At 49.1% G+C, this 54,372-nt stretch overlaps 2 protein-coding genes across 2 annotated transcripts; one reads left to right on the forward strand and one right to left on the reverse strand.

Moving 5' to 3' along the window:
• Positions 1 to 23,759: 23,759 nt before the first annotated feature.
• On the forward strand, positions 23,760 to 38,432 carry LOC123358043 (ras-related protein Rab-17-like). Its single transcript, XM_045000837.1, has 6 exons — positions 23,760 to 23,825; positions 25,912 to 26,005; positions 29,160 to 29,311; positions 30,693 to 30,818; positions 35,599 to 35,692; positions 38,381 to 38,432. Exons 1-6 carry the CDS (start codon positions 23,760 to 23,762, stop codon positions 38,398 to 38,400), a joined length of 552 nt encoding a protein of 183 aa, XP_044856772.1. The 3' UTR covers positions 38,401 to 38,432.
• Positions 38,433 to 44,319: 5,887 nt separating this feature from the next.
• On the reverse strand, positions 44,320 to 50,118 carry LOC123358044 (prolactin-releasing peptide-like). The gene is made up of 3 exons (XM_045000839.1): positions 49,004 to 50,118; positions 46,906 to 47,066; positions 44,320 to 44,816 (listed from the first exon to the last, which is right to left on the reverse strand). The coding sequence occupies exons 1-3, from the start codon at positions 49,084 to 49,086 to the stop codon at positions 44,653 to 44,655; spliced, it is 408 nt and encodes a 135-aa protein (XP_044856774.1). The 5' UTR covers positions 49,087 to 50,118; the 3' UTR covers positions 44,320 to 44,652.
• Positions 50,119 to 54,372: the final 4,254 nt, after the last annotated feature.

The raw sequence follows: 54,372 nt of genomic DNA on the forward strand, positions 1-54,372 counted from the left end.
GCCCCAGCCCCAGGTCCCCGAGACATTCTGCGCAGAGAGAATAGCTGAGTCATTGATCACAGAGCTTTAGAAGGGGATTCTTTCCCCCAGGACGCAGCTTGTATCCTGCAGGTCACAACTTGTCAGGGTCTCTCTAGCAGGGCCGGCTCTAGACCCCAGCGCGCCAAGCAGGCGCGTGGGGCGGCCCTTTCCCTGGGGGGCGGCATTTGGCTCCGGCTGAGCTCCCGCAGGCGTGCCTGCGGCAGGTCAACCGGAGCCCGGGAGGAGCGGACCTGCCGCAGGCATGACTGCGGCGGGTCCCCTCTTCTCGCGGCTCCGGTTGAGCTCCCGCAGGCATGCCTGCGGCAGGTCCGCTGGTCCCGGGCTCCGATTGACCTGCCGCAGGCATGCCTGCGGGAGCTCAACCGGAGCCGCGGGAAGAGGGGACCCGCCGCGGGACCGGGTAAGGGGCGGCGCTGCGCACGGCTGCTTGGGGCAGCCTATTTTCTAGAGCCGCCCCTGCTCTCTAGATTGGTCCCATCCTCCCAGAGCTCCTGATTCCTGAAGAGTTCACCAGAAAGGAGACTGAATCCTTGCCCTTCTCTGCCACTAAAATCCTTGGTGGGATGTAATGAGTCACTGAGAGCACAATCCCCCCAGGAATTTCAGAGCACATCAGAGAGAAGGGCTGATTCCCTGGGGTCCTCCTATTTCTCTAGGAAGGAGCATTTGCCTCTTCTCTGAGAACCATCTCTGGAAACTCGTGGGGTGTGTGTGTTGGGGGGGGCGGGGGAAGGGGGGGTTTCAGACTCTCACTCCCCAAGACAACCAGGGGCCAGGGTTAGTGCTCAACAGAACCAGGCAGAGCTCTGGCTTGACGTCCCAGCTCCTTCCTCTGTCCCTCAAGAAAGCAGGACCTGACACTGCATTGCACTGACCTCCCCAGCCAAGGACGCCCCAATGGGGACCCAGCTAGGAGGACAGAATCGAAACTGGATCTGCCAGTCTCTCCTTACCAGCCCCCAAAGAGTTAAGGTAAAATTGGTTCCCACCCCTCCTTATGGGACTCACCTCCAAGATGAAGTGGAGCCTGTCTGCGTCTGGGGACTCTGCCAGCAGGTTCCCCAGTACGGCATCCAGGAGCTCTGGCATGACTTTGTGCAGAGCCTGCAAAGCATGGGTCAAGGTTAGGGAAACCGGGCCGACCCCTGCCACAGGATGGGAAGAGGGGTCTCTGGGAAGCACTGGGGAGACTCCCAAACACATATCCTGGCCTCGCGCATTCACGTCCTACTGCAGGCAATTAGCAAGGATTGATGACACCTGGATCTTAGATCCATGAGCTTAGCAGGTCTCTGCAGAGGGCCTTGTAGGCAGAAGAGTAGGAAACAGCCAAGTGGCTATGGATGGAAGCTGGGCTGCTGGGCAAAACACGGCATATGGAAGAGAAAGAAAGAAAGAAAGAAAGAAAGAAAGAAGGGGGTAATCCTCTGGAGGGAAGGATCCAACCCTACAGCTTGTTCCATCTCTGCCTACCCCACCCCTAAATCTGGAGCTCCAGCGAATCAAGGGAGCAGGGACAAGGACCACTCTGGAAGAGGCGGAGGATGTACCTGGATGTCGGTGGCGTCCGTCTCCGTGCCCAGGGTGAAGACCGAGCCAAGGGCAGCTCGCAAGAGGCGGGACTCTAGCTCAGGCTCAAGAGCTGGTTTCATGGTGCTGGCAAGAGAGAGGAGCTGGTATTAGACTGCGCAGTGCGGGGGTGGGACTGTCGCCAACACGGACACGAAACCACAGGGCTACAGGCACAGGCTGGCGAGAATGGAAACTGAGGCACTGAGCTAGGAATGACAAGGCCGAGGCATCACAGACAGACAGTGGCAGGGCAGGAATAGCGCCTGGTCCCTGGAGCCTGCTGCCCCTCCTATATCTGAGCCGGGGAGTGAGCCCCTCCCCAAGGCCCCTGCAATGTTAGTGGGGTGAAAAGAAGAGCCCAGCCAGGAGAGAGTGACCCTTCCCGCCCCACCAGCTCTGCCAGAGGAGCCACTCCTGGGAGGTGAGCGACCTGGGAGTGGGAGGGACAGTGACTCCCAGCCTTGGGCCTGAGCAGCACTGGGGTTAGGGGAGCCAGCGGGGGGCAGGTGGGGGGGGGAGAGGGGGCTGTCTCGGTACCTGAGGTTGCCCACAGCAGCCAGGCAGCTGGCGAGGATGGCGCTGGGTGGAGAGTCTTTAGGAAGCTCCTCAATGAGCTCCTGTGAGACGCGAAGGAGACAAAGGAGCATGAGGGATTCGGGCCCTGCTGACACCTCCCAGTGAGGAGATGACACAGCCAGTGCCCCACATGGCCAGCAGGATCCCCCACTACCTCCCGCTCCTCCCATTTCTTCCTGCCCATCAAACTGGTCCCCTTCCAGGATTCCTGCCCAGCTCGGTCCCAATCCCCTTCTTCCCTCCTCCCTGTCAAACCTGCCCCCATTCAGCACCATCCCCACGACCGAGCTGGGACCATGTGATTCCTTGTCCCCAGTCACAGCTGCTCTCCAGCCCCACAATTCCCCCACTGCCCAATCTCACAATTCTCCCTTCTCTTCTCCCAGGCTTCAGCCCCAGCAATCCCTGCCCTCTGCTGCCCCCGCCCACACCCCCCAACCCCCACCCATTAGCCCGGCCATACCCCGGCCAATCCCACGTCTCTCTCCCCCTCCAGCTGCCGGATGACGGGTCTCACTCACCACAATCCTCTCCACCACAGCCGCCTTGCAGCAGTGCGGCTCCAGCGTGTCCTGCCCTCTGTCCTGTGCAGCAAGACACGCGGGGTAGATGGCCCGCAGGAACCTGAGCTGCTGCCCCTCATCCTGTACCCCCCGGGAGTGGGGGATAGCGAGAGAGAACCTGTTAGCTAGGGACCTTCCTCCCCACCCACACCAGCTCCAGGGCTCAGGCCTCAGTGGGGGATTGTGGGGAGCCGCCTAGTGTCCAAATCCCCCACGACTCCTACACAAGCAGGACTGGGAACTGGGACAGTGCCTGTGGGGGGAGGAGACCTCGGCTGTTGTGGGACAAACACCCCCATCTTGGGGGTCCCACATCAGGGATGTAAAAGGGCCCCATTAGGGGTGGTGGATCATCAGGGACAAGACCCTCAGCAGGGGATGGGGATGCTGGGAAGGGACAGGACAATCTTGGTTCCAGCCCAGGTGGGGAACATTTGTACCTTGTCTCTGCCCTGGAGCTGCTCTCCGATGACCTTGAGAGCAGCTTCCTCTGTGGTCATCTCCAGCCATTCCTCCGCCGCTGACTCCGTGGGGGTCCCTGCACCCGGGAGAGAAGGGAACAGGGGGATGTCTGCTGCCCCTTGGGGGTAGGACAGGGGCGTGGTGGGGAGCGCAGGATTAAGGACCCCCCTTCCCACCTCAGGCACCCAGGGCAGATCGGGCCCCACACCTCCCTCTCAGGGCTGCCTTCAGCCCCCAACAGCTTCAGAAGCCCATAGCAGAGCCCCCCCCCCACTGTCCAGGACTCCGCGGGAGGTGCCGACTCCCCCAGCCCCGGAGCATGAAGGGACAAAGTGGCAGCAGCTCTTGATGCCCCCATCCCCAGCTCCCCTTGCTGCAGGGGCAGCTGTGTGACTGCTGCTGGTGTCAGTGGGGTTCACGTGGCTCAGGCCAGACACCTGGGCTGGGGATCCCCCCCCCCCGCCGCCATATCCCTGGGAGAGTGTCTGGGCCCAGGGTGTTCACATCCCCGTCCTCACCCCTCCCTCAGCCCAGCCTGGCTCCTCACCTGGAACAATGCAGCAGCGTCCAGAGGCGTCGCTGCTGCTGGAGCCCCAGGCACTGCTGCTGTCCCGTGCTGAGCCGATGGTGCTGGTGCTGGGATCTTCCACCTCCTGGTCTGAGGGGGCTGAAAGATCCTCAGAGCCCGGGCAGGGCGATGCCCCCTGCTCGGAATGAGGGCTGGGCTCCTGGGGCCGCTGCTGCCCACATAACAGGCCCCAGAGCCTCCCTGCCCGGCGCCCCTCCTGGGCTGGGTCCTGTCCGCAAAACCTCATCCTGAGCCAGCTGCACCTGGGCTTGGTCGGGGCCTCTCCCAGCTCGGCGCCTGCGCCGGGAGCTGGCCTTGTTCTCCAGAAGGCTGGGAACTTCCGCCTTCTGGCCTGCATGGGAGCTGCTTCCCCGCCAGCGGGGACGGAGAGGTGGCTCTGCCCCTTGGGAAGATGGCCGCTCCTTCCCGAAGGCTCTGGGGCCACCTGCAGAGCCTTCCTCCTGAACCTGCGCAGGAGCTTGGCCATCCTGGAATGGAGCGGGGAGCAGGTGAGAGTCTGGGGTCACTCGTGGGCCTTTTCGGTCCCTCCTTAGCCCTGCTCCAACCAGAGCAGCCCCTTCTCCCCCCATAGGAGTGCAGGGAGTGCAAGCTACACACACTGGCAGGAGTTCATTGCATGATCTGCTCCCCCTCAACGTTCCCCCTCTTCTTCCCTGCTGCTGCTGCAAGATCCAGGAAGTCTCATCCTTTTAGAGCAATGGGGTCAGTCCCAAAGACCATCGGTTACTCTGGACAAGCAGCTCCCTCCAGGATCCTGACATGCCAGCACTTTACACACCTTCCTGCAGCCTCCCAACCCCCATGGCCTGTAGCCATGCGACCCCGACCCTACTGATGGCAAACCGGCCTCAGCTACCGGCTCAGGGTCACACCGAGTGTCGAGCCATGGATGGACCCCTTCCCTAACCACTGCTGCACACTCCCTCCCACAGCTGGCAATTGCAACCAGGCCCTAGTGTCCGCTCCCCCTGCCTTTGAGAGGGAGTGTCACTCCGGGCTCCATTGCTGCCTATTGATCTGTGGGACTGGGCTCTCTGGGCCTCACATCCCCGAATGGGCTTTAAAGAAGACAATAGTTAAAGTTTGGCCCCAACTCTTTCTTGTTTCTCTACACTTGCCATTTTAGCAAAGTTTAGAATTCTCAGCGTTCAACACCTGGAAACATCCCTTTCTCCTTCGCTGACAGCTTGAGCATCCCTCCTCACCCAGGCTCACTGCTGCCAGGAGTTAGAGAATCCACCCTATTCCCCTTGGACCTACCCAAGGAGTCCCACAGCAAAGCGGGGACAGAGCCAGAAAGAGAAGCCAACAGTCCTGACTCCTGTTCTAACTAACAGACAAGAACCCCCACAGAGGCAGGGAGAGAGCCCAGGAAATAATCACTCAATTAGGAATCTTTTCTGCACCCTCTCTAATTTTTTTAACATAATATTCAAAATGTGGACACAAGAACTGGATTCAACATTCCAGTATCAGGCTCACCAATGCTGGATCACTTCCCTTTCCATACTCACTACTCTATCCAGCCAAGTATGGCTTTAACCTTTTTTACCACAGTTTCACATTGACAGATTATGGTGAGCAGCTCATCCACTATGGCCCTCAAATCCTTTTCAGAGTCACAGCTTTCCAGCGGACTGTCCCCCATTCTGTAGGGTGCTGTCTGACTCCTCTGTTACTGGCAGTCTGGGTTTGCATGTGGCTTTATTAAAACCTAATGATTCAGTAAGTAGTTTAGAAGAACTAGCCCATTAGAGAGAGAATCATGAATTGCTCAAAGACAATGAATGGAGAAAAGCAGCAAGAGCAAACAAACACGTTTGGTTCTGGCTTATTTCCTTGGTCTTAAAAGAGAGTAACAAGGACCTGAGTCTCCTCCCTGACAATAGCCCCATGCTCGGCCCAATCAGCATTGAGACTCTGAGACTCAGAAAGCGGAGAGTTCTCACCAGCTGTTGCAAGTCACTACCGGAGGGAGTCACGCTTAGAGCACTATTCCAGCCACATCTTTGGGAGGGCCTCCCGCAAGGAGAGTTGGAGCGCAACCCCCCCACCCCTGCCCCCCACTCCACATGCGCACACAGGTCCTGGTGGTGAAAGGAGAGCAGGGGGAAAGGACAAAGATGCAAGAGAAGAAGAGAAAGGAGGGAGAGACAGGAAAAGGGAAAACAAAAAGGAGAAACCCCAATGTCCCCAGTGATTCTAAGGACAAAGTCCTAGGTCGGAAATAAAATGCTGCCCCCACAATCTAGTGTTTTCCTTTCCTAAAAATCAGCCGGCACCTGATGGATCAGACTGAACAGGTTCCAAACCTTTCGGAGGCTCTTACCTTCTATACAGGGATGTCTGTTTTCTGGCAAAATCAATAATCGAAAAGGAGAAAACTCTGAAGAGGGTCCTCGTTACGCTCGCGTAGGTAAAAGTGAATTCTCTCGGTACTCAAGGAGAGACCTCGAGATGGAGACGCGCTGAAGCAAAGCCACAGGGATCTCTGAGGTTGCCCCTGTCCTGCACCCCTGTCCTGCCTGGATGATGTCAAGAGCTCTCTGTGAGATCATCGCCTCCCACCACCTTTGTCAAATAGGCTGAGGTCCTGCCAAAGGCCCTTGTGATGTCACTGCCACACCCACCGCTCCCCTGCAGTGCTGATGTCCTGCCCCTGTCCAGCCACATTGGATGTTTGTGCTGCTTCCCCTGGATCACCCCACTCAATGACTCTTCATTGTGGGGATGACACCGACTATACAGTAGAACACGAGATGCTCTTCCCCATGCTACGCTCAGTTGTTCATAAATTAGTAGACTTTATGGACAGAAGAGACAATTAGACCATGGAATCTGACACCCTGCATATCACTTGCTTTCTGTATAGCATAGTAGCTAGTTTTTGACAAAACACGTTCCAGAAAGGCATCTAGTCTTCATTAGAAGACCTCAAGAAATGGGGAATTCCCACCACTTCCCTTTCTAGTTTATTCCTTTGGTGATTCATCCTCACTGTTGAATATTTGTGCCCTATTTCTAAGATGAATTGGTCTCTTTTGAGTTTCCAGCCACTGGGACTTGTTATGCTTTTCTCTGCCAGGTTAATGAGCCCTTTAATATCAGATATTTTCTCTCCATGAAGTCACTTCAACACTGCAATGACATCACCTCCTGATCTTTTTGATAATCTAAACATGCTGAGCTCTTTCACTAGTTCACTAGCAGGCATTTTTCTCCAGCACTCAAAACGTTTCATTGTTTTTTGCTGCCCCATCTCCAATATTTCAAAATCTTTTTCAAAGGCGGACGCCAAAACTGGATGCAGTATTCCAGGGTCAGTCTTACCGATGGTGCGTCACCTCCCTGTGCTCCTCACTGCTCTTTTCATCCAGCCAATGATGGTGTTAGCCCTGGGCACCACAGCATCACACTGGCTGCTCATGTTGAATGACTTGCCCAGCATGGCCTCTCAATCCTCTTCACAGTTAGTGCTTTCCTGGATACACTTCCCCAGTCTGCAGGTGTGGCCTGCAGGCTTTGCTGCTAGGTGTAGGACCTTTCCTTTGGTTCTTTTCAAACTTGTTTTCTTTGAATAAGTCCAGCTTATCACGGGATCCGATTGCTCTGCGTCACTGCCCTGTCCTCAGCATTAATTACCACTCTGCTAGTATTTTATCACCCACCCACGTTAGTGGCAGTGATTTTATATTGCGTTGTAGTTCACTGATATTTATTTTCAAGAATTAATCCTTGAGAGATGTTAGGGGGCTTATTCCTTCACCCTCTCACTTCCCTGGTCCTTCTCGCATGGACAGAGAGCAAAAATACCCCAAGTCTGAAGGTGCAAACAATTTGATGTTTATTGGGGTGAACTTCCAGCAAGCAGGATTCCAGTTTCCTTCCTTAGTGTCTCCCTTCCCAGCTCTGACACCACAGAGACTTGCCTGTGTCCCTGTTCCTATTCCCTGTTCTCATTGCCCCCTTAGCAAAACATGATCCCAATTTCCCCACCCCCAGTCCCTGTTCCCATCCCCCCCTTACTTCCTGACTGACTGCAGACTACATAGAAAAACTTGAGTTCTGCTTAGCTAGACCTTAACCAGTCACTGTACTGACATTTAACTAACCAATCCGAACATACTGTAACATGGTTATTTAACCAATTCTATCCCACCAGCCTCTCTATGGCTCCCTCTACACCAGTGGTTTTCAACGTATTTACCATTGTGAGCTGCACATGCAGCTCTCTGTGTTATGTGGGCCGCATCCACACAGCATATATACCACCTGAATGGCTCTGAGGATGTTGTTGTACCAATATAATAAAAACCAGCAGGATCTTATTAAGAGGGATAAGGCAAAGATGCCACATTTATTGTAAATACCATAACAAAACAAAAGACAATGTTTTCCTACTTGTTTCCATTACTACTTATTCCTTATACACACACACACACATATTCATCCACACAATCATTCATTCAGGTTCTGTATAGATGTTATAGTTACCAGCCTAGATGTTGCTCATGCCAAGTTACTGGCCAGGTATCTTGGTCATGAGGATGGAGCCGAGTCTGTGTCAGATGCATCTGATGCTCCTGGAGGTGGGTATCAGAACCATAGACTCAAAGTCCTCAATCTTTAGAGTACAGTTTTATAGGGATTTTTCCCTATGTTAGTTCATAGGAGTTGCCTCATTCTGCTGTTGCTAAATCAATCAGCAGATGGCTGGCTCCATTCTGTCAGATGCTTGTTTTTCCTTCCTTTGAGGTGTGGTGGGTCATCTGGTTGATCCCACTTGACACCTTCTTCAGCCAACACTGAATTCTTCAGACTGGTAACTCCCTAACCATTCAGTCACATACATTCTCTATCTTAATCACATCTATTTCACTGTTTTGGCTTACTTAGAGTTAATTAATGTTTAACAAGTTTTATACAAAGTATTTCTTTGAGCAGGCTTCACACAGACACAGCTGGTGGCTTGCAGGTTAGAATCACAAATTTACTTTTAACATAAACCTTTAGTTATGAGGCATCAATTAACAATAAGTCATTTTTCATATAAACCATGTCTAATATAAACCTTCTTTAATATCCCTACATAATCCCCCTTTTGACACTACGATATACATATATTCGTTAGTGTCACTTTCTATGTAACCTGTTTAAAAGAAGGTACTGTGAGGCAACATGGGTTTGTGATTCCAATCTATTGTACATTCTTTTTATCCAAAAGCACATGCTAAACATTTTAATAATACAAATACAATTTAATACTAAGACAACTATTAAGGGATGTAGCATTACTGATAGGATGCCAGTAGTGGTTGGGGACCATCCAAAGAATATATTATACCAGTAATAAGTTATTTGTTTAGTAAAAACAGTACTGACATTGCATTTACATTTATGTACTGGGGGCTGCTAACACTGTGCCCCTTGATCTATGATTATTACAGTCGTTGTTGTCATGGTAGGGCACAGGTGATCTGTTGTAAACAAACCAAACAATTATAACCAGGTGAATATAACTAAAACCATTACAATTGACTAAACACCAGATATAACCTAAACACAAATCCAAACAATTATAGTTATTATAATTGGGAATACAATAAAACCATAACCATTACAATAATTGGGTACATTTGATGCTGCAATAGCCATCAAACAATAAAAGTTACTGAGGTTAGGACCTTTTTAAGCACACACAACAAATAAGATTTTGTTGGAGGACCGCAGTTATGCAAGGTTAAGCTGATTTGGACTTAAACTAACATTTATTTGCTAAAATGTTGCAGAATTCCCTATTTTTAACAGTTGTACTTAAGAGGTTTTTGGGGACCTGAAAGATGGGGCCCTGCAATTATGGGCCAAGGTCTTACAGGTTATGGGGACCCAAGAACTACTCTTTAGGACTTGGGGAAGTAGAACCAGAGTGCATAGAGAAAAGTGTGGAAAACCTAACAAAAAATAAACCTGATGCACTAGGGACCAAAGTTTTTTGGACACAAGTGGTGATTGATAAGTTGGATGGACATGGGGGAAGTAGAGAGAGGAAAAGACATTTGCTCTGTCTAGTGTAGTATTTTTTTTTTTTCTGGACCCAATGCTAGCACAGGACACCACTAGAGACAGACACAGAACATGCAACAGAGAACATGCAACACAGAACACTGAACACAGACTTTGTCGCGACACTATAACCATGGTATTTTATAACTCTTCAGCTGGTACCAGCTCTCCTGATGTTTTGGTTTTAGAGCCTGAAAAATAGAAACTTAGAAATAAATTAGCACAGTGCTTCCACATGGCAGACCCTGCTTAGTCTCTGCCACAGTGTGTTTGGTACTTGGGGCTGCACAAATGCTAATTAAGTGGTGCAAAAAAAATAAATAAATTTCATTTTAAAATCCCCAGCCACTTTGCCATGGCCTGGAGGTCTGAGGCAGAAGCAGGCACTGTTGTTACTGTTGCAATGGCATTCTGGCCCTGGGAGGAGGAATCTACCCAAATATCCCCCTTCCCACTCTCCAGAGGGGTCCCAAAAACCTGACCCTTCTGGGGTCTCAAATGTTTTTTCTTCTGATGTTACTGCTGTTGTAGGATTTGAGAGTGCTGTTTTAACTCTCTGTACCCAACCTTAAGGGCATCTAACTGGGTTTGAGTACTACATACATTTTTATTTTTCTGCTTTTGCAGCAGAGGCTTGTAAATCTTAATGCAGTTTTTTTGTTTTTACATTTTCCCAACAGTTGTGAACAACAACCAACCACAACAACAACAAAAACCAAACTGATAAATATTAAGCACTATAACCCTTAATTCCTAAAAGAGCAGCTTACAATGGTTGTTTCACATATTTTCTTCCCATGTTTTTTGGGGGTTCCAAGCCTCTTTTTCCCAATGTGCCATTACTTTCCAATTTTCTACCCCTTTTTCCAATTGGGATAGTTTTTCTTTTAGAGATATTTTCTCCTCTTTACAGGCTGCTAGGTGGAGGTAGCTGTTATTACAAGCCTTCCACAGCAGCCAGATTCCTGCAGCATCTCTTTTTACTGCATTTAGGGGTTTGCATATGAGGATATATTGGGCCAATCTATCCTCTAGGTCCAAAATGGTGCAGATATCTGCAAGGGCTTGTTCAGTCCAAGGACTGTGCCCATATCTTTGGAGAATTTGCTGAAAAGGCGTTATCTCTTTAATAAAAGGTGAGGTAGAAGCTACTTTTGACTTCATTTCTTCCTCTGGGACTGTTTTCCCTTGCCTTTTCTTAAACATTTTAAATTTTGTTCAGCGAGCAGCACTGTCTGGTCCCTGGGACCCTCTTGTTGCTCCTGATATATATATATCTATATATCTTTTTCTGCTACCTTCACGGAGGCCAACAGATTTAGTTAACAATTTTCCTACTACCCACACGGGGGCCAGCAGTTTTTGTTAATAATTTTACTTTTCCTACTACCCACCCGGGGGCCAGCAGTTTTTGTTAACAATTTTACTTTTCCTACTACCCACCCGGGGGCCAGCAGGTTTTGTTAACAATTTGACTTTTCCTACTACCCACCCGGGGGCCAGCAGGTTTTGTTAACAATCTTTTCCTACTACCCACACGGGGGCCAGCAGGTTTTGTCAATAATTTTATGAGCTCTTTATTTTTCTGCTACCCACACGGGGGCCAGCAGTTTTGGTTAACCAAGAATAGAACCGTGCTCTGTAGAGCCGGTTGTGTGCACACAGATTGGTTTACAATAAGTGAGGCAAAAATACCATAATCCCCCTTTCGCTATTCTCCACCAAAATGTTGTACCAATATAATAAAAACCAGCAGGATCTTATTAAGAGGGATAAGGCAAAGATGCCACATTTATTGTAAATACCATAACAAAACAAAAGACAATGTTTTCCTACTTGTTTCCATTACTACTTATTCCTTATACACACACACACACATATTCATCCACACAATCATTCATTCAGGTTCTGTATAGATGTTATAGTTACCAGCCTAGATGTTGCTCATGCCAAGTTACTGGCCAGGTATCTTGGTCATGAGGATGGAGCCGAGTCTGTGTCAGATGCATCTGATGCTCCTGGAGGTGGGTATCAGAACCATAGACTCAAAGTCCTCAATCTTTAGAGTACAGTTTTATAGGGATTTTTCCCTATGTTAGTTCATAGGAGTTGCCTCATTCTGCTGTTGCTAAATCAATCAGCAGATGGCTGGCTCCATTCTGTCAGATGCTTGTTTTTCCTTCCTTTGAGGTGTGGTGGGTCATCTGGTTGATCCCACTTGACACCTTCTTCAGCCAACACTGAATTCTTCAGACTGGTAACTCCCTAACCATTCAGTCACATACATTCTCTATCTTAATCACATCTATTTCACTGTTTTGGCTTACTTAGAGTTAATTAATGTTTAACAAGTTTTATACAAAGTATTTCTTTGAGCAGGCTTCACACAGACACAGCTGGTGGCTTGCAGGTTAGAATCACAAATTTACTTTTAACATAAACCTTTAGTTATGAGGCATCAATTAACAATAAGTCATTTTTCATATAAACCATGTCTAATATAAACCTTCTTTAATATCCCTACAATGTCACATGGGCCGCAGCTGAGTGCTGATTGGGCCGTGGGTTAGGAAGCACTGCTCTACACGGAGAGATCTGGCTTGTTTCCAGGCCCCATTGCAAAACCCCCGTGTCAACAAGGTAATGCTGCTAATTGTCACCAGCGTAGCTTAGCCTGGTTTCATGCAGAGATAAGCTACACCAGTTCAACACACCATTTACCTTGTCTACAACGGGACTCTGTTAGACCAGCTACACTGAAGACTGGAATCAGGGCAAAACCTCAGGATATGCTTTGCTCAGCCGGAAAAGCTGGATTCTAAAGGTCTTGGCTACAGTGGCAATAGACACAGATACTGCTAAACTAGTCATAGCGGGTGGGATATTCCCGCCAACGGAGCCTTGACGAGGAAATGTTACTTTATGGAAGCGCTTGTCCTGTTCCAGAATTGAAAGCGCACTGCAGCGTTGAGAGGCGAGGATGTTTCTCATGGAAATTACTGTGTAACTGTAGTTAAGCTGCATAAATCAGCCGTTGTGTCCCGCAATTTGTAAGCCAGTCGTTAAAGAAAAAATGAACCACAGCCCTTCTGGTTTGTGCATCCAGGAATCCTTTCATGGTTTTCAACTTTACAGCTTGCCATTTTGAACAGCTCACCAGCTCAGCCTATGAGATTCACCATGAAACCTGCCTGCTTGCAAACTGCATGAGCCCGAATTAGATCACAGCATCGGAATGTGATTTGTTTGGTCTTTGCAGAGGTGTGGCCATTCAAATAAGCAAAGAACTTAATACACCAATAAATCAAACCTTTTTTGCTGGGGTGGGGGCAGGGTTGTTCTAAAGAATTTCTCCTGTTCCTACTTCCTTTTATGCATCAATCCCATTTGTTAATCCGCGGATGTTCTGGTAGCTCCTGTGCTTAAAACACAACGGCACAGGCCCCAGATAACAAAATGCAGCCAATAGGGCATGTATGGTATGGGGCATTGTTTAATAAGTCTCCTCTGTAGCTCCTGAATGAGTGTGAAAACACAGGCATGTGATCCATGCCAGGTTAATTAATGTATTTCTCTCCCCCCACCCCCAAATCCTCTGTTTCAACGCCACAGCTTCATTTCCTGTACTTTAACAATTGTATTTTGCAAATATGATGCAGTTGCACTGCCTGGTTAAGTGAGGAAAGTCAGCGGAGAGGCAAACAATTCTGCCGAGATCAGGAGGGAGGAACGCAGATGCAAAATGGGGTGCTAGGATCTCCTAACACAAAATTGGCTTTATTGTAAGACTTAACATATGTACAGATATATAGGGACAGAGGCGGATCAAAGCAGATAAATCAAAATGGCCTGAAAGCTAGAGTCTTATTTTACATTGCCGAGGTTTGTCATGAGATTCTGATAAACTGGTACTGAACTAAAGGTGGAACTGCGGGTGACGGTGAACCCCATAAGGCTTCATGGGAATATGCTTATGAATGTATATATGATATAACTGGAATATGTTATATGCTACACATGCCATGTAACATATCTACGTAAAGGTTATGATCTACTGAATACACTCCTCCTATTTGTATGCATGTAACATTTTTGTACTTGAAGTTAGCAATATTGGCTGTATACTTGCTTGATTTCTAAGTAGCCTCTGTAAAGCATTTGAGCAGCTTCTTGAGAAAGGAATGTGCAAGTTAAGTGCCCAATCAAGAAGCACTTAAGAGACAATGGATCTTGGGAGGCTCCAATCCACATAAGAAGTCTACACGAGGACGTTCAAGGTAGCAGGTAAGCCATGGCTGCTGCCTGTAAAAATTGAGTCATGCAGGGACATGTGACTTGCCCATGTGACTCCAAAGCTCCATCTTGGAGCTGGATTTTGTATAGGAGAGAGGAGGAGGCCTCCACCCACAAGAGACAGTCTACTTAAACCCCTGGGAGACCCCTCCATTTTGTCTTCAGCTGGCTAAAGAGAGAGCCTCTCCAAACCCAAGGATACCCGAAAGAAACTGGAACAAAGGACAGTAACTACACGGGGGGTGAGTGATTGCTGGACCCAGACCAGAAGGAGACTAGTCTGTAAAAGGAAGCTTACTGGAACTGGTGAGGTTATAGCTGTATTCAGTTTCTTAGACATAGACTTGCATGTTCTATTTTATTTTCCTTAGTAATCCACTTTGTTCTGTCTGTTACTACTTGGAACCACTTAAATCCTACTTTCTGTATTTAATAAAATCACTTTTTACTTATTAATTAACCCAGAGTCTGTATTAATACCAGGGGGAGGGGCAAACAGCTGTGCATATTTCTCTATCAGGGTTATAGAGGGCAAACAATTTATGAGTTTACCTTGTATAAGCTTTATCCAGGGTAAAATGGATTTATTGGGGTTTAGACCCAATGGGTTTAGACCCCATTGGGAGTTGGGCATCTGAGTGTCCTCAGCTGGTATAAATCTGCATCATTGTATTGACTTCAACTGAGTTGCCTTACACCAGCTGAGGATCTGGGTCACTGGGTTATGCTTGATGTCAGCTCAGTGGCGAGATATATACACAACTGGTCATTTAATTTACTTGCAGGGTGCTGTGATGACATGGTTGTGGCTAGAATCATAGAATCATAGAATTCAAGATCAGAAGGGACCATTATGATCATCTAGTCTGACCTCCTGCAAGATGCAGGCCACATTAGCCGATCTACCCACTCTTTTAGCAAGCGACCCCTGCCCCATGCTTCGGAGGAAGGCGAAAAACCTCCAGGGACACTGCCAATCTGCCCTGGAGGAAAATTCCTTCCCGACCCCAAATATGGCGGTCAGCTGAACCCCGAGCATGCGGGCAAGACTCTCCAGCCATACCCTCTGAAAGAGGTTAAGAATATCATATCATTGACCCAATTTGACCCAATTAAGTACCAGTTTGGCACTTAATTGACCTATTGACTAAGCCCGTTATCCTATTATACCATCTCCTCCATAAACTTATCTAGCTTAATCTTAAAGTCATGGAGGTCCTTCGCCCCTACTGTTTCCCTCGGTAGGCTGTTCCAGTATTGCACTCCCCTGATGGTTAGAAACCTTCGTCTAATTTCAAGCCTAAATTTCCTGACTGACAATTTATATCCGTTTGTCCTCGTGTCTACATTAGCACTGAGCTGAAATAATTCCTCTCCTTCCCTGGTATTTATCCCTCTGATATATTTAAAGAGTGCAATCATATCTCCCCTTATCCTTCTTTTGGTTAAGGAAAACAAACCGAGCTCCTCAAGTCTCCTGTCATACGACAGGCCTTCCATTCCTCGGATCATTCTAGTGGCCCTTCTTTGTACCCGTTCCAGTTTTAACTCATCCTTCTTAAACATGGGAGACCAAAACTGCACACAATACTCCAAATGAGGTCTCACCAACGCCTTATATAACGGGACTAGCACTTCCTTATCCCTACTAGAAATACCCCGCCTAATGCAACCCAAGACCGCATTAGCTTTTTTAACGGCCACATCACATTGCCTACTCATAGTCATCCTACGATCAACCAGGACTCCCAGGTCCTTCTCCTCCTCCGTTACTTCCAACTGGTGCGTCCCTAGCTTATAACTAAAATTCTTGTTAGTCATCCCTAAATGCATAACCTTACACTTCTCACTATTGAATTTCATCCTGTTACTAATACTCCAGTTTACAAGGTCATCCAAATCTCCCTGGAGGATATCCCGATCCTTCTCCGAATTGGCAATACCTCCCAACTTGGTGTCGTCCGCAAACTTTATCAGCCCACTCCTACTCTTGGTTCCCAGGTCAGCAATAAATAGATTGAATAAAATAGGACCCAAAACCGAACCTTGAGGAACTCCACTGGTAACCCCCCTCCAACCCGACAGTTCCCCTTTCAGTACTACCCTCTGCAGTCTCCCCTTTAACCAACTCCTTATCCACCTCTGGATTTTCATTTCGATCCCCATCTTCTCCAATTTAACCAATAATTCCTCATGCGGTACCGTATCAAACGCCTTACTGAAATCCAGATATATTAGATCCACCGCATTTCCCTTGTCTAAAAAATCTGTTACTTTCTCAAAGAAGGAGATCAGATTGGTTTGGCACGATCTACCTTTCGTAAATCCATGCTGTAATCTATCCCAGTTGTCATCGGCCTCCTGCTCCTTAACCACTCTCTCTTTCAAAATTTTTTCCATTACTTTGCATACTACAGATGTTAAACTAACAGGCCTGTAGTTACCCGGGTCACTTTTTTTCCCCTTCTTGAATATAGGAACTACATTAGCTAATCTCCAGTCCAACGGTACAATCCCCGAATTTAGAGATTTATTAAAAATCATCGCTAACGGGCTAGCAATATCACTCGCCAATTCCCTTAATATTCTAGGATGAAGATTATCCGGGCCCCCCGATTTACTTCCGTTAAGCTGTTCAAGTTTGGCCTCCACCTCAGATACCGTAATGTCTACCCCCATATCTTCATTCCCATCGGTCCCTCTATCACTATTCCTTAGCCCTTCATTAGCCTCATTAAAGACCGTTGCAAAATATTCATTCAGATATTGTGCCATTCCAAGATTATCCCTAATCTCCACTCCGTTTAAAGTTTTAAGCGGTCCCACTTCTTCCTTCTTGATTTTCTTCCTATTTATATGGCTAAAAAACCTTTTGCTATTGGTTTTAATCCCCTTCGCTAGGTCCATCTCCACCCGTCGCTTTGCCTTCCTCACTGCATCCCTACACCCTCTGACCTCAATAAGGTAGGTTTCTTTGCTGATCCCTCCCATTTTCCACTCCCGGTACGCTTTCTGTTTTTTCTTAATGACCCCTCTAAGACGCTTGGTCATCCAGCTCGGTCTAAAACTGCTACCTACGAGCCGTTTTCCCTTTCTCGGGATACATGCCTCTGACAACTCCTGCAATTTCAACCTGAAGTAACCCCAGGCGTCATCTACCTTTAGATTCCTAAATATGTTGGTCCAGTCCACTTCCCTAACTAGTCGTCTTAATTTAGTAAAGTTAGCCCTTTTGAAATCGTAAACCCTAGTCTCAGATGCAATATTGATTATCCTCTCATTAATTTTGAAACGAATTAGCTCGTGATCACTCGAGCCAAGGTTGTCCCCTACAACTATTTCCTCAACAAGGTCCTCATTACTCACCAAAATCAGATCTAAAATGGCATCCCCCCTCGTCGGTTCAGCAACCACTTGATGGAGGAATTCATCAGCTATCACGTCTAGGAAAAGCTGAGCCCTATTGTTATTACTAGCATTTGTTTCCCAATCTATATCTGGGAAGTTAAAGTCTCCCATGATCAAGCAGTTCCTATTAGTGTTTACCTCCTTAAAAACATTAAAGAGCTCTCTATCCGTCTCCAAGCTAGATCCTGGCGGTCTATAGCACACCCCAATCACTATCCCGGGTGAGGCTCTGGTAGTTTTCTTCCCTAATGTGACCATTGTGAAGTTGGTTTCTAACAGAGAGATAATTATACTGAGTTCTTGGAACAGCCTAGCCATATGCCAACTTAAAGAGAACTCAAGATCTCAGCTTGGACTATACTAGTGAGAATGGAAATAACTTCTAAAGGGTCATGAAGGGAATCTGAGCATTTAAGTAGCTTCTCCATGAATTATACTAAAAATGAGGCAGCAGCTGCGGAGAAGTCGCATTGGTTCATTTCAGCTATCATGACCAAGAGAATAAGAACAGTAGGCTGACGATACAAATACCATTAGTTGGTCACAACTACAGCTAATTGGAAAATTTTCATCAAAATTTGCTTTTTTTAACCCCCAAAATGCAAATTTTGTCAAATCAGAATGTTTTGAAAAATATGTCGATTTTGATGAATTTTCTCCACATCCCAAGAAGCATTTTAATAACATTGAAACATCCAATTTTGACATATTGGGACTATAACATTTTCATTTTTCAGTTTAAGATGACTTTTTCAAAAAAAAAACAAACAAACTTTTTTTATCTAAAAACATGTGAAAGTTTTGAGATCGAAATGGGAATTAAAGGTTTCAGTTTTATAGAAATGAAACGTTTTGATTGACCCCCAACCTTTTTTTGGAATTTGATTCCGCTCGAGATAAAATATTTTGTTTTTGTTCCATTTCAGAACGGTAAAAATGCCCCAAAGCACAGAATTTCCTGTGACGTGGTAACTCTGGGTCCAGCTCACGGCTATTGCAATGAAGTGACTGCAGGACGGATCTGCAGAGGTTCGGTGCTTCCGCTCGTGACCAAAGCCTAATGCAATGACATGTTACTCACACGAGGATTCACATGGATCATTCTTAAACTAGATGTTTCCATTTTAACATACTGAGGTGGCCTCCAGCCCTCTTTTAGGAAGCTTCTGTCGCTCCTGCCCATGGCGGGGAGAGGGGCGAATGGAAAGAACTTGGAGAACTGCAGAGTGACCGTTGCAAACGTCTAGCCGCACAGTTTCAGAGTGTTGGGCTGGGTTTTAGCCACGTGACGCCCATTCGAGGCAGTGGGGAGTGGGCACTTTAAATCCACTGCAAACTCTTGAACACTGCTGGGTCCAATCACTGACTTCTCTGCACCAACCCAAGAGGAAAGCAACTCAAGCAACTCACTCCACTGAAGCCACCAGAATTACACCCAGCATGTATCTGGCCCACTGAGTTAACCCTCCCAGCTCCCAGCCTTGACAACGCTGCTTTCAAATGCAGACAGACGCTCTGGTTTCACAACAATGGAGACTTGTGGAAGAGACAGAGTGGGTGTGTGCTGTAACAAAGAGTTGGGGCTGCTTTGCCAGACACTGTGGGCTGGAAAACCTGTCAGGAACAGGCAGCAAGTTTCTTTTCGGGACTTGATTGCTTGGGTAGCGAGGTGGAGCCGGAGCTTTGTAAGCACAACTCGGCAGGATTTCCCTGTCCCACGGGACTGCCTCCTCCTCTCTGTCCAGCCCTTCGGAGAATGTGTTGAGGGAAATAAAGGTGAAGCTCTGAGCTGAGGCCAGGCATTGTTAGTAAAATTGCAGTGTCTTGAGGCTCCATCTTCTTCAGGGTCGATGGGTCATCACAGGCTTCTGCAAGGCACCAAGACACTGAACTGAAAACCTCAGGGCTACAGGATTGAACACATGAATCTCATTCGCTCCGGGACTCGCGCTGTTTGCTTTCCATTTCCCTTCTCCCAAGCTGCGTGCCTCTCCTCCTGCAATCTCCACTCGCCGTGGGCTGCCCTCGCTGCCCTTCCAGAGCAGGAGATGAAGCCACCAGCATGGCTCCCGGGGGAGACGTACCCCTGGAAGATCCAACTGCCTCCTTTCATCATGCCCATGTCATGGTCTCATTCGTGCTGCTGACCTAGTCACAGGCCTTGAGATCGGCTCTGCACTCAACAGCTCCATTTCTTGTCTAGCAGGCTCCAGTGACTGCACACTGGCCAAGGGCGGGCAGGCTGAAGCACACCACAGAGGAGTGGTTGCTGCTCTCTGGGCACCATTGGTGTCTCATAGGTTTCAGCAGTGGAGCCCCATGGAGGCACCATGCAGGGGGGAGCTGGAGCCGGTTCCCACAGGTTCCCAAGAACCGGTTGCTAAAATTAGACCTCTTTGGAGAGCCGGTTGTTAAAGGGCCGGGGTGGGCAAAGAACTGTTGCTCCCAGGAGTCCCAGCTGGGGAGGCTGAGGCTCCCCCGGCCCTTCCCCCGCTTCCCCCCAGCTGCAGCATGGCCAGCCGCCGGCACCAGCTGGGCAGCTGAGCTCGGGAGTCGTCCTGCTGCCACTTTTTGAGCGGCCCGGCCAGGTGTGTGTGGGGGGTCCTGCTGCAAGCTCCAGGGCTGGCCAGGGGGGAGGGGGCAAGTGGGTCCATTGGCCCAGGCCCTGCAGGGCCCCTGGCCCCACGAGGATGTCTCCCCTGGGCCCTCCCCTGCTTCCCCCACCCCGCAGAGCTGCAGCACGGCCAGTAGCTGGGCAGCTCAGCTGAGCTCTGGGCTGCTGGCAAGGTAAGGGGGCTGCAAGCTCCAGGGCTCTGTGTGTGTGGGGGGGTAAGTGGACAATTTGCCCCAGGCCTCTGGCCCCATGAGGATGTCTCCTTCCAGCCCCCCCAGACCCTCCGCCCCCCCGCAGAGCTGCAGCACGGCCAGTAGCTGGGCAGCTCAGCGGAGCTCTAGGCTGCCGGCAAGGTAAGGGGTCTGCAAGCTCCAGGGCTGTGTGTGTAGGGGGGGGGTAAGTGGACAATTTGCCCCAGGCCTCTGGCCCCATGAGGATGTCTCCTTCCAGCCCCCCCAGACCCTCCGCCCCCCCGCAGAGCTGCAGCATGGCCAGCAGCTGGGCAGCTCAGCTGAGATCCTGAGTCGTCCTGCTGCTTTGAGCTGCCAGCAAGGTAAGGGGGGAAGGGGCTGCAAGCTCTAGGGTTGCCGGGGGGCAAGTGGGGCAATTTGCCCCAGGCCCTGCAGGGGCCCCTGGCCCCACGGGTATGTCTCCCCCTGCCCTGGCCCCTCCCCCGTTCCCCCCTCTTAAAACAGAACTTTTTATAGAGAACCGGTTGTTAAGATTTTGGCAGGTCATCACTGGCACCATGTGTATCTTGACCAACATTAGAGGGGTGAAATACAGTTTGCTAAGACTTCTGTGCTAATTTAGTGATGTAGCGAAATGCCCAGACCCTATATGGCCAATCAGCAAGAACTCTAAGCAACCCTCCGCTCCTAAAGTGCAGGACAGGACCCCCAGCTGCAGGAATGACCTCTTTGCACACCCCTCCCCCCACACTCAGTTGGTGCACTGAGCTGAGCCAGACCAGAGACTGAATATAGCCTTGAAAATGTGGCCCATCTTCATAACACCAAGCACTAGAAACTGACTTCAAGAGAAGCTATTTGCTAGGGTTGAAAGTTCAGCCACTGATGGTTCCCCACCCCCAGGCCTCCCACCATAGCCAGCCTCACCTGGCCTTTGAGACTCCTGAGAACCACAGGGATAGGGCCAGTGAGGTTTCTTGGTAAGGAAAAAGTCTGACTGATTCATGGCTGTGCATCCGGACTGCCCCTTGTGAGCCTAGCGCTGGAAGCATTGGGAGCACCTGTATCAAGTTTGTTCCAAGAGCCCAAGCCAGTGTATTGACGGAAGAGCTCTCTCAGGAGGTCAGGTATTGGGCGGAAAACAGGTTGGAGCGCTATGACCAGTATTTAGGATCGGGAGTCTGGAGTTCACAGTGCTGCTACGAGAGGCCACCTGACATTGTGACTGTGGCCACAGCAGATCAGGCTGTTGATGAGTCTATGGATTAGACTTGGTCTACACCTAAGTTAGATCAGCACGTTGCCCTGTGGTTGGCCACACTCCTGCGTGACATTGCCATGGCAACCTTACCCGCACGGTGGCTGCAGCTGTGTTGACAGAAGAAGGCTTCCATCGCTGAAGTGCCTGTCTGTCGGGGAAGTGGTGGCCTACACTAAAGGAAACCCCATTTCTGTTGGTGTTGGCTGTGTCTATACCACGGCGTTATATTGGCCAATACAGTGACAGAGCTATGTCGGTACAGCCCCCCTGTACTGTACATGTACCCGTAGGGTTAGACTCCCATTAGGATTCTTTTAAGCATGTTGAGCTTGAATGATTGGAACAGGGGTGCAGGGAGGATCATAGAATATCAGGGTTGGCAGGGATCTCAGGAGCTCAGCTAGTCCAACCCCCGGCTCAAAGCAGGGCCAATTCCCAACTAAATCATACAGCATCATAGAATAGCAGATAGAATCATAGAATATCAGGGTTAAACTGGAGCCACGTCTCCTGCTACGCTGAGTGGGAAATCGAGGCCTGGGGCCTAACTCTTTAGAGTGTGCAGCAAAGAATCCTGTGGCACCTTATAGACTAACAGACGTTTTGCAGCATGAGCTTTCGTGGGTGAATACCCACTTCTTCGGATGCAAGCAGTGGAAATTTCCAGGGGCAGGTGTATATATAAGCAAGCAAGCTAGAGATAACGAGGTTAGATCAATCAGGGAGGATGAGGCCCTGAGGATGTTTCATGATGTTGAAATCATGAAACAGCTTCCACCCCTCCATCAACCTCAGCCTGGACCTATCTACATGGGAGGTCCACTTCCTAGACACCACGGTGCAAATAAGTGGTGGTCACATTAACACCACCCTATACCGAAAACCTACCGACCGCTATGCCTACCTTCATGCCTCCAGCTTCCATCCTGGGCACACCAGAAGATCCATTGTCTACAGCCAAGCACTGAGGTACAACCGTATCTGCTCTAACCCCGCAGACAGAGACCAACACCTAGAAAATCTCCACCAAGCATTCTCAAGACTACAGTACCCACACGAGGAAATAAGGAAACAGATCAACAGAGCCAGATGTGTACCCAGAAGCCTCCTACTGTAAGACAAACCCAAGAAAGAAACCAACAGGACTCCACTGGCCATCACATACAGTCCCCAGCTCAAACCCCTCCAACGCATCATCAGGGATCTACAACCCATCCTGGACAATGATCCCACACTTTCACAGGCCTTGGGTGGCAGGCCAGTCCTCGCCCACAGACAACCTGCCAACCTGAAGCATATTCTCACCAGCAACTGCACACCGCACCATAGTAACTCTAGCTCAGGAACCAACCCATGCAACAAACCTCGATGCCAACTCTGCCCACATATCTACACCAGCAACACCATCACAGGACCTAACCAGATCAGCCACACCATCATCGGTTCATTCACCTGCACGTCCACCAATGTAATATATGCCATCATATGCCAGCAATGCCCCTCTGCTATGTACATCGGCCAAACTGGACAGTCTCTAAGGAAAAGGATAAATGGACACAAATCAGACATTAGGAATGGCAATATACAAAAACCTGTAGGAGAACACTTCAACCTCCCTTGCCACACAATAGCAGATCTTAAGGTGGCCATCCTACAGCAAAAAAACTTTAGGACCAGACTTCAAAGAGAAACTGCTGAGCTCCAGTTCATCTGCAAATTTAACACCTTCAGCTCAGGACTAAACAAAGACTGTGAATGGCTTGCCAATTACAGAACCAGTTTCTCCTCCCTTGGTTTTCACACCTCAGCTGCTGGAACAGGGCCTCATCCTCCCTGATTGATCTAACCTTGTTATCTCTAGCTTGCTTCTTGCTTGCTTATATATACACCTGCCCCTGGAAATTTCCACTGCTTGCATCCGAAGAAGTGGGTATTCACCCACGAAAGCTCATGCTGCAAAACGTCTGTTAGTCTATAAGGTGCCACAGGATTCTTTGCTGCTTCTACAGAACCAGACTAACACGGCTACCCCTCTGATCTTTAGAGTGTACGCAGCTAATCATCCGAGGGCCCTGGAGCGCACTGTCAATGCCTTTTGAACAGGGTTCTCTCTTCTTTGCAGAATATGGCCCCAAGAAGAACGCAGCAGGTGGGGGCGGGGCCATCCATGGAGCAAGCCTACATCTCCAAGGTGACAGGTTTCAGAGTAGCAGCTGTGTTAGTCTGTAACCGCAAAAAGAACAGGAATACTTGTGGCACCTTAAAGACTAACAAATTTATTTTAGCATGAGCTTTCGTGAACTACAGCTCACTTCTTCGGATGCATAGAATGGAACACACAGACAGGGGATATTTATACATACAGAGAACATGAAAAGGTGGAAGTATGCATAACAACAGGAAAAGTCTAATCAATTGAGATGAGCTATCATCAGCAGGAGGAAAAAAAACTTTTTGAAGTGATAATTAAGATGGCCCATAGAAGGTGTGAGGAGAACTTAACATAGGGAAATAGATTCAGTTAGTGTAATGACCCAACCATTCCCAGTCTCTGTTTAGGCCAGTGTTAATTGTATCTAATTTGCATATTAATTCGAGTTCAGCAGTTTCTCTTTGGAGTCTGTTTTTGAAGTTTTTTTGTTGCAAAATTGCCACCTTCAAGTCTGTCACTGAGTGGTTAGAGAGGTTGAAGTGTTCTCCCACTGGTTTTTGAATGTTATGATTCCTGATGTCAGATTTGTGTCCATTTATTCTTTTGCGTAGAGACTGTCCGGTTTGGCCAATGTACATGGCAGAGGGGCATTGCTGGCACATGATGGCATATATCACGTTGATAGATGTGCAGGTGTACGAGCCCCTGATGGCGTGTCTGATGTGATTAGGTCCTATGATGGTGTCACTTGAATAGATATGTGGACAGAGCTGGCATCGGACTTTGTTGCAAGGATAGGTTCCTGGGTTAGTGTTTATGTTGTATGGTGTGCGGTTGCTGGTGAGTATTTGCTTCAGGCTGGGAGGCTATCTATAAGCGAGGACTGGCCTGTCTCCCAAGATCTGTGAGAGTGAGGGATCATCTTTAAGGATAGGTTGTAGATCTTTGATGATGCGCTGGAGAGGTTTTAGCTGGGGGCTGTAGGTGATGGCTAGTGGCGTTCTGTTATTTTCTTTTTTAGGCCTGTCCTGTAGTAGGTGGCTTCTGGATACTCTTCTGGCTCTGTCAATTTGTTTTTTCACTTCAGCAGGTGGGTATTGTAGTTTTAAGAATGCTTGATAGAGATCTTGTAGGTGTTTATCTCTGTCTGAGGGATTGGAGCAAATACGGTTGTATCTTAGAGCTTGGCTGTAGACAATGGATCGTGTGGTGTGTCCGGGATGGAAGCTGGAGGCATGTAAGTAAGTATAGCGGTCAGTGGGTTTCCAGTATAGGGTGGTATTTATGTGACCATCGCTTATCAGCACAGTAGTGTCTAGGAAATGGACCGCTTGTGTGGATTGGTCTAGGCTGAGGTTGATGGTGGGATGGAAATTGTTAAAATCACGGTGGAATTCCTCGAGGGCTTCTTTTCCATGAGTCCAGATGATGAAGATGTCATCAATGTAGCGCAAGTAGAGTAGGGGCGTTAGGGAACGAGAGCTAAGGAAGCGTTGTTCTAAGTCAGCCATAAAGATGTTGGCATACTGAGGGGCCATGCGGGTACCCATAGCAGTGCCACTGACTTGAAGATATATATTGTCCCCAAATGTGAAATAGTTGTGGGTAAGGACAAAGTCACAAAGTTCAGCCACCAGGTTTGCCGTGATATTATCGGGGATACTGTTCCTGATGGCTTGTAGTCCATCTTTGTGTGGAATGTTGGTGTAGAGGGCTTCCACATCCATAGTGGCCAGAACGGTGTTTTCTGGAAGATCACCGATGGATTGTAGTTTCCTCAGGAAGTCAGTGGTGTCTCGAAGATAGCTGGGAGTGCTGGTAGCATAGGGCCTGAGGAGAGAGTCCACATAGCCAGACAATCCTGCTGTTAAGGTGCCAATGCTTGAGATGATGGGGCGTCCAGGATTTCCAGGTTTATGGATCTTGGGTAACAAATAGAATACACCTGGTCGGGGTTCTAGGCATGTGTCTGTACAGATCTGTTCCTGTGCTTTCTCAGGGAGTTTTTTGAGCAGATGGTGTAGTTTCTTTTGGTAATCATCAGTGGGATCAGAGGGTAATGGCTTGTAGAATGTGGAGTTAGAGAGCTGCCTAGCAGCCTCTTGTTCATAGAATCACCTCCAAGGTGGTTCTGCTGGGGAGCGCGGCCGTGGGAAAGTCAAGCACAGCCTTCTGCCGTGTGAAAAATGACATCAGGGAATCCGTGCCCACTGTGGGATGTGAGTGAGTGGCAGCAATGAACCAATCCTTTGGTGCAACACAAAGGGCCTGATCTGCGTCTCCCTTGTAGCAGGAGTGTCTCTGCTGAAGTCAGCGGAGCGACGCTAGCGTGAAGTTTGGTTTTGCTTACACTCTCAGGCCCAGCAGAGAAGCAGCAGGACGTCACTCAGCAGGCAGGGTTAGGGGCTCCAGCTGGCAGCTCTGGCGGCTAACGGAACGTGACCCAACAGACCCCCAATGTTACAGCCCGTGAGCGCGGGGTTAGTTTGGTTTCTCAGCTCAGGCACAGGACTGACAACGGCGAGATCCGGAAAAGTCTGGTTAAGGTGGCGCAAGCTGTGCAGGCTGATGTGCCCATTTTAAAAGCTGGGCCTTGTCTGATGCTGCTTTTCAGAGCTGGATCTTTAGGCACCAACCTAAGAAGCACGTCTGAAAAAAGTTAGGCCTCAGCAGCATCTCCTACTCCACCGACACCAGTGGCAAAGTGCCTTTGGAGTTCACTGGCAGGGAGGCTCAGGCCACAGGCAGGACACATTTCTCTGCTGAGGTAGATTGGAGACAGGAAATCATGAACAGGGGACCAGCAACACAGCTGTGTTCATTGTGGAGTCAGAGTGACAGCTAGCGGGTCATTGCAGGTAGTGCAGCATTTAAATAGGTCACCTCAGCGGAGAGTTTTGGTCTACACCTGCAGTTCTGAGTAACCCAAGAGAGTGTTCACCATTTACTATTAAATGTTATAGATTTTCCCCTCTGCGTTCTCTCCGTGCTCTCCCCCTAGTCCTGGCTCTCCCAGCTGCCCCCACAGAAATACTACCAATCACACTGCATTATCTCTGGATGGGTGCCAGTCCCAGTCCCGGCGCTCACTGCGAAATTGCACCATGTTCTTACTCTCGCTGCAGAAACTGACACAGGCGCATCCTGGAATCCTAGGAACTGCGCTTCAGAGTCCGATCTAGTGGGTTTGGGTTGGAACCACCCCTTGTATAATTCCTGGGTGTCAGAAAAACAGACGTAACACTCTGTTCTGCCCTGTTTGTGACAGAGGACGTATGACAACGGAGCCTCCAGCAGCTCTGCCCATGATATCGCTCCAGTCACTCTAGTCAAAGCAGCCCATCTAGCCTCTCCAATGTGATCAGCAAACCTGCCTTTGACATTTTCCTGGTGTTTCAACAGAAACCCACTCACACTAGAACTAGGTGAAATTTCAGCTGAAGATTTTTTCTGAAACAGCTGCAGAGCCAGGGACACCACCACATTTTAGGAGTTCTTGGTAACAGTGTTCATGTAGCCAGGTTGGTCCCAGAATATTGAAGAGACAAGGGAGGTGTTTTATTGGACCAATTTCTGTTGGTCGAGAGGACTAGGGTGACCAGATGTCCCCATTTTATGGGGACAGTCCCAATATTTGGGGCTTTATCTTATCTAGGTGCCTGTTACCCTCCACCCCCATTCCGATTTTTCACACTTGCTGTCTGGTCACCCTAGAGGGGACAAGCTTTTGAGCTTTACAGAGCGCTTCAGGGTCTGGGTAGGAAGCGGAGTATTTAGCTGTAACACTCCGGTTCCTTCCTCAGACCTGAAGAAGAGCTCTGTGTAGCATGAGAGTGTGTCCCTTCCCAACAGAGGTTGGTCCGAGATAAGATCTTATCTCACCCACCTTGTAAATTCATGGTAGTTTCACTAAATCGTTAAAAAAAAAACTGAAAAAAAATCACGTTTCATTTTTTTTGTTTGAAATGACTTTCAAAAATTCCTTTAGTCTTATTTAAAAAAAAATTATTTCGAATGGTCAAAGTTAAAATAAATGTTTCATTTGACCCAGAATAAAATTTCTCTCGATGTAGAGTCAAAATCTTTGAAACATTTCATGTGGTGTTGGACTTGCAATCAATTTGGTTTTGACTTTTCAAATTGCCAACAACAAAACCAAACCACCATTATTCACCCAGTTCTGCTACGCGCTCCCATCATCAGAAGCAAAAACATTCATCTCAGTAGGCAACATTGGTGGAAAACATGGCCTTAGTTTTTATTGGAGATGTCAACACAGGGTCAGTTAAGTCTCTTTAGGAAGTTTTGCAAGCTTACAGACCCTGGTATGAGCTAGGGAGGCCATTGATGTTCATAGGACTGATCCCCATCTGTTAGATGTTGACTTCAATGGAGGCAAGGCCAATTTACATAAGCAAGGATCTGGCTCGGTGTCTTTACTTCAGAAATAGGCAGAAAGACCCTTTTCTTCCTGTTTTAAAGAAGGGCCCCGACCTTTGCCAGGAGAGTGGGGATGGAGGCCCCAAGGGGTCTTCCACTCTGCCACACAAACCAGGCAGTCACAGTGCCTAGACCAAGGAGTGTGGTGTCATTCGCCAACGTTACTTGGCACTCAGAGAAAGCTTCTGTCCCTCCCAGGGCTCTCTGGAGAGCTTTGGCTCTGTACTGCCCCCTCTACCTCAAGCCTGTGTATTTGTCAGACAATCTGGCCCTTAACAGATGGCTTCTGCCTGTCTACTGTGCACAGCCGCACATTTGAGCTGCTATAGCACTTTCAGACCAAGGATCTTCAAACATTTTGCAGACATTTGCTGGCTTTCGCAGCACTCCAGGAAGGTGGATTTTAATTAGACCCATTTTCCATCTGGGCAAGCTGAGACAGAAAGGTCATACAAATCAGTGTCTGGGAGATTGCAGTATTTCTGTTACAGCAGCACCCAACAGGGGCCAGGCACTGTACAGCTGGATTAGAACTCAAGACTCCTAATTCCCGCCCTGCCATCACATTTCCTCCAGCTAGACAGCTGCAAAATCAAAGCTTGCTAATGCCACCAATATTGATGGACTGAGCAAGAACCATTGTTCTCATTTCTCTTCCCCTCCCCATCTCCCAGCTACACCCTGCTGACGTGCATTGGTGTAGTACCGGACTGTTATTGGGTAAGACCAGTTCACCAGCCTGTTTGTTACATTGCTTTTGGTGAGGGAGGGGGTGTTTTAATTCTCTCTCTCTCATCCTCCCTCCCCCCGCAGCCCTTTTCAACTGAATCTCGACACCCATCTTTCACACAGATCACCGAGATGAAGGTTAACATTAATTAAGGAGCATGCTATGGCTTTCTCAAGGAGCTGTCCCATCTCTGTCGCTTCCAGGTTCTTTCTTCACCCAGCTGGTATGTTTAGAGACTGCCACGATCAAGCTTGTGATCTGGGACACTGCAGGACAGGAGAAATACCATGGTGTTTGCCATCTTTATTACAGGGGGGCGAATGCTGCCCTTCTTGTATTTGACATAGCCAGAAAGGTTAGAGCAGCGATGGCTTGTTCTCCTGCCTCTCTCCTCCAGAAGGGTTTGTCTTTATCTTTCTAAAATATCCCAACTGAATCTTGATCATGCAGCCACGCCGCTGGTAGGCTGCAATAGTTCTAGTGTAGGGTCGCTTCCCAATACGTCTCCAGACATTTCAACCAAGACTGCTTTTTCCTGCGCACATCACGTAAGGGCTACACATCATGGGCAGGTTTATCCTTCTCTTCTGGTAAAGATGGGTGAAGACATGCAAGGAACTGGTACAGACATTTCACTGACAGTGGACAATAAATGCTCACGCTTTCCCCCTCAAAGCCAAGATTTCTCTGTCTACCCCTGCCTCCCAGCCCAGTCCAGCTCACCAGCCAAGTAGGTAATGAGGGAGCATCACTAAGTGCTCTTTGTTCCCCTACCCTCATGTAACCCACACACACCTGGGTGTGGCGTCCTGTCCCATCTAGTGGCACCAACACCACTTAGAGCAGGGGTAGGCAACCTATGGCACGGGTGCCGAAAGCGGCACGCAAGCTCATTTTCAGTGGCACTCACACTGCCCGGGTCCTGGCCACCGGTCCGGGGGGCCCTGCATTTTAATTTAATTTTAAATGAAGCTTCTTAAACATTTTAAAAACCTTATTTACTTTACAGACAACAATAGTTTACTTTATATATTATAGACTTATAGAAAGAGACCTTCTAAAAACATTAAAAGGTATGACTGGCACGCGAAACCTTAACTTAGAGTGAATAAATGAAGACTCGGCACAGCACTTCTGAGGTTGCCAAGCCCTGACTTAGAGAGAGATAAAATGAGTTACACTAATGTCTGTTTCTGATGGACTGTTCCAGGGGGACATGTCGCATGATCTCCCACTACGTTATGAAGGTTTTTTCCCTTTTACTGGTAATACGCAACACACAGGAATCGCAACACCGAGGGCCATATGTCTGTATTACTGCCATGGTAGTTACAGAAGGAGGAGACCATAGGCTGCTGACGAGTAACATCTTACAGTAACAGAGCTTTATTGAAGAGGTAGACCAAGCTACTAAGAATCCTTGCCCCATCACAAGAGAGCCCAATCACCTCAGCCCATCACATGTAGGCTGGGTCTACGACCCACTGGGGATCCATGGTGGTTGGGTCATGTCTGATGTAGGAGAAGTCATCCTTGGCTTTGGGGAAGCAAGTATATTTAGAGCTGATTCCATGCTGAGTAGTGCTCCTAGCATCACTATCTGTCAAGTGCATTACCCATTTGTTTCTACCATTTTTACCCCTCACCTGCCAGTCTCCTTTGCGCCATATGACAGCTGCTGAGTATCAGTTGGTTTAATGTCGGTGTGTGTGTGTGTCTCTCTCTCACCTTTCCAGGCAACTTTTGCGAGAGCAAAGCCATGGTTGAGGGAATTAGAGAAGGAATTTCTTCCCGATGAGCTCGTGATTGTTTTAGTTGGCAATAAGATAGATCTTGCTGCTCAGCGGGAATTCACCTTTGAGGTAAGTGCACTGCAGTAAGATCTCAGCACTTGGCAGATTCTCTCTTTCAAAAACACCACGGCAGCGTGTTCCCCAAGTGCTGCACTTCAGGCTTTCACACTGAACAGTTTATAAGTAAATGTTTACGTGAACGCCATTCTCCTAGCAGTGAGCAATATAGCAAGGCCCCACTGGCTGCCAGCGATGTTAGAGGTCATAAATCCCATTTTGCCATCTGTTTCAGCTACTAACTTTTTTGGATCTTAGAGACTTTTCTGAGCTTTGGTGGGTTTGTTCAGAGGGTTCACAGTGTGCATCGGTAGGTTTCCATGTCAGACAGAATGTTCCCAGATGTTGCTTCAAAACTTGCCATCGACGAGTCGATGCAGAGAAAAATACATAGCTGCTTTGAATTATATTAAAAAAATTCAGCAGCCTCACTAGAAGCTGATGCTGCATCAATGAATGAGAACTGCATGGGACAAAAGAAGCTCGAGGGTTTAACTCTCGGATCGGTGTCTGCACTCCTCTGTTCTTTCCTCTCACGTTGGCACCATAATCGTAGCCCTGACCTCTCATGTCAGCTATCGCAATTCCTGTATCTTCCAGCTTTTTAAGAAGCACATTTGTCATACCAGCTCCTGTAGTATCATCAATGTCAATACATTCTAGAAAATGCTCTCTGACAGTCACCATTGCAAGGACATTTTCACTAGGTTCTTCTCTTGTTACAAAATGCACCATTAAAGTCATTTATTCCATATGGCTGATGTTAGGTGTGCAGCCCAGAAGTCAACTGCTGCAAATGGACCATTTTGAGTACCACTACAAATTCTTTTTCCCCTCTCCTGCCGGTAAAGGCTCACCTTAACTGATCACTCTCATTAGAGTGTGTATGGTAACACCCATTGTTTCAGGTTCTCTGTGTATATATCGCTTCCTCTTGTATTTTCCACTGCATGCATCCGATGAAGTGGGCTGTAGCCCACGAAAGCTTATGCTCAAATCAATTTGTTAGTCTCTAAGGTGCCACAAGTCCTCCTGTTCTTTTTAGTAATATCTTGCTGACTTCAAATCTGCCACAATCTTCTGTTTGATTTTTGTTACCAGTAACTATATGATCTCATTTTGAATGGTTTTTCCAAGGTAGTGGTGTATGTACATTTCTTGAGTGGTGACTCTTCTTAGATGCTCCTGGAGTACAGCATCAAACTCAGCCATCAGCGCCACAGTTTTAAGGAAGTTTCCATTGTTTGGCCCAGACAGCTGATCTGAAGTGCTAGGTTTTGGGTAGGAAGCATTTTCAGAACATTTTGCCAGTACAGAGACTCTGATGCAATCTTCTCTTGATGCTGATCATCTAGGGTGGCCTTTAACCTTGGTCTCATCTCAAGCTCTTTCCACCTATGCCAGACCTATGCAATGCTCTCTGGTGATTTGCTGCCTTCTCATGGCATGCCAGATTTCTTGCCAGAGGATTTTTCCAGTCCTTTGTTTCTGTAGCACCCAATGTGGCTGGAACATTAGACTGGAAGAGTTTGCAACAAAAACAGTATGCAGCATTCTGGGTTTCTGAATACATAAGCCATGGCCTCTCCACTTTGTCACCATTGGGGATTTCACACTAGTAATGTGTTGGATGGAAACTTCTATTTTCATTGTCTTTGGGGAACATGAAGTTTCACTTGCTGTGGCCCATGCAGAACAAGGAAGTCCCTCAGGCTACTGCTCAAGTGGGTCCACAGTCCTGGATCATCTAGACTTAAGGAACTAAACTCAGCAGCAGCTGTTTCTTGTGCCTCCACCACACTCTTCTCTGATCTACGCTTTTCTTCAGGAATGTGCACGGTTACAGCCATTTGAGATGGGAGATATGGATGCTGCAGTAGCTGCCAGGTCACCTGCACTCTGACTAACTGGAAGATCAGGCATCTCCTCACCACTCACATCATCACTGGGCCGGAAGGCTCACGGTGAACATTTGTGTCTATGTATCTCAGGAGAGCTCCTTCCTGCTTAGATAGAAAAGCTTCCTTTGCTTTCTTTCTTTTTCTGAATGCTGCCCCAGAGGGGCCTTTTCTTCTTTCACTCATGACTGCTGTTCTGTGCCAGCTAGAGTGGCTCTCAACACTCAATGAAAGGGGACAAATAAGCAGGCTGGTAGCAGGGCCTGAGTGAGGGAAGATATCAGCATCTTAAGGGCCTAACTGGCTCCTATTATGTCAGGTGAGTGCCTGTTCTCCTCAAGCGGGTTCAGGGAAGCAGCAGGAAACAGGAAGCTCCCTAAGAAGCTGGTGTGAATCAGTCCAGGCTCCTGGGGGTGCTGGAGAGGTACATAAGAGGCGCCTCCTCCTCTCTCTCCCTGCAGCTCCTGCTGCTTTCTGTTATTCTCGCTCACCTTTTCTCCTGCCTCCTGTTATGTCTCTTGTGCCCTCCTTCCTCCAGCACAGCCCTCCACCAGCTCTGTGCATCTAGGGCAGGGAGAATACATATGCTCCAGCACCAGACACATTTTCTACACTCTGGGTCCTAGTGGTGCCCGCCCACAGTCTGGCACCTGAGGCTGCCACCTCAGTTTGCCTCATGGTAAGGCCAGCCCTGGGAATGAATATCTGTGATTTCAGCTACAGAGTTGTTCCAAACATTTCACAGTGACGGTGCAATGTGGTGTTAAATTTCAAATGACATATTCCACATCACCTTTTAAATAAGTATCACTCACCACACTGGTGAGTGTGTCATGCCCGACAAGAGTCGCTGACACAGAGTAACAAACCACTAGTGGGCCTCTGTGTCAAACATGGGTAGGTCTTCAGTGCCGTTAACCCCCCACCCATCCACACACAAACCCACCCACTTTGCAGTGAGGGTGCAGAATAAACGATTCCAGTGCTGATAGGCCTCCAGTGTCTTCCCACAATTCCCCTGGTGCGCCCAGAAGGAGAGTGCGTGGAGTTCTCCCACAATCCCCTGGGAAGGAATTAGAGTGGTTCAGTGTACTGCAGCAGACAGAACCACGGGCTGTGCCTCCAGAAGCCAGAGCAACACGAACGGGAGTGCGCAGCACCAGTGGGGACACAATTTGGGAGGGAGTTGCCATGTGGCTGCTGCCAGCCAGGCTAGGCCAACTTTGGTGCCAGTCACCTGAGTTAGCTGCTTTGAAGACATAGAAGGGTGAAATATAGCTGGAACCGCAGGCTGTGTGTCAGCTGGACACGTGATCAATAGCACGTGCCCTTGCCTAGCACCATTTGATCATGCAGACAAAGGTTGTTGTGATGCCTCTTCTCCAGGGCTCTGGTGGGGGTTAGGACTGGCTGGAAAACAAGACTTCCATTGTGTGAGAAATAGAGGCACCAGGCAGAGCAGGGATTCAAACCTGGGCCTCCCACTCCCCCAGTGATTGCGCTACACACAGAGCTGTGGCTAGTCTGGGCTGGGGGGAGGGGGAGAAATGGGTTCTCACCCCAACGCCAGCCTGGGCTTGAAGAACGTTCTTGAGGAAAGTTGTGGAAACGTGCGTGTTTGGCTTAACAACACGTTTCTGCTTTGCCACTCCAGCATTTTCCAATAGAAACACGTTGGCAAAGAATCCCTGACCAGCTCTAGCGGAGAGAGGAGTAGGGTGAGCAGGGAGCAGGGAGGCTGCGCGCAGTAGCCTTATCTGCCAACTTCCTGACTTGTGGGCTTTAAATCTCAGCCCAGGAGAGCCTGTTAGTGCATCTACGGTTGCAGTTGTGCCCCTGCTTTGACCCGGTGGTATTAATGTGTTAACTCCTTTCTCCTCACCCACCCCCCACACACACTTTGGACAAGATCTCGCTCTGAATATCCAAACCAAGCCGTCTGCAAGGCTAGTGCATCCAAACCCGGTGAGCCAGGGAGTTTGAACAGGGTCCAGTCAGAGAGCGGCTGCAATGCCTTGAGCTGTGCAAGAGAGAAAACAAGCGTGGCCTAAACAGTTCGGCTGCAACCGTGTGCCTGGAACAGAAGGAGCGTGAGCTGGGGAAATAGGAAGCTTTAGGCTTCGCAGCAGAATCTGCTGGAATCCAACGGTGGCTCTATCACCGGACACGCTGCTCTTCAGAAAGGCGGAGAACTAAAGTCAGTGTAAACTAAGAGCTTGTCTGCACGAGTGGGGGTGCAAGGTCTAGGGTGCACTTGTGTGTTGTGCACTAACTGGCCCATAAGGACCTGCTGGCACGCACGGAGAGTTCCCTAGTGTGCGTCACTGCAGCACGCACAGGCCTGTTAGTGCACAACACACTGGAATGTGTCCCACTCCAGTGCAGACTAATGCACCATGCAGATGAGTTCTGAGCCTTAAGGCTCCTTGTACATCATTAGTCTGACAGTGCAAGCGCTGGAGCTAACGACGGGGGTACGAGGCCTTAAGGCAGTTTGTAGCATCCGGCTTGGAGATTTGTTCCAGAGCCACCCTTGCAAATAGCTGGAGATTTCTGCATGCTCCTCTTCCTACTTCTCAGCCACTAGTCAGGAGAACCGCAACTTGCCCTGCTACACTAGTGTTTGTGTCCATTCCGAGCTCGCTTCTCCAGGTTGGCATCATGCAGCCGTGTCCACACTGGGCAGGGCCCTGTCACACCTGCGGTGTCTAATCATACAGGGAGGAGCTGTGCCTCCCTGCCAGGCCTAAGGACAAGAGCCAATACCTTGTAAAAGGAGCCCTTATTTCCACCACTTTCCAGGACATTTCCCAAGCTGGATGTGATTACCGTGCAGAACACACCTACGTCTACTTTGAAATAACCCTGTTTTTGTACCTTCCCCACCCAACTAGGAGGCGGAGGAGTTTGCAAAGAGTGAAAGCTTAACCTACATGGAAACGTCGGCAAAATCCAACCACCAAGTGACCGAGGTGCTTATGGCCATAGGTCAGTTCCAAGTGAGAAGCCGCTGGACAGGTAACAGCACTGGAGAGGTCTGTGCCAGCTCTCTGCCTTGTGAGCGATAGCACTGCACCGCTTGTCTCCTCCCAGTTGCTCAGGGGCAATTAGGGTTGAGTCACTTGACCTGAAGAGGTCCAGGAACTGGAAAGTCTTTACTGTGACTGCAGCAGTGCCTTGCCTCTAGGCCTAGACAAGAGGTGACGGGTACACTCTGGCCTGTCAAGCCTCACAGCTGCCAAGAGCGAGCGAGACAGATCCAGAGCAGTGGCTTCCCCATTGCAAACACAGACAGGCTGCCCCCCTGCTGCCCCCCCCCAACTTCTGAGACAAGCAAACTTCTGGAGTGGTTCTGCCTTTGCCGCCGGGGTGAGGGTGGAACCTGCTGAGCGCTGAATGGGGAGGAGGTTCACCCCCCTTTGGAACACCAGTCACTGGCCCTAGCAATGGGGAAGTGGGAATTTCTCCCCACTCCCCAGATTCCTCACTGTCACTCCCAGAGGATCTCTTCTCTCCGAGACCCATTCCCCTTGGCCCCAGTTATGATCCCCAGACAAACCAAGCCATGTTGCCTTCATCCCTCAGGCCAGAGATCAGAGGCCTCACCCAGGCTGGAAAACAAGATCCCTGCATCCTTCTTCCTTAGGGGGTAGAATAAAGCCCTCGAACCGGCTAGGACAGTGGCTCTCAACCTTTCCAGATTACTGTCCCCCTTTCAGGAGCCTGATTTGTCTTGCGTACCCCAAGTTTCACCTCGCTTAAAAACTACTTGCTTGCAAAATCAAATATACAGCTGTGTCGCAGCACACGACTACTAAAAACTGCTTACTTTCTCTTTTACCATCATTAATTAGAATATAAATATTGTACTTACATTTCAGTGTATAGTGCACAGAGCAGCATAAACAAGTCATTGTCTGTATAAAATTGGAGTTTGTACTGACTTAGCTACTGCTTTTTAATGTGGCCTGTTGGAAACCTAGGCAAATATCTAGATGAGCTGATGTACCCCCTGGAAGAGCTCTGCATATCCCTGGTTGAGAACCACGGGGCTAGGCAACAGAGCCAGAGGCTCAGCTAGACTGACTCAGCCTCGCTCCACTGGACTGGCCCAGAGAGTCTTTGAGGTTTCTTCTTTCTTCAGAGGACAGACACATCCAGCCCCCTCCCAAGAACCAGTTATGCCCAGAGACAATCCCGAGTGGTCAGTCCTCCCTTCACACGAACGCCGACTACTGCCAAGCCCCCAACGACGCTGGTTTCATGGGAGGCTAACCAGAACCAGCAGTTTGCAGACACTTCTGGCGAGCCGTTTCTTCCCCACATGCAGGCCTGGAACCCTGGGGCTCTGTCCCACCCATCCCACTTCGCCTCCTGGGCCTCCGATACGTAGCTTACCCCACAGATGTTAGCCAGCTGACCCTGTATTGCCATATGGGGATTCAAACGTGGGGTATGCCTCCCCCTTGACCCTGCACTAGTGCACAAATGGCAAACCGCTGCCATTACCTTGGCAGTCCGTGAGATGGCACTAGAGTCTTCTCATGTTTGTTCCTATTAATGAAACCGCTTGGAGAAAGCTCTAGAATAATAGGACACAACGGCAGCAACAGATTCCACCTACAGCATATCATGAACCAATAATAAGCATTTACTACCCCATAGATATTCTTGGTCCTTAAGAATGCTAGCAGTTTGAGAGTGACAATTCAGGAGACACCTAGCACCCATCTTATGCCAGTTTCAAGTTAGGGTCTCCTACTTCTACTTCCTTTTTAAAAGAATTTCACTAAAGCTTATAGAGATGTGATTTGCACATCATCACCACCATTCTATCTGATAATGGGATTTCCTACAGACAACTTGGTGCAATACAACATTTGCTGTCCTGAGATGTTTTTAGGGGGATGTCCATGATGCAGGTGCGGTGGAATCTGTAGATGTTCTAGGGTGGGGAATGAAGAGGTGTATGGGAGAGTCCTGAGGGAGGGACCATTTTCCAGAAAGAACAAAGGAGCATGAGGAAAATTGTGGATGGAAGTTTGTTAAATAGTAAGTGCAGGAGTCCTAGGCCAAGAAACATATGGGTCTCAAGGTAAAAAAATAGGAAGTTAATAAAGTTAAAATGTAAACTTAACTTAAATCAACATTATAAATAAGAACATACCGGGTCAGACCAAAGGTCCATCTAGTCCAGTATCCAGTCTTCTGACAGTGGCCACTGCCAGGTGTCCCAGAGGGAATGAACAGAACAGGTAATCATCAAGTGATCCATCCCCTGTTGCTCATATTTAGATATTTTAAATCTTAATAAATTTAGAGGGGCAGATCCCCAGGCCTAGCCAAATAGCACATGAGGGATGGAGAAAGTGGCTCCTAAGGTTCCTTTTCCTCTCTCTCTTGCTTGTTGTGGGTCAGTCCTTGGCATAAATTGAAAGAGCCCTGGGGCTGCTGTAAGTTTCACCCCCAGGAACCATTCTGCTGGTTGGGGATCGGGCCACACCCCAGCCCACTGCTGATGGGAGGGGGACACAGCAGGGGAACCCCTAGCTGCTCCATTAGCGGATGGAAAGTTGCCCTAACAAAGTCAGAGCAGGGTCCGAGTATGTAGCACAAAATGTTACAATAGCTCAGCAGAGAAGGACCAAGAATTTCTTATTCTGAGTATTTTCACAGCTCCCGAGTTATTGAAATAGGAACAACAGAAGGAACCAGCCCCTCAGCCTCAGCCCTGGAAGAAGTCACGCATGGACCTGCGAGAGCCAAGCAATCAGACTAAGAAGTGTCTCATGAACTAAAGGAAATGGCAGACTGACCTAAGGTTACCATCAAGTGTGTTTTTATTTTGCGGGGGGGGGGGGGTGAGGAAGGAGAGGAGGGAGGGAGGGAGGCTGGCCCTCTGTATTGTGTGCAGGCTGCATGGTTCTAGGGGGCAGCTGGTGAGTCAGACTGTGATTATTGCTTTTATTTTTCATTATTGTCAGTGTTCGATTGAAGAACTGTACGAGAGGAGATATTGCCGAATGCAAGGAACCTGACAAGCACTGCAAGTCTCCTCTCGCTTGTGTTTGCTCAGTGTTATCATTATACAAGAATACAGTGCAAAGTAGCTTCACAAATAAAAACAGCAAAAAGGAGGAGGAGTCTCTCCCCCCCCCTTCACCTTTGCAAATTCTATAAAACTTTTACAGAGGCTGTTAACATTAAGGTCACCCAATCATTAAATGCAAGACATGGAATAGCCAGAACATGCAGCTCAAGTTTAATATTGCCTTAAGAACTCATGATTTTGTCATGAGTCTTGTGATTTTTGGGGCGTTTGTTAAAGCTTCAGCTGCTGGAGTCGAATGATCACTTGGGAATCTTTAAACAAACAACAAATCCAAAACTAACATAATCTGGACCTCCTGGTTGTGGAAAAAACCGAGAACATGAAACAAGCACACCCTGAAGGTCCAGAAACCAGATTGTAAATAAGGAGACTCTGAACATTATTTAAAAGTCTCATGAATTTCTGGGAGGAGATGGGGGCTGATTTCTCATTTGAGTACCTGGGATTGGCAACACTTCAATAGTATAGATTTAAAGAAATAAACCAGGGCCTGATTCTCCTCAAACTTACACACTTGCAACACTAAAGCGAATGGCGTTAACTTACATTGGTGTAAATAAGAGAATCAGACCTTCTCACTTAGGCCACGTCCACACTAGAAACTCCAGCTGGCACAGTGGTGCTGCATCTACACAAAAAGGGTTTGCCAGGATGCTACCCAAGCCCAGCAAACTTTTTCTGTTGCAGACTAGGCAAAAAAATCAAATTTTGTCTTGCGCTTGTCAGGTAACCAGTTTACTAACATATCTAACCTTGTTAATTTCAGCACACTTAGTTGTGAACTGATCACCGATGCCTCAATGCTAAGGGCATGTCAAGATTCAAAGATCATCTACTTGTGAATTCAGCAAAGAGTCCTGTGGCACCTTATAGACTAACCGACATATTGGAGCATGAGCTCTCATGGGTGAATACCCACTTCGTCGGATGCATGTGTATTCACCCACAAAGCTCATGCTCCAATACGTCTCTTAGTCTATAAGGTGCCATAGGACTCTTTGCCGCTTTTACAGATCCAGACTAACACGGCTCCCCCTCTGATACTTGGGAATTGTCCCTCTGAAGAGAGGCAGTAGTTTTAGTGTGGCAGTGGAAGGTGGTGGTGGGGGAGGTGTATTCTCTTACATCCGAGGAGCACAAAACAGCTGAAGGGACTTTGCTCAGGTTTACTGAATTTTTTACCTAAGTTCCAGCGGAGACCAAGCATGGAAAGCTTGATCTGAAAAGGCACAGGATCATGAGCTTGTGAAAACGGACTAACTGAAGCCATTTTACCACCTGAGCTACAGTATTTACACTGCAGCCAACGTTGCAAGATAAAGCCAGGGTGAGATGTACTGTCGATAGGAGCACTGCACATGCAGCGAGAAAACACCCCTGGAAGGGGTCACAGCTGAGGGTCTACAGGGCATTTGCTATAACCAGTGCTCAAGACTCAGTGAATTGGTTCAATGACACCACATTTGGGAAGTGCAGGGGCTCATTTCACTGCAGCTGTAGCAGCCACCAGCCAGTCTCTGCTATTTCAGGAGGGTGAAGTCATCCTCCTGTACACATGTGCTTACAGCACGTCACATGATCTCACCGCTAAACTCCTGCTGTTGCTTATACACATCGTCCCACCCCAGACAGACTCAGCCCGGGGGAACCGTTACAGAGTTCCATGGCTGAAGTATGCCACATTGACTCAGCTGGGGCTGAACCTAGTAACTTCGCTTGCATGGTGGTGGGTGCACCGCAATTAGTTACTGACAAACGGCCACACTCCCACACCGAGGTGCTGCATCTTGCAGCTGGTTTTGAGCTTCATTGCTTTGCAAAGGTGTCAATTGTATACGAGCTTCTCCTCTAGACAGACAGTACGGAAAACTTCCCAGCTTGCTTCCCTATGGCAGGGTATAGGGAATTCAGAGGCCATCACTGGCTTCTGTTGAGATACAGCAAGGGGGGCCACCTTGCTATTAGCATCAGACATCAACTCAAGTATTACAGACAAGTGCACTTAGCACCACATGGAGAAAGAGGAACCTCCCATCACCTGTGTTGAGGCCAGGACAGCTCCTAGCAGTGTGCAGGCTTGGTCCTGGATGTGTCACACAGGCATGTCAGGCGCCCCCATCCCCGTAGTGTATTTTCTCAAGGAGCCAGGGTGGATCTGTTTTGATGGTGGGCTAAGCATGCTTCTCTCTTCCCCTCCTGCTTGGGTGGCATATTAGCCCCCCTTGCAGTGGGTTTTGTTGTAAAGACACATTTAGAGGCATGGGGCAGTTCACACCTCTCAGGGTGGTTGTTTCTGGCCATCTGCTGGCTCAAGCCAGGTCTACACTACAGCCTTCTGCCAGCATGGCTGGATCGGGGGGGGGGGGGTGACCCCTGTGCCTGCACCAAGCCTGGAGTGCCGATACACAGCAGAACTGCACTTCCACTGGGACAGCTTGTTTCCCCTGCGGCGGTGGGGAGAGTCTGGAATAATCCATGGGGGCAAAGCCTTTCAAGGGCAGGCCAGACCCCAGGCAGACATCGCCACGTTGGTTAGTCTCAGTTCACATTTTCCATCCACTGCCCTGCAGCCAGGAGGGTCAGAAGTGGGACCCCAGGAGCTGAAGCCTTAGGCCTGGGTCTATAGTTTGTCTATGCACTGATCTGGCTCTGGGAAGTGAATCAGCCCTGCCTCCAGCATAGACCTGTCAGGCAGAATCCATCACCCACATCCCAGGCAGCTCAAAACCAAAAGGGAAGGGAGAGGCTTATCTGAAAGGGTCCTCAGGAGACAGGCCACCCTCCAGCAGGAGCAGATCACTGGCTGGGCTCTGGGTCACTCAGAGAATCCAGGGGTTTGTCTAAGAGGAGGAACTCCTAGGCTGCTGCCTCTTCCTGCTTAAATACCTGCCCTGCTACGCCCAGCTGGAAGCTGGCTGCCTCTAATTGGCAGGCTGAGCGGGGCCTCTGGGGCCTGGCTCCCTTTGCAGAACATTAACCCTTTTCCTCTCTGATTGAGCGTGGGACACATTCACCCCAGCGCTGACACACTCCAGAAGCCTTCTCAGCCCCTGGGCGGTCGTTCCATTTGCTTCCTGACCAGCAGCCTCACTGTGCGCAAGGCTTGTGTCACTTTTGGAGGCGGAGAATTTCCCCCTCCCCCGTCAGTGCAGTGACTCCTGAGTTACCCTGGGGGGAGAAAGGGGAATCGGGGCCCCTAATTATGGGGTAGTTGCTGCTTTCCCCGGCAGCGGCTGTTCATGCTGCAGGAGCTCAGGGCTGGGCTTTCTCCCTGGGCTTCTGTTTCCCCGCAGGCTGCACGGTGGGGCTCTCCATGGTCAGGAGAAGCAGAGGCCTGTGGGCAGCTCTCAGCACCCAAGTTGCTCCCCCAGAGGCCAGAGCAGCCTCCTGCCTCCTCCTGTGCTGCGGGCCCAGCAGCCCCCTTCCTCGCCCGCTCCAGCCCTCTCTGCCCCGGAGCCGCCTGAGAGCGCAGCCAGGGGAAGCGCCGGCCGGCTGGGGGGGCAGCTCGTGTTCCTTCCCGCCCGGGGAACGTTCTGTGCCTGCTGAGAGCCCCTTCCCCCACTCGCCAGGGGTCCCGCACGCTGTCTCCTGCCACAGCCCCGCAAGCCAGGCTCTGCAAAGGGGCTGCCTGCCGCCCAAGCTGGTGCCTGCTGCCGCGGGAGCCGCCACTTCAGGGCTGGGCAACAGGCTGCCACTACCCCCCCGCCCGCAGTAACCAGGCTGTTAGTGTCCGGTCACTACGTCTGACCGAACACGCCAGGTTCCCTTTTCAGCTGGACTTTCCGGTCAGAAACCGGACACCCGGCAACCCTCATTTCTGATTCTGTGCTAGCGGCTGCGTATTGCTCCCACTGCCAAACGTGGTGCGAGACTCGTATCCCCCTTTTCCAGAGGCGCTTGTAGCCCCACTCAAGCCAATGGCGCTAGGCCGAGTTTCACCCGCAGCGGATCTGGCCTACTCCGCAGTGTTTCTCAAGTACCCTAGCGCAGCCTGGCACTCCGGGCTGGCTGCCAGTGGGCCGCGGACGGCAGGATAGCAGCAGGGAGCTCAGCCCAGCCAGCTCAGTGCGGGACAGCAGACGTGCATTGTTTAAAAGGAGAGCAGGGATATTGTACATGGCAGATTGGTGGAAGGGGGAAGTCAGGCCTACGTGGATTCAGCAGAGGGTGACCAGATGTCCCGATTTTATAGGGACAGTCCCGATATTTGGGGCTTTTTCTTATATAGGCTCCTATTACCCCCATCCCCGTCCCGACTGTTCACACTTGCTGTCTGGTCACCCTAAGTCAGCATCTTCTAGACTTTTAAGCCAGAAGGGACCATTAGATCATCTGGTCTGACCTGACTAATAGGCAAATCTCATGCAGAGCAGCATGGGTGGCCCGCAGTGAGTGACAAACAGAGCTGGGAATTAGAGACGCCAGCTCAGGCCTCAGCAGAGCAGTAAGAGTTTCTTGTCCTAGGAGGTGGGTGGAACTCCACAGATGCGCAATGGCAAGATGTCAAGTATCAGAGGGGTAGCCGTGTTAGTCTGGTTCTGTAGAAGCAGCAAAGAATCCTGTGGCACCTTATAGACTAACAGATGTTTTTGCAGCATGAGCTTTCGTGGGTGAATACCCACTTCTTTGGATGCAAGCAGTGGAAATTTCCAGGGGCAGGTGTGTATATATAAGCAAGCAAGAAGCAAGCTAGAGATAACGAGGTTAGATCAATCAGGGAGGATGAGGCCCTGTTCTAGCAGTTGAGGTGTGAAAACCAAGGGAGGAGAAACTGGTTCTGTAATTGGCAAGCCATTCACAGTCTTTGTTTAGTCCTGAGCTGATGGTGTCAAATTTGCAGATGAACTGGAGCTCAGCAGTTTCTCTTTGAAGTCTGGTTCTAAAGTTTTTTTGCTGCAGGATGGCCACCTTAAGGTCTGCTATTGTGTGGCCAGGGAGGTTGAAGTGTTCTCCTACAGGTTTTTGTATATTGCCATTCCTAATGTCTGATTTGTGTCCATTTATCCTTTTCCTTAGAGACTGTCCAGTTTGGCCGATGTACATAGCAGAGGGGCATTGCTGGCAAGATGGCTGCATTGCATGGCATTGCATGGCATTGCATGGCAAGATGGCTGCCATCTGGACTGTGCAGAGCAAGCTGTGTGGGGCCTGCTGAAATGGCCATCTTGATTCGCCAGCGTATTACTCCTGCTGGCATGACACATGGGTCAGGGGAGTAGGGCCAGTTATATTCCACCTGCTTTCAGATGGATTCAGAATCCAGACTAAAACGCTGGCTCCTCTGCCCGGTGATCACGTCAAAAGACTTTATTGTGTGGAAGAGAAATTGTTCAGGAAGAGAGACGCAATCTCAGGGGAAAGTGATGCCACTCGGTTCTAAAGATCCTACGGCCCAGGAGAGTTGAGACAAGTCTGATACGTTTCAAGTCACAGCAGACACGTGCCGGGCTCGGTTTCTCAATTTTTTTAATTATTTTTTTTGGTTTGTATAAAAGAGCCCATGTTCTAGGAAGATAATTAACATGGGAATTTGTATTTCTTTCCCCCAGCAATTTTCTGGCACAAATCATGTTAGATTGAGAGCAAAAGCCAGAGATGGGGACAAATGGGGAACAGGGGAGAGAAAAAGAAAAAACAGACGAGAGGGAAATTGTCTGCAAAAATACTGGAGTTATCAACTGCTCTTTGGTTTCTATCATTTATAGCCAAAGATACTGTACATTGAAATGAGACCAAACATTTTCATGTGCCTAGAAGAGAGGCTGGGATGTGGAAGGGAGAGAGGAGAAGGGTCTTTTCTTATCATCATTCAAATTCATTCTTTGTCTTGGCCATTTCATTCATCTTGAAGGGATTCACTGCTTTCTTCTAGAGGGAAGCAAGCTTGCCTGTGTCCATAGCCCGACTTCCGGGAGCTCTCCACGACAGCTCTCCTCCGGCCAAACCGTCCCACGGGTCTGATCCCACGCCCCGTGTACCAGGAAGGGTCGATATCAGGGTCTAGAAGGCAAAGGCCAGGAAGTCTTTAGAACGTGAGGCTGAGGACTAATTCTCCTGAGCATGTGTCACAGCCACCTGCTTGGGATGGAGAAGGAGGGACTTCCCGAGCTAAAACCATGGACTGGTCCAGCTGGAGGTAAAGCTCCCAAGCTATAGGCTGTGATCGCTCATATCCTCTGTGGCTCAGGCCCCGACCTGTAACATACACTTGCCAGTGGTTGCATCTGCCTTGTCATTGCCGGTGGTGAGCAGGTGGCGTGGCCTTCGCTTATTTTAAAATGACAATGTCTTTTGCACAGTAATGAAGGAGGGAAGGGGGTAGCCATACAGAGGAGGGACTGGGTGACTCAGGGCACTGGGAATGGGGTGCATCCCTCTTCCCCTGTCTGGTTCCCGTTGTGCTGGGCCTATGGAGAAGCACAGGACTCGATTCTCCGGGGACTGCCGTCCAGCCCCTTCCACAACCACCGCTAAAAACCAACAGCAGCACCCTGAGCCACGCAGCGCAAACAGGGCCCTGCTGGGGTGACGGGAACCAAGGGCCACATTCTCGGCTTGGAGCAGATCCTTTGAAATCAGTGGGGCTCCGCTGATTCACAGCCGCTGAGGATCTGGCCCATGTGCTTAGTTCTCTGGCTCTGCAGTGACTCACTTGCTGACATGCGACCTGTGCGTCCTCGCGGCAGTTAGAACATGGGCTTTGTGCTATGAGCACGTGGGGCCCCGTCATCCTGAGACTGCCGACAGCCCGGTGTGTGTATAGGCTGCCCCACCACCAGAGCACCAGGCAACTCCATTGCCCAAGCTAATTCAGGTGGGCTGGGGAGTCAGGAGAGCTGGGTTCTAACCCTGCCTGTCACCTCGAGAAAGTCACCGCCCCTGTGTCTGGTGTGTTTATATTGCAAACTCCTTCAGGAAGGGCTGTTACTGCCGGGGTGTGCCTGGCGCTTAGCACAGAGCGGCCTGATCGCGTCGGGTGCCACCGGGTGCTGCCGTGACACACGTTGTAGGAAGAGATTTGCTGGACAGGCTGATTAAAAACTGCAAGTTTTTGAGTTCTGCTGTCTGGACAGTTCCTCTAGACTTTTCCTGGCTCATGGAACCTGCAACGCGGCTGGGCCAGGAAACTCCGTCTGTCAGCCCTTTGTAGGCCTTGCTGGGGAGAACGGCCTTCGGGGTGGGCGGGAGGAAGGGGGTTAAGAGATGTAAGGAATTGTTTTGGAGTGTCTGAAGTCCCTCGAAAGGACCGTTTTGAAGTCCAGCTCCTGGACTGAGCCAGAGCGGAGTGGCTGGGTGTGTGTGTGGGTGGATTGGGTTGCAGAAGATGAGAGGGAAAATGCAGAGGCAGGAGGGGGAAGCTATGTGGAGCAAGAGGGGGATTCTGGAGGGAGAAGAACAAAGCCTAGATAATGAAAGGACAGAAAGCTCAGCCATCTCACGCTGCAGCCGTCTAGCCTGGCAGTAACCCGCAATGTTGCACGTTCACCGGCAGAGGGCGCTGCTACACAGGCCCGAGCACACAGGGGCTAGCAATGACAGCCTTAACCCAGAGGCCTTTTCAAAAACTTTTGCTGCATTTGAACAACTCCAGGTGTTTGGGGTCAGGTTGGGACAAGTCCTTACACAGGTGTGTGCGTGTGTGCAAGGGGACCCTGCTCCTGCCATGCCAGGCCCACGCCCGGCTGCGGTCAGTGTGCACGGGGAGGTACAGGGAGGAGGCAGAGCGACTTGAGGTGCTCTGAGTGCGGGCAGGCTTCATACGCGCCCAGCGCTGCTCCTGCACCTCGGCACTACACGCTGTTCAACGCCTGGGCGCTCTGGAGACTCTCCACCCTGTGACTAAACCAGGCTCTGAACATAGGCTACCACGGGAGAGAGACAGGAGAAGCCTCTCTATTAAACACTGACCCTGCCATGCCACCCACTGATACCGTCACCGACCTCCTAGGCTCTTCTGTGCTGGATCCAATTATCTGGGGGAGGGCAGAGATAACGGGGGTGGGGGGGCAGCAGAGCCATTTGGGGTGGCTCTGCGCCAGTCTGCACCAGCTGAGGAGCTGGCCTGGCTGCTGCAGTTACAGGGACTTACTCCTGATTTCCATGGATCGCTCGTGGAGTCGGCATTCGGCTTTGGGCAGGGCCAGACAGGTGAGCAGCAGGTCCATGAAGCAGGCAGCCAGCAGTTTCATTCCCTTCAGCTCCCCCAAGGCTTGTGGCTGGTGCCGGAATTTAGCAAGGTGTGAGTCCAGCCTGCAGAAACAGAGACCAGGAGAGTTAATGAGACCTCATCTTGGGTGGGGGTGGGGTGAGCAAATCAATCCACTCTCTGGAGAGACACCCGCTGAATAACAGGAATTACAGCTGTTCCCGGGAAACTGGAGCAAACATGGAAGTGCCAACGTTTTGAAACGGGTTTTTGTTCCAAATTGGACTGAAAAGCTGAAATTTCCCGCAAAATAAAAAATTCCAAGATTTTTTAAAATTTGGAACCATTAAAATGTTTTGTTTAGTTAATGTCAAAACAATACACACTATTAAACCATCAATCTTAAATACATTACAATTAATGGTTTAATATAAAAGTCAAAACGAAACAAATCAAAATGAGGAGATTCAAAACACTGTGTTTTGACTCTATCAATATGAACCACTTCAACATTATCGAAATGAAACCAGAAAGTCAAAACGGTTCATTTTGGTTCTTTATGCATCCAAAATGTTGTCAGAATTGACACATTCCCGCAAAATAGTTGGACTTTGACAAAACTGCATTTTCCAATGGAAAAAAGGTTCCCCTGAAAGTGTTTTGTCCAGCACCAGTGGGAACGGATGCATGATCAGCATTGTCAACCACACCTTAGTCATTCTAAAGTCATGAGTCAGGTCCCCCCAATCATGAGATGATGAGATATATATATATATATATATATATATATATACACGTTTCTTTTTATTTGCCAGTCTGGTTTCTGAGCTGCTACAGTGCACTTGAGTTATATTTTCAAGCTTTTCTCCTCAGCCAGTAGAGCGAAAAACCATTTTTGATGAAAGCCAAGAATCTCGTGCGATCTCTGGATTCCGAAAACTGGATAAAACATCTCGAGAGTTGGCATCACTCTCAGCAGTGAGTGAGTAGTTGCCTTTTTGGAGCTGCAACTAAACCTGAAACCTAAACTTACCTGTGAAACCACACACAGGTGCCCACATGATTCCACCTCCTCTGTGGGCATGTAACCGGGCGGCTTGCCTGGGTTCTGGAGTCTGGGCTAAGCCAGGCCGGAGTACAAGAGGAGCCTCACCTGAGCGGATGCAGGTGATTTAATATAAGAGGCAGCAGGATGCAGCAGGTGTGTGGCTGGTTGAGAGGGAGGAAGGAGCAGGAGGGCAAGCAAAGGAGCCACAGGGCTGAGACCCGGCGGCTTTGGGTACAAGACTCTCTGGGGTGCTTAAGGGGCCCATAAGGGGCTGCTAGAGGCAAGACACTGCAGAGGCATCCCTGGCCACAAGGGGGCGCTTGCGCAGCAGCAACACTCTAGGGCAGAAAAGGGCAGTGAAAGGGCTGCAAGCCGGACCACCAGAGTGACACAGGCACCGATGCCTTGAGCTGGTAACTGCATCTGTGACATGGGTCCAAGGAGCTGGCTGGGGTAGAGGCAGGTGGTGGTGGGGGGGGGCGGACAAAGGGGGCAGTGGGCAGGCCAGCATTGTCCCATCCATTTGCATTGCTCATGGCAGAGATGTAACACAGCCAGGGCTAATACGTTTCTGCTGCTCATCCATCCGTAAAGCCGTGGAGTAGCTGCTGGCTTTGGAAGTGCTGGCAGTGGGGCCACTGGGGAGATCCGTGACCTTTGCTCCCTCCATCAGGGGTGTTGGTGCGAGTGAATGCCCTGGGCCCAGAGTTTTGAGAGTACTCTGCCCTGGAGATGATTGAGCCCTGCACCAAAAGCTACATATTTTGAAGGCACCAAGGACCATAAAAACTCTCTGAGCCCTCGTCATCTCTGGCCTCGATCCTGCAACCTCCTTTCCAGGCCTCCGCGACAGCCAGGTCAAACCCCTCCCTCCTGTCTCACGGCTGGGATTGTCTTCTGACCTTCTAGCTATGACCACGTCACCCTGCTTCCTTGCAGTCGGTTAAATGTCTTGTTCTCACTGTTAATGTCTTTCATGGCTCGGCTCCTTACCTGCGCTTCTTTTTGTCTGAGCCTACTGCCTCCACTCTGCCGACGATGCCGACCTTGTCGACCTGTCTGTCCACTTCTCCCATGCTTCCCAGGTGCAGAGAGTTCCTGTCCCAACTAGCCCTCACAACTGCCACCCCAGGCCTCCTTCTCCTCAAGGCCTACTTGTGTGTCACGAAGCCACTGGTGGTGACAACTGCTAATGGCTCATTAATGGACAGTGGGGATCGCCCAGAGTATTTTGTGCATTTGTTTGCATCTCATAATTTATTTGATCTTGTAAGAAGACTCAGACCCATCTACAGTGCACATTCATCGGCTATGCACCCTTCGGTCACCTTATCTGTTGTTCCATCACCTCATTCCCTCACATTGTTTGCTACGCTTGCTCGATTGCTTTTGACTTTCTCTGGGTGTGTCTTGTGGTAAGTTGGGCCCTTACCCTGCAAGCGGCTGTGTGTGACCAGAACCCTGCATTGCGTGGCCAGGGTCAGGACCTCAGACCGAGTTCATCGGGGCCTGGTCTGTCTTTTACCGTGTGTTTGCCACAAAGGGGCTGTGATCTGATTGAGGGCCGTGGGCACATAAAGAATCCAACACACCTCCTCTGAGCACAGTTAGAGGCATGTCAAGATCTTAAGGATCATAGCACAACTCTCCCCCTCTGTCCATCTCCTGATGTGCTACCTGGAAAAGTTTGAAGTCAGGGAACAACCGCATCCAGTATAGTGTCCTAAGCAGACTGTCAATTCCCAGTGTGTGTAGACTCATAGACTTTAAGGCCAAAAGGATCATCTAGTCTGACCTCCTGCACATTGCAGGCCCCGCAACCTCACCCACCCAACTCCTGTAATATTTATGAAGCACCAACAAAGTGCTTTGCCTAGAAATGAAATACTCCTGTCATCCTCCCTACCCCCTCCGCTGTTTATTTTTCTGCCTTCCTCTCTAGGAGCAAGGGGTGAACTCCTGCCCCTCTGGCCATGGTTACTGGAAATGGGAACAAAATGTTTTCCTCATTCCATAAAAGTATTTCAATATTTAAAATTTTTTCCCCATCCTGACTCGGGATGAGAAGTCAAAATCTCAAAAATTTCCTGAACTGAAAATTTGAAAAAAAAAATCAGTTTGGGTCAATCAAAATGTTTCATTTTGATCATTTCAAAGTGTTTTATTTCAGTTTTGACTCTTAATTTCTTTAACTATCGCTAGCTGAAATTTTGAAATGAAAAGTTGTTTAGGAATCAGAACTTTTCATTTCAAAAAATGCCAAAATGAAACATTCTGAACATTTTCAAAAAAAGTCAAGTCAAGAAATTAATCAAAACTGACCCTTTTGCATGAGAAATTTTGGTTTTTGAGAAATCAGCATGTTCTGATGAGAAACACTGAGTAAAAACCATTCCCGACTAGCTCTGATTGCTCTTCCTTTTCGTATACTCCTTGGTGAATGACAATAAGACATTGTAAGAAAAGAATTGCTTTGAAAAGCTTCTTGGTCTATTACTTCTGTTCATTGTTATTTTCTATCCAAGTTACTGACCTGCTTAAAACACTGAAGTGGTTCAGAAATAGACAGATGTCTTCAGCCTAGGAAATAAATGACCAAGTCATCTGGCTGCGTGAGGCATCAACACAAGTGTAAGTGTTCATTGTAACCTCCAGTCTCAGTGCGAAGTCCTACTACCTTGTTAATTCTTTCCCTAGCACATCAGAGAGGGCGTTTTGGAAGCCATTTCTTATTGATGTGAATAAAAAGGAAACTCGTGCTGGGGGCAGGCCGGCTGTCATTTAATGAAGCAATGGTTAGAAAAATATAGGGGAAGCTGTAGGGGATCCAAGCTCTGGCCCAATGAGCCCACGTGCATGACTAAGGCCAGCAGAACTTGAAGCTGGGTGGGCTAGTGGTGAGACCATTGGGCTGGGGCCCAGAACTGGTAGATTTCTGGTTCTGGTTCTATCGCTGACCCTTGCCAGGCCCTTACTCTCTTTAGTCCTCACTTTCCTGTCTGTCAAACAGGCATCACAATACTTCCTGACAGCAGGTTCTGAGGCCTAATGAACGTTTGTTAAGCAGGCTGAGATCCTTGGGGGGTGGGCGGGGCTGTACACCCGCAAACTATTGGTCTGAATCATGCTAGGAAATCCATGTAATTGGATGATGCCATGAAGGTGTTCGGTGGGGACGGCTACCTACTGAAAGCTGTGCCTGGGGAAGGAGCCACGCAGTTCCCAGTGACACTGAAGGCAACTGTCAGACTGACTCCTCCTGCACCCCTACGTCTGACACTGCAGACACTGGAGCTCTCGGGCCCAGCCCAAAGCCCACTGGGAGTCTTTCCATGGATGTCAGCAGGCCCTTAGCGGGCATCCTAAGAAGGGTTTCAGGTGCCTTAGTGAAGGGCTGGAAGTCAGGTGCTTTAGGACTTGTCTGCACTTGAAATGCTACAGCAGCACAGTTGTTGCACCGCTGTAGCGCTTTGGTGTAGACGCTCCCTATGCTGACAGGAGAGATTCTCCCATCGCTGTAGTTAATCCACCTCCCTGAGAGGTGGTAGCTAGGTTGATGGTTCCAGCAACCTAGCACTGTTTACACGGGAACGTAGGTCAGCTTAACTACCCGCGGAAGGGTGTGCATTTTTCATACCCTTGAGCAACGTAAATTTTCTAGTTTAGAGTAGCCCTTAGTTGCCACCTCCTTATTTCTCTGAATCGCAAACCATTAATTCCTATGAGCTGCAGGAGCACCCCTTTGGGAGAGCAGGATCAGTTCCATGACAGAGCCGCACAAGCCCTGACTCTCATACCTGTAACTGGACGAACCATTAGTGAATGGCGGCCCTAGGCTGGATTTGCGTTTACTCCGATGCCTCCCACCACCGAGCTGGTGTGTGGTTTCAATTTGTCAGTGTGATTTACTCTGACAAAGTCACATAGCCCTTCCCCTTGCCGGGAATCACCCTGAGACTCCAGGTAGAAACGAAGTGACGCTGTTTGGCAATCCCTTACCAGAAAGGCCAGCTGATTGCAGTTATAGCGCTGCCAGCAGGCTGCTGAGTTTGAACCTTATAGCAGCAAATACCCAACGGAAGGAAATGTGCTAATCGTTATAGAACCTTCTGTCCATCCACACCTGTTCTTTTCCCCTGGGCTGTAGCACGATTTATCGCCTCCTTTTTAGCCCTCACGGTTTCTCTCCTGCACGCGGCGATAATTGTACATGAAGTTATGCACCCGCCGCTGTGTGCACTCCATTTTAAAATGTGACATTCTGTGCTACAGATAACAGATGCATTCTGGCACCTTGGGAGAGACGGACTCTGAGCACTGAGGCTTCTTCACACCCCTTATGGCACAATTTCCACCGTGCTTCTTACGTTCTCGTTTAAATTGATGGCAACCATGCAGCCGAACATACCGGGCATGGGAGTCAAAACTCCTCACCAGTGCTTCCCCGTACAACTGGCGCGCTCTCACTGCATCGCCCTCACCATTCAAGTGGAGTATGGACATTTAAAAGACGGCCACTGGAGCCGATGCACTAGGAATGAGAGTGGGATCTGGCTGCAGGTTCTGCTGCATTTGTCTATTGCCCCATTCAGTACAAAGACAGACTTTTGGGCAGTCCACACCCCACTGCTGCAGGACATGGCCCGGGGACACCTGTCAACGTGCAGATGTTTAGGTGGTAACTCTGGGTATCAGTGGAAGAACAGCATTCCCACCCAGCCCATTTCTAGTTCCTACGGCTCCTGGGAGGATCAAGTGTCATATAGTTGACCTCTCAATGACAGTGATGCCACCTGTGGCTGTTCTAGCTTGAGCAGAGTGCTCAGTTCAATCAAAAGGCCGTTTCCCCCTGCAAAGTGTGAGACCTGAACATCCAAGCCAGGCTCTGAAAATCAAAGGGCTTTTTACATCTGCAATAAAGATTCTGCCATCAGGACGTCCAGAATTTGGCAATTCTGCTGCTGATACAACAGACAGAATAGATTCCACCTTGCTTTTCCAGAGCTGGCTCAATCTGCAGTGGGAACTTCATGCAAAAACTGGGTCAGCGAAGGAAGCAGGTGTGACCTAAGACACACAGGGCACAGTTTTTAACACCGAGTGCACCCAGCTGCGGGTGCATAACTTCATGCACAATCAACACCCTTGCGGGTGATAATACGATCCAAACTGAACACATCATTTTACTCTTTTCTGGCTTCCCCACTTTTTTTTCCAGTTGGGTTTTACTGGAGGTTTCATGGGTCTTAAACAATGAGGTTAATATCTGAGTATAAATGCACAGGCTAGATGCCTAACATGTCCAGTGTTGTTTTCTTCCACCCTGGAATTCAGGAGCTAACCGAGCATGTACCACCTACAAGGGATGAGAGGTATTGTTTCAGAAGTTCTTAGCATCGGCTGCAGACTCAGACAAAGTCAGTTTTACTTTGCAGGCCTTTTGAAAATTCTAAGGCTCTGAACTCAATTGACAGAAAATAGCTGTTTTGCCATGCAAACAACATTGTAGTAGCGGTTATAGTTCAGTCATGGGAAAACAGAATTAGAAGCCATTTGGATATAAGCTCAAAGGCTCGCACTGTGTATGGACACTTGCCTTTCGTTGCAGGCTTCATGTACTTTCAGCAAAGAGCACTTTATGGGAAATACAGTTTGCTGAACGTGTAACACTGCTCACATGGATGGATAGCACACAGACATTCATGTGCAGAAAAACTCACACCAAAAACTTCAAACATGCGAACAAGCACATGGCCACAGCTAGGGTGACCAGATGTCCCGATTTTATAGGGACAGTCCCGATTTTTGGGACTTTTTCTTATATAGGCTCCTATTACCCCCACCCCCTGTCCCGATTTTTCACATTTGCTGTCTGGTCACCCTAGCCACAGCACACAAGGGTCACTGCATGAAAACACCTGGCTGCGTTCCCAAGATAACACATCACACAAGCAAACAAAGAGTGGAGGGAAAAAACGGTGGATTCAAATAAACTGCAGTTCAAACCCCTTCCAGTTTACCTCTGGCTGCGAGCGTGTGGCTGGCACACAGACATGCTAAAGTACTTACTGTGTGTCAAGCAGGAGTTCTGGAGTGCGATGCTGCTTCCTTCCTCCGATGATTGGACTCTGTGAGCCCAAGAGCCCCTGTTTGCCTGTTTTATGCCCTGCCTTAGTGCTGATGTCAGAGACAAAGCCAGCCCTGGACAAAGCCAGGGCATTTTCACGGCAGCTCCTCTCCCCATAACCCATTATGTTAATTTGTATCAAATCAAGAAAGGGATTTTCATGACTCATGAGGGCGCCTATTTTATCTTGGGATTCTAATATTTTCTTCATTTGGACAAATCAGATAGCTTGGAA

Source organism: Mauremys mutica, unplaced genomic scaffold, assembly GCF_020497125.1.
Source record: "Mauremys mutica isolate MM-2020 ecotype Southern unplaced genomic scaffold, ASM2049712v1 001336F_np12_obj, whole genome shotgun sequence".
Classification (NCBI taxonomy): Eukaryota; Metazoa; Chordata; order Testudines; family Geoemydidae; genus Mauremys; species Mauremys mutica.

Bases quoted from the DNA above. Each gene is read 5' to 3' on its own strand.
- LOC123358043 (XM_045000837.1), top strand. From the start codon at position 23,760: ATGGCCCCAAGAAGAACGCAGCAGGTGGGGGCGGGGCCATCCATGGAG. The intron at 26,006-29,159 runs GTGAGTGAGTGG...TGTCGCTTCCAG, and splicing joins ATCCGTGCCCACTGTGGGAT to GTTCTTTCTTCACCCAGCTG. The intron at 29,312-30,692 runs GTTAGAGCAGCG...TCACCTTTCCAG, and splicing joins TATTTGACATAGCCAGAAAG to GCAACTTTTGCGAGAGCAAA.
- LOC123358044 (XM_045000839.1), bottom strand. From the start codon at position 49,086: ATGGGAGAAGTGGACAGACAGGTCGACAAGGTCGGCATCGTCGGCAGA. The intron at 47,067-49,003 runs GTAAGGAGCCGA...CTGTTTCTGCAG, and splicing joins TCAGACAAAAAGAAGCGCAG to GCTGGACTCACACCTTGCTA. The intron at 44,817-46,905 runs GTAAGTCCCTGT...TTTGCCTTCTAG, and splicing joins GCGATCCATGGAAATCAGGA to ACCCTGATATCGACCCTTCC.